The sequence below is a fragment of the Ictalurus punctatus genome, chromosome 3 (genome assembly GCF_001660625.3).
Source record: "Ictalurus punctatus breed USDA103 chromosome 3, Coco_2.0, whole genome shotgun sequence".
In the NCBI taxonomy this organism is placed as follows: Eukaryota; Metazoa; Chordata; class Actinopteri; order Siluriformes; family Ictaluridae; genus Ictalurus; species Ictalurus punctatus.
The window spans coordinates 10,446,768-10,518,856 of NC_030418.2; the positions used below are offsets into that span (position 1 = coordinate 10,446,768).

Consider the following 72,089-nt stretch of genomic DNA (forward strand, 5'->3'; position numbering starts at 1 on the left):
AGGATGTGAACTGGAACTGAGTAATGTTAGTCAATTGTGAATCTGTTTTTAGAGGATTTAAACCTAACATGGTGAACAAATTATATTATAGAATTCAGGCAATTTTACTGGGGTTATCTCACACAGTGTGGCAAGTAATAATCTGGAAAGACCTTTGTAATATCACAGTCTAAAACTGGATTTAAAGAGAAGCGAATCAGTAAATGAATCACATGAAAATGAATCACATGAAAATGAATCACATGAATATGAATCACATGAATATGAATCACATGTAAATGGATTAGGACGCGACGTTGGACGTATGAAAATGAATAAATAAAATGTGGTAAGTATAATAAGCTTACATGATACTGCTTGTCACAGAGTGTTTTCAATTGCTATTGTAATTACTGTCTTAAGTCAAACATTTCCACATCATCTTTATTTTATTTATTATTATTCTTACTGTTGAGCCTTAAAGTCACATAACAAGCTTTAAAGACTTAACATTTTTATATACTGAAGTAGGACCTTACTGGAAAAAAGAAGGGAAATGGGCCGTATTCACTTTTGTCATACCACTAAAAGTGGCACTAAAATAAAAGAGTTCTTCTTAAAACTTATTTACCCTGAGAGTAACTTTTACTGAGGAATATCTAAGGTAGGAGTAAGGGGTGTGGTTGACACCATTGCTAAAGCAAATGCATATTTCATGAATGAGTACTGTGTAACAAATATATGTTTGAATTTATATTTATTTGTTATGCAGGAAGTATTTATTTATAATGTTTATTTATTTGCAGTTTGTTATATTTTATTTTGTAGAAAGATTGTGTATAGCCCTTGTTACCTTACTCATCTGCTCTTGGTGCATGGACTACCCAACCTGCAAATGTGGTTACTGAGCGACTGATGTCCACTGGGGTTACTTGGAGTAATTTATGAGAGGGAAGGTGTGAGTCGTCTGGATCATAAGTTGACTTCAAGACATTCCAGCAGATAAGACTACCTTGTCTTCAATTTTTCCAGATGAATTTACTTGCAGCAGTTGTGTTGTCATGGCATGGACTCAAAGGACTGCTTGAACTCTCAGAGCAATTGCTCCTATCTTTTGAGGCTTGTTTGTTGACCAAACACTTGATTAATTTAATTTGTGTTTATTTTCTGTTTGCATCTTTTTTTTTCCTTTACATAAAAAAATAATCAATTAATACTATTGGTTTAATATTATTATCTTTTGTACAAATTAAAAACACAAAGTAAAGAAATACAGGTGAGCCCTCCTTCACTTCTACTTATAGCTGCCTTTAACATTAAAGAGACTCAGAAATGGTTATAGATTGGTGCCTGAACAGGGACCATTTGTAGTTATTGTTTAATTGTTTCCTTGTATGTTATAAGTAATGGTAGAGGATGAGGATGTACCCAATCCTGATTTTACATATGAAAATTACTTATGCAAATATGCCCTTCCGCCTAGCCAATAAATAGGTAACCCTTTGTCTTTGTTGTGTGTGGAGCATGGTACATATTCTCTGGCTTTCTTTGAATAAATGAGAGATCTTGACATTTGAATTTTTGTCTACTTTTTGTGTCATTTGGCATCTCTCCCAAATGCTTGGTGCAGGAAGTGTGTGGCAGGGCGAGGGCACTGTCTTTTTGTGTTCTTTCGCTTTCTCTCTTCTTAAGAATCAGAACCCAAAGATCACAAATACTAACACCTATCTAATTGAGAGGGGACAGGTATCCTTTTCCCCCACCGCCACCTTCTGAGGAGAATGCAGAACTTGGTAGGCCTATGAAATTGAGAGAGAATGAGAGTGAGTTCAGAACCTTCTGGAGTTGGTTATCCAAAATTTACGGAAGTCGGTAGTTGATTGCTTAAAATGAAGAGATGTCCAGATTGACCATAAGTTAAGATCCTGGGCTCCTTTGAGGTCAACCACAATTACCCCCCCCACTTTCCTTGCCCCAACTGTAACTTAAGGGTTTAGTAAAACCCATAATGTTCAGCTAAGTCAGCTTCCTGTATCCAGTGCTGAAAATATACCAAGAACCCCATATCAAGTACCTGTAAAAGTTGAGTTCCAAATTTTGGCAGTGGTGAAGAAAACAACAGTTTCTTTCACCGAATGCTGTGAGGAATATTTAGCCATTTGACCTCTAGGTGACATAGAAATACTAGCTTTATTATCTCGTATTATTATTATTATTATTATTATTATTATTATTATTATTGAGTAAATTTATTTATAAGCAAGTCACGCCTCTGATGCGATGCTTAAACAGGATCTCTAATGCTCCAGGTGTTGTGCATGATGTAAACGTTTTTGACATTGTTGAGGAAATTCAATTCCTGTACCCATGAGAGTGTTGCGTACAATGCATCACAGCGCTTCACTTTTTCCACATTTTGTTATATTACAGCCTTCTTCCAAAATTTATTAAAATTCATTATTTTCCTCAAAATTCTACAAACAATATAATAATGACAACATGAAAGAAGTTTGTTTGAAATCTTTGCAAATTTATTAAAAATAAAACAAAAAAGTACATGTACATAAGTATACAAAGTGGGCAGTTTCTCCCATTCTTCTTTGCAGGACCTCTCAAGCTCCATCAGGTTGGATGGGGAGCCTCGGTGTAAATGGTACATGGCGCACTTATATAGCGCTTTTATCCAAAGCGCTTTACACTGTGTCTGATTCACCCATTCACACACACACTCACACACCAATGGTAGCAGGAGCTGCCATGCAAGGCGCTAGCTTGCCATCGGGAGCAACTTGGGGTACAGTGTCTTGCCCAAGGACACTTCGACATGTGGAGTCACCCGGGCCGGGAATCGAACCGCCAACCCTACAATTAGTGGACAACCCGCTCTACCACCTGAGCCACAGCCGCCCTTTTCAGCCATTTTCAGTTGATTTTTTAGCCTACATGATTTGTTGGATTTGTTTAATACATTGTTTTTTTGGTTTTTGTTTTGTTTTCCCAGAAGATTTTTCAAACCTTGTAAACAAGTTCAGCGCATCTGGAAGTGAATCTCACATGGAGAGGACTAACAACCATGCAACAAAGCTAAAAAGACTCAAATGTAAAGCGGTTACGATCGGCCTTGTGCACACTCCGGGTGATGGATGTGTGAGAGACCTTGATTTCATACCACCAACATTAGAACGGAAACGGTCAAGCCAGTCACTCGGAGCATCAGCTGGTATGTAGCCTATATATTAGTGTATAACAATATATTATCATTTTCCTAATTCATATATCCTCCCTAACTCCTTTTTCCCCCCACAGAGTTGGTTGTGGGTAAGCCGATTGATTTGACACCTCACCTATCGATCTCCGACAAACGGTGCGAGACTAGTTACGCGCCAAAAAAAAGTGGAAGAATAATAATAATTATTATAATAATAAGTATGCCGAATAACAATAGTAGTGCTTTTCAAGCATCACTAATAATAAGTATGCGCAAGAACAATAGTAGTGCTTTTCAAGCACCACTAACTGGTGTGAGAAGAGTTTGGCTAACACACATTAAGTTGCTATGAGTTATGTGAACAGTAGCCTGTTGACTTTAAAGACAATCACCACTAAGTTGGTCAAAACATCAGTCAACTACAGTTCTTCAGAAAGCGCAAGAGCGAGAGAGACAGACTTCATCACATAAGGAAGTGAGCTACTACTTAGCATGAGCTGGCCTTCCTCATAATATACTTCTTGGATTTTGGCTGGTGTCACATTCACAACTGTACTTTTTCCAGCAATGACCTACATTCTTTTCATTTGTTTAAATTATGGCAATTTAACATTTTATGTACATGTTTTTCTAAAGCTGTCTTTTTATGATGATTTACATGAAGATTTGATTGTGGCATCCTTCTTGCAGAAAACTAGATAATTCCAAGGGATTCACAAACTTGCCCTCACAAATGTACCTCAAGTCTAAATCTATTAACACACCATTACAGACCCATCCCTGCCACCATATTATCTGGTACGGATGGGGGGGTGGGGGCATAGCCATTGTAGCAATGTGTTGGCAGGTTTAGATGTGAGGAACGTAACTCGAGAATTATTTGGGGAAAGTTCAATGCATTGAGAGTTCTGGAATAAAAATGAGTCTATGAGTTTTTATCAACATATCACCACAACTGAAGAGATTCAAACCAAAATGCATATCCAGCAGATAGTACAACACTGCTTGTATCAATTTCTGCTTCATTTTGTTTTCTTGGGTTTTCCTCCACCAACTGGTACTGGAAAACACTTTAATCTTTTTTAACAGTTGCACATTATTCCTGTGTACATGAGCTAATGTGCTAAGAAACATAATTGAGCAAGTTTTATCCATTCAAACATTACTCAACACCCAAACCTTGAGCTTGAGATTAGTGTGTGCATTTGCCTGTTCATGCCCTGGGGGCCTATGAATGGAGCTTTCAAGTAAGCCTTGTTGAAACAAATCTAAACTGCTAATGACGCACTGAAAATATTCAGTTCATTTAACTTGTTGACAACAGCCCCCTCCTGACTGTTTTCTATATTAGGCATACTTTTGGGCAATAACCTGCAGCGGGTAATGCTGTGGAAGCATGGTTTAATGCATAGGACTACTTTCAGTTTGTGAGATGTTATTTAAACTAGACGTGTTCAATATGGAAGAAGAGCTCATTTTGAGAAGTTGACATTTGAAATTAACTTCAACAACATTTCTTTTTAAATGTTTAACTTTTTGGGATATTTAAGGAGATGCACTTTTATATCAATTAAACCCATCATTATAATTTATTCTTATAGGAAAGGTGCACCAACATTTCTTGAGTAAAATGAAAGATGAATCGTCAGCTTGGCTTGATTTTTAAGTAAGGTTCACTTATTTTTGTTAAGAACACATTCAGATGAACCAAAAACAGCACCAGGTTTCTAAGTAAAATAGTATTCCAAATTATGTTCTCTTGCTTCTGAAACATAAATTAGCTCTGGCAGCAATATATAGTAATCTGCCATAATTACTACAGCTTGATACTAGAGTATGCTTCTTCCCCACATCACTCCAGCAACACAAAGCTGACTTTGCAATGGTCCTGTGCCATACAATGTAATAAAAAAAGTCTTCATCTACATACCAAATTACTGTGCCTTTTGATTTACAATCACTGAGCAGGAAGCATGATTGCCTGAAAATAGGCAATGGCACATATCTGAGCGATACACAGGCATTCTCCTGGGCAAACAATAAATATCATTGTAACATGTACATGGCACCAGATGTGCTGGAGAAAAACAGAGGCTTTTCATTTTATGTGCAAAGAAAACCTTCATTTCTACAAATGACATTTAAGACCATTATACACAAAATGGTAATGAATCATCGTATGAAACACTGCATTATGTGGAGAATGTTTCTAAGAACTTACATCGAGAAGTTTGGTTTCATCTGAAAGTGTTACGAAGCGTAGACGGAGACAAGCGCGGGCGAGCGGAGAGATGATGTGAGGAAGAATCCAGAACGAGAATCGAGTGGGGCCGAACAGGTAAGCTGTGTATCAGGGACGTAGGCAAAAGCGTAGTGAGAGACGAGTGTGAAGTCGAGCACCAGGGAAAACACTTCTAATGAAATAGGCTTGGTAAACAAACAGAGATGAGGCTGCTGAGCGGTTACTTCGTAAGGGGCTAATGCTAGGGAGGCCCTTATATAACCTCAGGTGTTTTCAGGTGTTCGTAATTAGAACTCTGGCGAACTCAAGCGTGGGTATGACTGGGAAGTGTAGTCCTCCTCCGCCACATCCCTGGGCGGCACTACACTTTGTGAGTTGCCGCGCCGATTTCGCCGTGTCGTAACAGAGCCCCCCCAAACGGCTCACTCCGGGAGCCGAAGTTCCCCAAGGCCTCCCCCCCGTCCGGGGGGCCGGTTTGTCTGGATGAGCCGCGTGGAAGTCCTTACGCAGGCCTGCGTCCAGAATGTCTCGGGCTGGGACCCAGCACTGTTCCTCTGGTCCATAACCCTCCCAGTCTACCAGATACTGAAGTCCCCCTCTCCTCCGTCTGGAGTCTAAAATGTCGTGGACGCGGTAGGCTGGGCGGTCTTCTATCTCCAACGGTTCCGGTGGGGAATCCTCCGGCACCGCTGTGGCCAAGGGGCCTGAGATCACAGGTTTGAGAAGTGAGACGTGGAAAGACGGGGTGATGCGACTGTGTCGCGGAATGTCCAGACGATATGTGACTTCATTAAATTGCCTCAGAATTCGGAAGGGCCCGATATACTTCGGTTGATGTTTTGTGCCCGTGAGGGGTCTCAAATCTCTTGTGGAGAGCCACACCCTGTCCCCGGGTCGATAAATAGGGTGAGCCCTCCGGCGCCGGCCGGCCTTTCGTTTAGCGATGTGGGATGCCTGCACCAGCTGTTGATGGGCATGCTCCCAGACCTGTTCACTTCGGCGGAACCACTGATCCACTGCTGGTGAGTCCGTGTGAGACGTGTTCCAGGGGAATAATGGCGGTTGGTAACCCAAGACACACTGGAACGGGGTGAGCTGGGTGGCGGAATGCCGTAGCGAGTTCTGGGCGTATTCCGCCCATGGTAGGTACTGACTCCAGTCCCCTGGGTTGGCAGAGCAGTAAGTCCGAAGGAACCGTATGACTTCCTGGTTGGCCCATTCTGCCTGTCCGTTAGCCTGGGGGTGGTAACCGGACGTGAGATTGATGGCGACCCCCATCTTCTTCATAAAGCTGGCCCAAACCCGCGATGTGAACTGTGGCCCCCTATCAGTCACAATCTCCTCGGGGATGCCAAAGTAGCGAAAGACATGTTGAAACAGGAGTTCCGCCGTGGTGAAGGCAGATGGGATGCCTGGTAATGGAATTAAGCGCAGGGACTTCGTAACCGATCTACGACCACCAGTATCGCAGAGTTCCCCTGCGACTTCGTCAAGTCGGTTATGAAATCGAGGGCCAGATGGGACCATGGACGTTCAGGTAGGGGTAAGGGCACCAACTTCCCAGCCTCGAGTGCACGTGGGCCCTTGGACTGAGCGCAAGAGGAACACGAGGATACGATGCGCTGAACCTCTCTGGGCATGTTGGGCCACCAGTACTTCTCAGCCAGCAGTTGGTAAGTGCAGCGGGCCCCCAGGTGGCCCATGGCCAAAGTCGTGTGGGCCCAGGTGATGAATTCGAGACGATACCTCTTAGGCACGAACTGTTTGTCAGGAGGACAGGCTGCTGGGATTCTTGTGCTGGGAATACGGGCTAAGTTCTGTGCTAGGGGCCACTCCAAGGCGCCCACTATGCAGGAGGGAGGCATAATGTAACTCTCTTGCTCCGTCGGCCGTTCTGGGGCATAAATGCGAGACAGGGCGTCGGCCTTTGTACTCTTTGAACCAGGTCGGTAAGACAGGGTGAATTGGAACCTGGAGAAGAATAAGGATCAGCGGGCTTGGCGAGGAGTGAGCCGTTTGGCGGTTTGTAGATATTCCAAATTCTTATGGTCCGTGAAGATAACAAATGGGTGTACTGCCCCCTCCAACCAGTGTCTCCACTCTTCTGAGGGCCAGCTTGATGGCCAGAAGTTCATGGTTCCCCACATCATAGTTGCGCTCTGCTGGTGACAACTTCCAGGAAAAAAAGGCCACAGGGTGTAACTTGGGACTCTCGCCAAACCTTTGCGATAGAATTGCTCCCACTCCCACCTCTGACGCGTCAACCTCCACGACAAACGGCCTGGAGGGATTCGGGTGCCTGAGAAGGTGGTGGTGAAAGCCCGCTTAAGTCTCTCCAGAGCCTCCTGGGCAAATGGGGTCCACAGCAGTCGCCTGGGCTTACCTCTCAGGAGCGACGTCAGGGGTTGCGCTACTTTACTGAAGTCTCTAATGAATCTTTGGTAAAAATTTGCAAAGCCAAGGAAACGCTGCAACTCCCTGACAGTTCATGGAGTGGGCCACTCCACGACCGCCTGAATCTTACGCTGGTCCATGGCGACTCCCCTTGGGCTAATGACATACCCCAGGAAAGAGATTGTGTGCTGGTGGAATTCACACTTCTCTGCCTTTACGTACAGCTGGTACTGCAGGAGGCGTTGCAGTACGTGCCGGACATGCTGGACATTTTCCTCCAGGGAGGTCGAATAAATCAGGATGTCGTCAATGTAGGCGATGACGTACCTTCGTAGCATGTCCCTCAGAGCATCATTGATCAAGTTCTGGAACACGGAGGGGGCGTTAGCAAGCCCATACGGCATGACCAGGTACTCATAATGTCCAGAGGCGGTGCTGAAGGCCGTTTTCCACTCGTCCCCCTCCCTAATACGAATTAGTGAAGAGGGTGGCGGACCGTAACTGTTCCAAGGCTGAGGGGACGAGAGGCAGCGGGTATCGGTATTTAACGGTTACTTGGTTGAGGGCCTGATAATCAATGCATGGTCGGAGGCCCCCTCCTTTCTTCTCCACAAAGAAGAACCCGGCAGACGCAGGGGACGTGGACGGTCAGATGTACTCCTGCCGCAGGGCCTCCTGAATGTACTCCTCCATGGCCTGCTGCTCCGCTTGGGAGAGCGGGTAACGGCCCCGAGGTAGGCTGGCCCCGGGGAGGAGGTCAATGGCACAGTCGTAGGGCCTATGAGGTGGGAGACAACTGGCCCTCTCCTTGCTGAACACCTCATGGAGGTCGCGGTACTCGGGGGGGGGGGGGGGGGATTTTAACTGGAGCAGGCGACAGGGGACTCTCCACAGTGATGGTGGCCAAAGGGACCGTGGGGCCCCTCAAACAATTCTGCAAGCAATACGGGGACCATTGGGTGAGTTGCTAGTCAGTCCAGGAAATTTGGGGGTTGTGCAGTTCCAGCCAGGGGAGTTTGAGTATAACGGGGTATCTGGTGGAGACCGTGAGGTAAAGGACCACAGTTTCGTGGTGAAGGGCGCTAACTTGAAGGCAGACAGGGTGTGTGCTGTGGGATATTACGCCTCCCCCTATAGGCGACCCATCAATGGATTGGAGCTCACAAGGACGGAGGAGGGGACCTCCTCAGGCATCTCTGGGTGACACTTGAAGAACAGGGCACACTGTAACATGAAGCCCTTGCATCGCTCCGGCTCCCCAGCGTATCACTCTGGTGTGGGCAGAGGCGGGTTGTGCGCCGGCGGCGCAGGAGTGTGAACAGCCGACGCTGGAACATGCGCTGGGGCGGTCGGTGGTGGTGACGTGAGAGCCGGGGGCGTGGCGTTTTTAGATGCGGAAACGCTCAGTCGCGAGACTTCAGCACGCAACACGGATATCTCATCCCGGTACACCGCTAGCGCGCGGTTTTGTTCCAGGATGACACGTTCCCAATCTGAGGTGCCCGCTGCCTCCATAGTACGGCGAAGTAATCTGTTACAAAGCGTAGACGGAGACAAGCGCGGGCGAGCGAATTCAGAACGAGAATCGAGTCGGGGCCGAACAGATAAGCTGTGTATCAGGGACGTAGGCAAAAGCATAGTGAGAGACGAGCGTGAAGTTGAGCACCAGGGAAAACACTTCTAATGAAATAGGCTTGGTAAACAAACAGAGACGAGGCTGCTGAGCGGTTACTTCGCAAGGGGCTAATGCTAGGGAGGCCCTTATATAACCTAAGGAGTTTGCAGGTGTTCGTAATTAGAACTCTGGTGAACTCGAGCGTGGGTATGACTGGGAAGTGTAGTCCTCCTCCGCCACGTCCCTGGGCAGCACTACACTTTGTGAGCTGCCGCGCCGATTTCGCCATGTCGTAACAGAAAGGCATAGTTCAGAAAGACAAAGAAACATACAGACAAATAAAAACAAGACAAATTGGATTAAATACATTTTATGAGGAGCACTGGTACACACAGATTTGCTTCATTTCACATTTTCTTTATGGAAACAAGTGGAATGGCACTTTTGACTCTCACAGCCTGAACTCAGCGTGCTGTTAGCTTGTAAATATTATCTTATTTGAGCTCAAAATACTGTACACCTTTCACAAGAATGCAATTAAATAGTTTTTATCATGGCAATGATCTAAATCAAATCAAATTTACAGTTTTGCACAGGCAACCCACAGAGTAAGCAGCCTTGATGGAACACAAACAAGACAACAGAAAACCAGTCAAGAAAAGTTCAATACTCAGTTCACAATTACAGACGTTTCTACTGCCACTAAAGATAGAACCAGAGTGATGAACAATTCCAGGAGAGAAACTATACACATTCCTCTCCAAGTTACAGTCCCCTCTGAAACTATTGGAATGGCAAGACCAATTCATTTCTTTGTGCTATACACCAAAGATATTTGGGTTTGAGATCAAAAGATGGCTATGAGGTGAGAGTTTAGGACTGCAGCTTTTATTTCCTGGTATTTATATCTAGATGTATTACACAACATACAAAATCTATGTTTATCAGACCACCCAATTTTTAAGCAAGCAAAAGTATAGGAACAGATAGAGCGTGTATATTAAAGTAAAGAACATTTAATATTTGGTTGCATATATTGCTTGCTTGCTATTACTGCATCAAGCCTGCTACTCACTGACCTCACCGAACTGTTGGTTTCTTCTATTGTGATGTTTTTCCAGGCTTTTACCATAGCTTCTTTCATTTGTTGTTTGTTTCGCGGGGTTTCTCCCTTCAGTCTGCTCTTCAGGAGCTGAAATGCATGCCGAGTTGGGTTAAGGGGTGATGATTAACTTGTCCAGTATAAAACGTTCCACTGTTTTCCCCTGTTAATGTCCTTTGTTGAGTTGGCAGTGTGTTTTGAATCATTGTCTTGCTGCAAGATAAAGTTCCTCCTGATTAATTTGGATGCATTTCCCTACAAATTGGCAAAATCTTCCTGTAAACTTCTGAATTAATTTTGCTGCTACCATCATGAGTTACATCATCAATAAAGATTAGAGAGCCTGTTCCAGAAGCAGCCATGCAAGCCCAAGCCATGACACTAGCTCCACCATGGACAGACAAGTTTGTTTGTTTTGGATCATGAACAGATACTTTCTTTCTCCACACTTTGGCCTTTCCATCACTTTGATAGAGGTTAATCTTGGTTCCAGAACCTTTGTGACTCATCTCTATTTCTTTGCATATTCCAATCTGGCTTTCTGATTCTTACTGCTGATGAGTGGTTTGCATCTTGCGATATGATCTCTAAATTTCTGCTTTAAAAGTCTTCTTCGAACGGTGGATTGTGATACGTTTACCAGTGCCCTGTGGAGGTTGTTGGTGAGGTCACTAAATGATGCTTTTGGGTTTTTCTTCACAGCTCTTACAATGTTTGTCATCAGCTGCTGTTGTTCTCATTGGCTGATCCATTCGATGTCTGTTGCACAGTACACCAGTGGTTTCTTTATTTTTAAGGACATTACAAATTGTTGTACTGGCAAACCCAATGTTTGTGCAATGCCTCTGATTGATTTCCCTCTTTTCTCAGCTTCAAAATGGCTTTCTTTTCACCCATATACAGCTCTCTGATCATGTTGGTTTATCCTTTTTAAGAACACATGCAGTCTTCACAGGTGAAACTGAAGGCTAAAACCAAGAGTAGATATTCAGAGCTAATTATTGTTTAAACAACCAATCTAACAGGACACACATGGGTAACAAGAAACACCTGTCAGTCACATGTCGCAATATTTTTGCTCGCCTACAAATTGGGTGGTCTGATACAAAATGTGCTATATTCTTTTCTGTTTAACACATCTATGTATAAATACCAGGAAATAAAAGCTGAAATTCTAAGCTCTCTTCTCATATTAATATTTTCATATCAAACCCAAATGTCTACAGCAAAAAAATAAATAAAATAAAAATGAATTGGCCTTGCCATTTCCAATAGTTTCAGAGGGAACTGCATTTCTTAATGATTCATAACTGCTCTTTTGTCTCATTATGTTGATGAAATTATATGGACAAGAAATTAGAGAACATTTTCTAGAACACTATTTAAAAAAAAAAAAAAAAAAAAAAAAAGGTTGATTAGTATTTTCACACAAACTAGCAGCATATAATGACGAAATATGCTGGTGGTTTAATGTGGAGCAATTGAAATAATTGGGGGCAAAAAGGTCAAATGGCAAAAGACGGTTACACAGAATCAGAGAGCTAAAGTTATTCCATTAGATGTCAGAGGGCAGATATTCATTTTAAGACGTCAGGCTCCTCTGTGGAGGGTTATGTGGGAGCACCAGACTTCTGAGTGGCTTGCAGTCGCAATTTCCTCCTTGCTATAGCCTCCTGCTTCTTCCTCTCAATTTCAGCAGCAGAGCACTTCACTGCTGGTTGTGCTGCAATAAACACTACAGAAGCAAACAGAGAACAAAACATCAACAGAATGCAGATTTTCCTTGCTGCTCAGCATGCTAGTCTAGAATCTGTCTTTTTTTTGTGAATAGACCAAAAAAAATAAAATAAAATAACAGCAAATTCCCAGTTAACTATAGGTATACAGTGGGGGAAATAAATACTGGACACGTCAACTTATTTTTCAGTAAATATATTTCTGATGAGGCTATTCACATGAAATTTTCATCGGACATCAGTATTAACTCAAGAAATCCGGAAATATAATGAATTCACAACATTAAAGTCCATAAATAAAGTTGTGTAATGAAGTACAAAAAATCATGCAGATACAGGTCAAGAACCTCAGGTAATGTTCACATCAAACATCAGAATGAAGAAAAAGTGTGATCTCTGGGACTTTAACCGTAGCATGTATGTTGGTAACAAATGGGCTGGTTTCAGTGTTTCAGAAACTGCTGATCCCCTGGAATTTTCACTCACAACAGTATCTAGAGTTTACACAAAATGGGGCAAAATACAAAAAAAACATTCAGCGAGTTTTTTGGGTGGAAACAACTTGTTGAGAGCTCAGAGGAAAATGGCCAGATTGGTTTGAGCTGCCAGGAAGGCTATAGTAACTCAATAGTCATTCTTTACAACCATGGCGTAACCATGGCAGAAAAGCATCTCAGCATGCACAAAACATTGGAGGTAGATGGGCTACAACAGCAGAAGAGCACATTGGGATCAATTCTGTCAGCCAAAAACAGGAATCTGAGGCCATCATGAGCACAGGCTCACCCAAATTGAAGAAAGAAGAAAAATCTGGTCTTTTTCCAGTTTTCAGCTCTCTACCACCAGTCTGTGCCCATGACAGCCTCAGATTCTTGTTCTTGGATGACAAGAGTGGTACCTGATGAGGTCTTCCATTGCTGTAGCCCATCCACCTCAAGGTTTGATCTCATGCTCATTCTCATCAACAAGGTGTTTTAGCCTGTCAACACGCCACGTTCATAGGATGGAAGTTTTTGATTTTTCACACCATTCTGTATAAACTGTAGAGACTGTTGTGGGTGAAATTCCCAGGATAACAGCAGTTTTTCCAATTACTCAAACCAACCCATTTGTTATCAACAACCATACCATGGTTAAAGTAACAGAGATCACACTTTTCCCCATTCTGATGTTTGATGTGAACATTACCTGAAGCTCTTGACCAGTATCTGCATTTTTTTTTTTTATGCATTGTGTTGCTGTCATGACTGAATGATTAGGTAACTGCATGAATGTGCAGGTGTTCCTAATAATGTGGATGGTGAGTATTTCAGTAACCCACAGTAAAAGTTATTTGTGGTAGAATGCTTACCTTTGTTTCTCAATGCCCCTGGGTCAGACTGATGCCTCTTGAATATGGAATAATGGGAGTTTTCTCCAGACAGTCCTGTAACAGGCTGAGGACTCAGCTGAGTGAAATGGTACTGCTGCCTGCTGTTTTTAGGATCGTCGTTTACTTGAGAAGCACTAGCTGATTCATACAAGTTTTGCTTGTTTCCATGAACACCCGAAGCACCCGGTATTGAATGTGAGCATGAAAAAACACACACAGGCTGTTTGTAGCTCATTGGATCCTGAGATTGAACTGTTCTGCTGTTTCTACTCATGCTTGAAGAACTAGTAGTGATGGTTGGAAGTACTTCAGGTGAGGAACATAAGGGCTTGGTTATATTCTTGTCTTTTTGCTGCTCTTGACTGGATGAGATTTGCTCCAGGTCATGACAGGCCTGATAAAGCAGATCATCATCATCATCATCATCATCATCATCATCTTCACCCCACACAGAGACCAAGTCCTTCCCTGATGCTACAGCTGAACTGGCTAAATCTTTGGCTCCGGGGTCAACATTGGTCATAACTATCTTCTGCTTTCTATCTGTGTTGATTGAATCAGGGCTAGTTTTTGGAAGTTGCTTAATTGCAACAGACTGGACAGGATCATCTGACCTGAAAGTACTAAGACTGGTGCTAATTTTTGAAGAAAACCTAGTGTAATAACTGGTAATCTGGTGACACTGAGGTAAACCAGCTCTGGTGCTTGATTCAGAGGAACTGGCTACCATTATAGGTTCACATTTTATAGAAGCAGCAGACCCAATCTGACTACTGGTCTTTGCTGTACAGGAGCTCATATTCCAAGGGTTCTGAGTCACCTCTAGCACAAACAAGTCACTGAGAAGATCATCATTCTCCCAGTCATCATCAAAGGCTGGTTTTGACACCTGAGCATCATAAAGGAGATTCTTGCTGTCTGAAGTGGTTGGTCTCATTCCATGAGTAGCTGTTTTTTCAGTCCTGCTCTCCTGTGAACAGTTAGGTGATGGAGGGCTTAGTCTCCCACTCAAGTACTGGGTTGGTCCATCAAACAGAGCATGCAGCTCCTCCTCATGGCTTAGTCCTTTGGCTTCACCAGCAGAAGCCCCATTACTCTGCGATTCTGGGTGGGTGGCAGTGAGTTTGTTGAGCTTGTGCAAGTCCTTACAATTTGTTCCCCCACTATTCTGCAGACTCTCAAGAATCCTTTCTTTGTGTTGGCGGGTCATGTTAAGGTCAAACTGCTTAGCCAGTTTCATCAGGTCCTCAACATTGTTACTTTGCCGACTGGACAAAGGAATAAGAATGTCAGTTGGTAAATAAGTCACTACAAGCACACAAATTTCCATAAATATATTACATTAATACCAGGGGTATGAAAAAAACTAATTGAATCAGAAAATCAGACCAACAGTGTCCGATTTGGCCTGATCTGTTTTGAAAAGAAAAATGGTTAAAATCCAATACTGCCATCGAAAAATCGACAGATACCCCACAAGTCATGCATGTGAATGAGTGAGAAAGACAGGGCAGAGAAAGAGAGAGAGAGCGCATGTTAAGTATTAAATCAATACTTGGAAATACTTCTGACTCAATATCTCAGCAGGAAGTCTCAACAGAATAATTGCTATATGCAATGGAAGCACCACAAACCTTGCTACACACCTAGAAAAGTGGCATGAGGTAATGTTAACTGGAGAGGAGCCTGGCTGCAGCTAAAGATGCAACAGGTACTACTACTATTAACAGTTTCTTTCAGAGCTTGCTACACCACAATTCTAGCAAGCCGAAGGCTATAACCAAAGCATTCACTTATTTGCAAAAACATGTACCCCTATAGAATTACAGAAAATGTTGGATTCAGACTTTATGGAAAGCTACACAACACAGAGTTTTATTGAAACAGAGGCAGATTCACACCCCTAGTTTATACTGACCGTGCTGAGCACCTCCGAACTCTGGGTTGCTGAATCTCTGGAGTGCAAGGAACAGCAGTATCTCCAATCCACTGAAGCACTGAATCTTTATCCACAGACTTCTCATCCTTTGACATCAAACATGGTCTTATATCAATATGGTAGGCACTGTGCAATTTTCATTTCAAAGAGTTGCTACTTACATTAGGTGCAATTCTGTTGACAATCTCAGATATCTCCACAACTCTGACACTTTCTGCTGCTCCTTTTCCTGTTATTAATATTCATAGCAAAAGAAATTATGTATGGCAAACCTTGAACTTCATCAAAAACAACGCATGCAAACAAGTTGCCACACAGTAGTTCCTGACTGACATGGCAATTTGCCTAAGCTACCTCTGTGCTTGTTACAGTTACAGGTTGCTGCAAATAAAGACACTTCCATAGTCGAGTGGCGTAAAATGAAAAGCTAGAATAAGATTACATGATCCAATAATGCAATATCTTCTGAGAAAAGGGTGGCTCAAGAGGTTTCTCTTTTGTAATTAATGGCATCATGTAGGCATATACAGTATCCTTTGAAAGTATTGAAATGCCAAGGTCAAATCTTTTGTTTGTGCTATACACTGAAGAAAGTTAGGTTTGAGATCAAACGATGAATGATGATAGATCAGGAGTTCAGATATTTACAATTAGATTTGTTCAAAAACTTAGAACATGGCACCCTTTGTTTGAACCACCCAATGTTTCAAGTGATCAAAACTATTGGAATATGTGACTGACAGGGTGTTTACTGTTGCCCAGGTGTGCCCTATTAGATTGACTGTTTAACCAAATAATAGCTTAGAATGTCTACTCTTGGTCTGAACCCTGGGTTTCGCTTGTGAAGAATGCATTTATTGTTAAAAAGGATAAACCAACATGAAAATCATAGAGCTGTCTATGTGAGAAAAGCAAGCCATTTTGAAGCTGAAAAAAGAGGGAAAAAGTGATCAGAGCCATTGAGCATACATTGGGCCTGTACAACAATTTGAAATGTCCTGAAAATGAAAGAAACCGACAACCAGATATTGGACAGGTCGGCCAAGGAAAACAATAGCAGTTCATTACAGAAACATTATGAGCGCTGTGAAGAAAAACCCAAAAACAGTAGTCAGTGGAATCACGAACAACCTCCACAGGGTGAAACTCTCTCAATCTACAGTTGACAAAAGAAGACTGAGAGCAAAAATACAGAAGCCATATTACAAGATGCAAACCACTCATTAGCAGTAGAAATCAGAAAGTAAGTTTGGAATACGTAAAGAAATACAAAAATGAGCCACAAATGTTCTGGAACAGGGTTGTATGGACTGCTGAGACCAAGATTATCCTCTACCAAAGTGATAGAAAGGCCAAAGGGTGGAGAAAGAAACGATCGACTCATGATCCAAAACATACAAGTTACATACAGCTCAAAACATTTTAATATCATGGAAAAGTTTATTTTTCTGTAATTTAATTCAAAAAGTGGAACTTTCATATATTTTAGATTTATTACACAAAGTGAAATATTTCAAGCTTTTTTTGTTTTGATCTTGATTAAGGCTTACAGTTCATGGAAAAAAAATCCAGTATCTCCAAATATTAAAATAAAGAATTTATAATACAGAAATGTCACAGTGTCGCAGCATTCCTAGTGTCAAGACACTCCTGAACTAGAGACGTTAGAACATCTTACCTGGGCTAAGGAGAAAAAGAACTGGATCGTTGCTCAGTGGTCCAAAGTCCTCTTTTCAGATGAAAGCAAATTTTGCATTTCATTTGGAAATCAAGGTCCCAGAGTCTGGAGGAAGAATGGAGAATATGACAACTGCACCATGGCGGTGGTAGATGCAGTGCCACCTGCAGTGATGCCACATCACACGCCCATGTTAATGTTTCTGCTTGAGTGGGCACTATGACAAATACAAAGTACAACACTTTGTATACATGTATAATAATAATAATAATAATAATAATAATAATAATAATAATAACAATAATAATAATAATAATAATAATAATAGTTGCTATATTAATATGTATTTATAGCCTACCATATGGCGGGAGATTTTATATTAACACACAGATTATGCAATCTTAATCAAACCCCTTATATGGTGTGGTCAAACCCGTAGTTTGACACAGGTTTGTTTGAGCATGGCAAAATCCAGTCAGGCGAATTCTGCGATTTCACTTCGGGTGCTGCCGCTGTGATGGAACTTGTTGGGAAACCAAAGGTTACATCGATGATCTGGGAACATTTTGGATTCATGCGTAACGAGAGAGAAACGTGTGACTGTACTTCTCCACGTCCTCCTCCCACTTCTTCTCCTTCTCCCCAGGACAATACTGTATCCCACAGCACCCTCAGGCTGTTTCTCATTGCAACAGCATGACACAACAAGGCAAGTGCTAAAAATAAAGCCTCATTTATTTTTTTTATATTTAGATTTTTATTTAATTTAAGCCTATAAAATATTTTTATTATTATTATATAGTAATATAAATTTAATATACATTTCAGTAACCCATCGCCTTGACGCCCCGCCCCACCTCACCCACACAGTAAAAATCTGCCACCATCACAGTGAGGCACAGAATCCAAGTTGCGTGAAGTCGTGTGAAGTTTCCACAGTCAGTGATGATTTGGGGTGCTATGTCATCTGCTGGTGTTGGCCCACTGTGTTTTCTCAAGTCGAGAGTAAATGCCGCTGGCTGCCAGGAGATTTTAGAGCACTTCATGCTTCCATCTGCTGACCAGCTTTATGTAGATGCTGATTTCCTTTTCCAGCAAGACTTGACTTTTTTGTATTACTGTGCCTGATTGGCCAGCCAACTTGCCTGACCTAAACCCCATAGAGAATCAATCAGTGCGTTTACATGGACAATAATAATTCACTCTTAACCTGATTAAGACCATACTTTGATTAAGAAACTACCATGTAAAACAGCAATTTTTAATGACCTTAATCTAATTAAGGTCATACTCAAAGTAAGCAATAATCAAATTAAGACAGGTGGAGTACTCCTGTTTTAGTCGCATTATGGACGTGTATTACAGACATGTAAAACACCTTAATCACATTATGAACGTCGTGTGAGTTTTCACTGCATTTTGTGACAGGACACGATCATACACGGCAGTTTTACGTTTTACGGCCTGTAGTGGGGAAAAATACATGTATCTCAGCTAGTATATAAACGGTAAGTATGTGGTTTGGGACACAGCCCATGGCTTCAAGCAGTTGTCTATTAGCACGTATAGCATGAGAAATAATTAACTGCACTTAAAGCGTTTGTAAAAAAAAATTCAATAGAAACACCCAAAACTGTATACGGTACCATAACGAAGACGAACTGTATGTTGATACGTGAAGTTCTGGAGGGATGTCGGACGGCGTGGCATGGTGACGTAATGACGCGGGCTGTTAATCTAATTATGTTCTAAAACATGTAAAACGGGAACATGACAAGAGTATTCTAAAAGCGACTCATGTAAACACCTTAATCACATTATCATCTTACTCACAGTAAGGTCAATAATTTAATTACTGCTCATCATATAAAAGTAGTCTATGAGAGACACCAGACCCAACAACACAGACAAGCTGAAGGCTGCTATCAAAGCAACTTGGGCTTCCATAAGACCTCAGCAGTGCCATAGGCTGATTGCCTCAATGTCACACCGCATTGCAGCAGTAATTTGTGCAAAAGGAGCCCCGACCAAGTATTGAGTACATAAATTAACATACTTTTCAGAAAGTTGACATTTGTATTATATATTCTTTATTCTAATATTTTGAGATACTGGATTTTTGATTTCCATGAGCTGTAAGCCGTAAACATCAAAATTAAAACAAAAAAAGGCTTGAAATATTTCACTTTGTGTAATAAATCTAGAATATATGAAAGTTCCACTTTTTAAATTAAATTACGGGAAAAAAAAAACTTTACTTTCCTACGATATTCTAATTTTTTTTTAAATGTACCTGTATATCGGTCAAGCATGTGAGAAGTAGTGTCATGGCTTGTGCTAGCATGGCTGCTTCTGTAACAGGCTCACTAATCCTTATTGATGATTTAACTCATGATGGTAGCAGTAGAATGAATTCAGAAGTTTACAGGAACATTTTGTCTGACAATTTACAAAGCAATGTATATTAATCGGGAGGAACTTTATTTGGGATTATTGTTTTGCTGCACATTACACTGCCAAATTAACAAAGGACTTGATCAGAAACCAACAATTTGGTGAGTTGCAGGCTTGATGCAGTTATTGCAGGCATATGCAACCAAATATTAAGTGTTATTTACTTTAATCTACTACAAGATTTCTGTTCCTGTACTGTTTTATGTTGTTTAACAGATCTAGATCCAAATCCTCTCTCTTGCCTCACATCCATCTTTTGATCTCAAATCCAAATCTCTTCGGTGTACATCATAAACAAATGAATTGGCCTTTCCATTCCTATAATTTCAAAGAAGACTGCAGATGTCAAGAAATTAAAGCTGAAATTCACTGTTTGAAGTGAAACAAACTCTTCAGTGAACAACAAGATAAAATTAATTGGCTTTGCCATTCCAATACTTTCACAGGGGACTGTATGCTTGTTTGTTTCAGATATATTCAACGTCAAAAGTGAGTAAATGATGAAATTATTTTCCATACTCATAATTATGTGATGTGAAATCTACAGTTAGGTATTTTTCATTTTACTACTTCATTTATAAATATAGATTAGCCAAGTTTCCATCCTGAAAAAAGAAAAAAAAAATTTAGTTCATACAGTGCTGTGAAAAAGTATTTTCCCCATCCTGATTTCTCTTGTTTTTGTGCACATCTCATTAAATTGTTTCAGAAATTAAAACAACATCTAAGATAAAACCAAGTCAACCTGAGTAAGCACAAAATACAGTTTTTAAATGATAACATATATTGTAGCAAAGAAGTTATCCAATACCAACTGGGCCTGTAAGACTATGTATTTGCCCCCACAGATTCTCCAAATCTATGAAACTGATTCGTAATGGGGTTCAGCTGGACTAGATGCAACGAGGCCTGATTACTGCAAACCCTGTTCAATCAACTCAACACTTAAATAGAAATTTTGAAATTGGTTAAAACGGTCTTACCTAGTCATGAAGTTGGTTAAAAGGTCTTACGCAGTAACACACTATACTAAAATTGAAAGAAATTCCAGAAATGATGAGGAAGAAGGTCAATGAAATGCATCAGTTTGGAAAGGGTTACAAAGCTACTTCAAAGGCTCTGGGACTCCAAAGGACCACAGTGAGAGTCATTATGTCCAAACACAGAATTCCACAAAAAGAACATCATACCTATGGTCAAGCATGGTGGTGGAAGTGTGATGGTGTGGGGATGCTTTGCTGCTTCAGGGCCTGGGCAACTTGCAGTAACTTGCTTTTGCTCTCTACCAGAAAATCCTAAAGGATATATGTACTTCAGTCCGTAAGTTGAAACTCAAGTGCAACTGTATTATGCAGCAAGACAATAATGCAAAGCATAGGAGTAAATCCTAGTCCTAGAAGTAAGTGAAAGACTGATCGCCTGTTATTGTAAGTGTTTTGTTGCAGTAATTGCTGCTAAAGGTGGCACAACTAGATTTTAATTTTGAGGGGGCAATTAGATTTTCACATTGGTTATGTGTGTTGGATAACTTTGATAACTGCTTCAATTAAAAAATAAAAACCTGTATAGTGTTTTTAATCAGGTTGCCTTTGTTGTATTTTGTATTTCATTTGAAGATTGTGTCTATTTATTACAAGACACAAAAAGACAAGAAATCAGGATGGGGCAAAAATTTCACAGCACTGTATAAATAAAACAAATGAAATAATTCAGCCAATTGAGTTCTACTGTTGCTATGATATTATCCATTAAACACAAAAAGCTCATAGTAATATCCTAGAGTCTTTGAATAGCCTGTGGGTCAAAGAATCAGCATCCAGGTCAAAGCTACATGGTGCCTCTCCTATGCACAGTACTCAGTCGAGCTGAATAAAATCCATGTCCATGTTGACAGTAAACCTCCATTTCTATACAATACAATTCCTACCTATACAATCACCAACCAATTTATTAGGAACACCATGCTAAACACTGGGCAGTTCCTCCCTTTGCTTTCAGAACAGACTCAGTTCTTCATGGCATGTAATCCACAAAAGTGAAACATTTCTTTGAGATTCTGGTCCATGTTGACATGAGTGCATCACATAATTGCTGTACACTTATCAGCTGCACATTCATTCTTCCAATCTCCCAATCTACTACATTCTAAAGGTGCTCTATTGAATACATATATGGTGACTGGGGTGCCAGACCAGTTTGAGACTAAGCTTGTGCTTAGGGACAGCACATTTTCATGCTGGAAGTAGCCATTATAGGATGGGTAAATTGTAGCCATAAAGGGATGCACATGGTTATCAAAAATAATCAAAAAGCAGAGCTCAATACGAACTTTTAAAAGCGGTTGCCAAGGGTGGCAACCAGGAATCGGCTATGGGTTGCCATATTTTTATAGCCTATATTTTTTAGCACAGACTCACTAATGGGAAAAATATGAATGCTATGCTATTAATTTTGTAGACTAAATAATTAAGAAACCTTCTGCAAGCCTGACCAGACCTATAGCTGGTCACATCAGATCTGTTCTTGATTTGGAGATACAGAAAACAAAGGATCTTGTTTTATGAAAACAATCATAAGGAGGTCTACACTTCTGAGAATAGTTAATTTAAAAAAAAAGAAAAAGAAAAAAAGAAAGAAAGAAAGAAAGAAAGAAAGAAAGAAAAAAGAAAAGAAAAAAAAGACATGAATTAATGGTTAAGGCTTTGGGTTACTGATCAGAAGGTTGGAGGTTCAAGCCCCAGCACTGCTAAGCTTCCACTGTTGGGCCTTTGAGCAAGGCACTTAACCCTCACTACTCCAGGGACACCGACCGTATCATGGCTGACCCTGCACTCTGACCCTAGTTTCTTAACATGCGAGGATATGTGAAAAAAGAATTTCATTGTGCTGTAATCTACATGTGACAAATAAAGGCTGCTTCACTTCTTCTCTAAATAGTGTTGAAAAGTTATTGGGATTGCCCAATTTTCAATTTTCATCTTCCAAAAAGTGTGATCTATAAGCCATGTATGGTTGTACCTGTTTAAAATACTATAAAATTTATCATTTTTTTTAATGAAACCTTCTCAACAGTGATGATATGAATGTGTAAAAATGATGACCAATTTGATGTTTTTACAACATTTGGGTACTAAGATACTGTTCAGCATCAAATTTGACCCTGTAATTCAGAATGGCAAAGAAAAATATGGCACAGAGGGGAATCAGAGTGCAGATGAGGTTTATTATGGCTAATAAAATTTCTCTCTCACACTCACTCTCAAGATTTCCAAAGCACTGGTAACATTAAATTACAGACATACACATTTACACAATAATAATAATAATAATAATAATAATAATAATAATAATAATAGGTTTGATAAAATAATAGCAGTAAGGAGAAAAAAAATGAGTGTGTGTGTATATATATATATATATATATATATATATATATATATATATATATATATATATATATATATATATATATATATATAAATAAATTATACACACAATTGTGTTTTATTACCCAAATGTTTGAGCATTTTATGCATGTTTACAGTGTTGATGTTATTGTGGTTACTGGTTACTCTTTTGTCGTGACAGGATTCCACAAACCTGGCAGCCAAGTTTGAGCTTGCTGAGGTTTTTTCTAGCAAGTGTGGGAGTTTGTTCATGCTTGGCATCAGACTGAAGTCTTTTTCATGGGCTGTGAAGTGGGCAAAATATGTTTCCCTAATTTGTGTACAATAAGGGCATGTTGTTAAAAAGTGCAGTCCTGTTTCCACTTCATTTTGTGTGCAGTGGGGCACTTTTGGTAGCCAGGTCTGTCTTGTGTCTCCATCTCTATGGCAAGGTTATGTTCACCAAGTCTGTACAGATGTCAGATAACATTCTAATTTACGTTGTTGAGCTGTTGCTTCTGTCCAGTGTTTTAGATATTTTTCTTTTTGTGTTTTAATAATTTGATTGGGTCTATTTGGGGTTTTCTTCTGGGGTTTGGCTGGATTGTTTTGGATTGTAAAGTCAAAGACCAGCTTGCTGCGAGGGCTTCTCTTTTGGATTAGCTCTTAGTATCTTAGGGCTTTGTGAATGAGACTCTCTGTGTCACTATTTTTTAGGTGGGCATGGAATTAAATTTTTTAAATTTTAATTATTATTTAATGGGTAGAGTCCTAATTCTGTTCTAAATGTATTATTGGGGCTTTTTTATTGTACTTGTAGTGTATTTTTAAAGTAGTCTTCCTGCAGAGTGGCTATTCTGCATTTGTCCCATTTAGTGAACTCTTCGTTTGTGAGCAGACCCCAGACCTCACATCCATAGCGCATGATAGGTTCTAGAACCAATTTAACTAAATTAGTGCCAAATTCTGATTGGGATGTCAAATTTGATATTTTTTTTAATAGTGTAAAAAGCTCTTCCTCTCAGGTCGTTCACAGCCTTCTTGAAGTTCTTGTGTTACTGATATTTATATTGAGGAATGAGTAGTTCTCAGCATGTTCAAAGGGCATGTTGTCTAATTTGAAGTTGGAATATCATTACTTTAGTCTTTTTGGGGTTAAATGACAGAGCCCATGTCTGACAGAAGATGTACAAGAGGTCTAGATACTGCTGTAGACCTTCTTCTACAGCAGGACCAAATCATCTGCAAACTAGAGCTGCAACAACTAATCGATAAAATTGCTAATAATCAATTATGAAAATCGTTGTCAACGAATCTCATTATTGATTAGTTGGTCTGTGTGCGGCACGGGACACATTTACTAATTACGTTACTTCTCTTCTGAAAACACGCCTTGGACAGTAAATACTAAGGTTGTGTCCCAAATGATGTACTATACACTTACACATATGAATTGTAGAAAGGTAATATAATTTCATAAGGAACACTAGCGTTTTTTTTTTTACTAACCGGAAGTATAAGCCACTTCCTAGTCGACGGCGCATGACATACATAGTAATGCGAGGCCGCTAGGGATATATAAGGGATGTCACGAGAACCGATACTTCGGTACCAACATTCTTAAAACGTGACGGTACTTGTTTTTCTGCAGTACCGTTTGTAACGAAAGTACAGAGGTTGAGATTCTTCTGGACCTGATGGGGCAGCAAATACGTGCAAGTGTTTTAGTCGGTCCACAAGTGGTGAAGAAGAGGAACACCTACAAGCACACGGGAAAAACTACTGAAGTTTAGCTTAGCTTAACAAGTTTAGCGCCGCCAGGACTCGTTGAGAGGAAAGCTAGTATTGGTTTCCGGTGTGCAACCGATGCTATCGTTCATTTCAAACAAAGCGAGGAAACACCTGGAATTTGGCAAAGCACCTGAAAGACGGTCCTATATTATATTTGTTTGAGGCAGCTGGCATTGTTGCCGTGAAACCAGCTAACGTTATGCGCCATGTAATGTTTGCGATAGCCAGTTATTTGTTAACGACGCTAACGCATTGCGATGTTATAAACTACCTCAGAATGGGCCACCATGCATCGCCATTTAGCCCGTGTCCTGTCAGCAAAATGTAGCTACCGTCACTAATAATGTACATGCTTTTAATAAAAATCGTTTTGGCTTGCCACCATATCAGTGAATTTAAACTAATGCTTGCATTCAGAGTATAAGGTGTGTGTGTGTGTGCGTGCGTGCACGGGTTTAGGAGTGCACCTCCGGAGACTCATTGTCAGACAGTGTTTGATAACTAAAATACCCTCCCCCTCTCTTTGCCAGTATCAGGCAGAGGAGGATGTCCTCCAGGAGAGTTTTTTTTATTTTATTTTTTTTAATTTTATACCACACTGTGGTATCGACTTTGGTATCGAGTATCGTGTACTTTTGGTAGTATCGGTACCGACTACTAGATTTTTGGTATCGTGACATCCCTAGTCTGAAGTTTATATTTGTAACACTCAGCTTGTGATTTTTATTTTAAATAAGTGAAAAAAAGGGTACTGAATGTTTGCCCACTGAATGTTTGCCCACTCGCCATTAGATTAATCTAAAATAAAATAATCAGCCAACTAATCGATTATGAAAATAATTGTTAGTTGCAGCCCTACTGCAAGCAGGAGTCATTTGACTTCAGTGTCTAGCAGAGTAAGGCTGGGTGCTGCAAACTGTTCCAGAGCCCTTGCGAGTTCATTTATGTATATATTGAATAGCATGGGACTCAAGCGACAGCCCTGCCTCACTCCATAACTCTGAGGGAAGAAATCTGCTTTTTTGTCACCAATTTTAACCACAAATATGTTGTTATTTTACACTGATTTAATGATATGTTTTTCCTCCAATGCCACACTGAATCAACAGAAGTAAAAGTCCCTCATGCCAAATTGAGACAAAACTTTTTTTGAAGTCAGCAAAATGATTATTTTTTTTGGTTGATTTGCTTGTCAATTATGGTTTGCAGAGTGTATATTTGGTCTGATGAGCGATATTTTGGTTGGAAGCCTATTTGGCATTTACTCAGGACATTTCTGTCTGTGAGAAAATGGAGGAGTCTGCTGGTTAGGATGCTGCAGAAATGTTTACTCTCTCTCCATCACATACACACATGCTTGCACAACCCTCTCTGCATATTTCAATCTGCCAAAGGCTAAAAGGAGGTTGTCTAGTCTATGAAATCCATGATATCACTGAGCAAGATGATGGCCATGATTTATAACATGATGTGCTGATAGTGGAATAGAGGAAGAAGCATCTGAAACAGAGGACAATGCTGAAAACAGTTCAGAGCATGAGGAATTATTCTCATTATACAGTCCCTTCTGAAAGTATTGTAACAATAAGGCCAATTCATTTGATTTTGCTATACATTGAAAATATCTGGGTTTGAGATCAAAAGATGAAGGAGACAATAAAACTGAATTTCAGCTTTCCTTTCCTAATATTTATATTTAGATGTGTTAAAAAACTTAGAACATAGAACCTCTGGTGGTAGATCACCAAATTTTTAGCTGAGCAAAAGTATAGGAACAGATAGCCTTAAAGTAAAAAACACAAAGTAAATAACAAATTTTCTTGCTGCATGATGATGTTCCTCCCAAATAGACTGGATGCATTTCTCTGTAAATTGGCAGACAGAATGGCTGCGTCTGAATACTCCTACTACGCAGTAGGCGAAACGCAGTAGGCCAAAGGAGTAGTCTGTCCGAATTCTCAGTATTCATAAAACAGTAGGCGAGAAATACCTGGATGACCTACTCCTTCCACCTCAATTCTGCAGTATGGAACCATCGGTGCAGAAGGGCTGCCAGAATCCGAGCAAAAACCAGAGCGCGTTAGTGAATTTACAGCGCTGGGCTTATATATTATACATACACACACACACACACACACACGTTATATCCTGTGTGTGTGTGTGTATATATATATATATATATATATATATATATATATATATATATATATATATATATATATATATACACACACAGGGCCGATTATATCCCGTCAATAAAAAGGGTGCAGGAAAACACATTGATTTTGTAAAGATGTCTCTTTTGTGGCTGATGAAAAAACTGCAGTTTGTAAGCTTTGCACTGCTAAAAAATTTACACCGGAAGTAGCAGCAGTGAAGCGGCATCGAGTCTAATTCCCCCCGATAAGATGTAATCCAAATACCAGACCAATGAAATGGTCACGTGTAAACATTTCTAAGATACTTGCCATTCCTCACTGGAGGTGGTGAAGCAGGATCCCAGATGATGTCCTGTAGAGCTTCTGCCTCACTTTGGGAATCACCACTGCTGCAACCATTAAATCTGATCCTTGATCTATGTTTTTGGGTCCCCACATCTGTTTGTAAAGAGAGGACTAAAACAGTCAAGTTGACTCAACAAGTTTGCTGCATGTGTAGATTTATTTTTGTTTTGCTATGGAAGTACATTGATCATAATAAATGCAATCAAAACCTGTATTAGGTATCACAAAGGAAATTCGAACCTTTGTAAGCCATGTTTTACAAAATGAAACCAATTACTGCAGAGTTTACTATCATAATAACAAATTACAAGGCCTTTAGTGGCTGAACATCAAGTGTTAAGAGGTAAAACACACATTTCTATAAAGTTGTGCAATTCAGGTCTGGGACTGACACTCACATGCATATCATTTAAAAGACAGAAAATGCAGTTAATTTTGAGCCATTATGGTGTTGTAATGAGACATTTCTAAACTGGGGACATTCTAAAATGCTTAACATACATTAATGTACTAAATCAACGAGCAGGGAAAACTATTTCTCTCTTACATTTATCTTGTCATAAATACTTATCTGCTGCTAAGACAACGGCACCGTAATGCAAGTGGAGACAGTAAGCGTTACCACGTTAAGCTTTTTCTTCTCTATAGAACACCGTTATAAAGAAAACGCTTAACACACTTAAGACAGTGATATTGGAGGACCAAATTAAGTATACACCTTATTGATGATGCAAACTATATACAGGCAAGAAGATGAACCCAGAATCCTAAAGCAACGCGCAAAGCTTTTTCTTTATAACGGTTTTCTATGGGAGGAAAAGCTTAACGCAAAACTTGCGCGTTGCTTTCAGATAAGTGTTTTATGACAAAATAAATGTGAAAGAAAAATGGTTTTCCCTTGTCATTGTTATAATACATTAAGCTACGTTAGCTAGCTAAAGGTAGCCTACCTTTTCCATAATACAGCGAGACACTCGATGATGGAGAGCGTGTTGGTTTCCGTCCAGATTTATTATTTGTTTGAAATTTGTTCTGGGAAAGCTTAAAAACTCGGCTCCGAATTTCTTTGGTCTCATCTGCTGTAGGTCGGGTATCGATGGTATGCTTGTCTGTCATGTTTAGTAATTACAGACATACACTGCACAATGTTAATATTAAACACTCGATTCAGTGAGTTTAAGTTTTTGTTACTTATTATTTAATGAGCTATCTAGCTTTGTTGTGGTATCACTATCCACTCACCGCGCGGCCATGTTTCCAGCGCGTCGTATGATTTCACGTCTCTGGTTGGTCCGCACCAAGCTTGTAGCTACTCGCGAGATAATACGTGATCATAAACTATCCTTGAACAAGGCTCGTGGGTGCTTCCCCGTTTCATCGCTCCTCCGTCCTCCAGCTCGTGACCCGGAAATTGATCAACCATCTTGAAGGACATCTTGAAGGACATTCTCTAATTGCACCACGAGGAGTGAGGAAGTTTCCAGAGGATCTAGAAGCGAGGATAGACAGGTGTATCCTATGCGGAAGTCTTTCTTGTCGAAAAACCTGACGGACATATAAATTCTGCCACAGTGTCAAACAAAAAGTCCTTTGATGATGTGATGGAATTTTGTGTGAAATATAATTAAATAATAATATGCTACAATGAGTACTGTAGTTAATTGATCCTTTCATGTTTGGATATGCAAAGCTGCACAAAAGATGTGTTAATTGTGTATTGTTCATTAATTCATTGTTGAATAACCCAGACATTTCACATACTAATCAGTGCGATAGATCAGAGTGAGGATATTCCATTTGACTTGCTTCGATTCATCTCTCCTTGCATCTAAGAAGCAAGGAAAGGAAGCAAGGAAGGAATTGAGGATCTTGTGAGTTACAATTAAAAATTACAGCTGCAAGCAGCGATGAATGGGCCCTCGCACCCGCGTGCACGTTGGGGCTGCTCTGCCAGGGGAATGCCATTATATTTTTTTAGCACGTTTTAACACTTATCCCAGATAGCAAAACTTGTCTGGCCCACTTGTGTGCCACATACTTGTTTTAGTTCTGGCCCAGTATAAGCCTGGGTCCTCGGCCCAGGTCTGGCTCACACACTGTAAACAGATTGTGATGTACTATTGTGAATAGAAATGATAAGTGCTGGATTTGGCCCAGACATTATTAATTTACCACATGAATGTTTATATATTTAATTCATTTATTCAAAATGGTCATATTCAAATAAAATGAAAACAGTAAACCAGTTTAAATTAATGATATTTAATATTTATTTTTAAGTTCAACTCATAAAATAATAAAACTGTACAAAAATATTGTAATATCCATCAAATTTCAAGAATTACATTGAACATCGACTTAACGCATAGACAACGACATAAATGAACAAAACAAAACGTGAATTTAACATGTACAACAGATTATCAGTTAGAATGTAATGTAAATGAGCAGAACTCATATAAATTTATATCAAGGATAAGCTACTGTTTGTTGCGCCTCTACCGTCCTTCACGGTCTGAAGCCAGCTGCAGCCACCTTTTCATCACTGTATCAATCTGAGCACTTGTTGCCCTTGATGGTAACAGGTTCTTTCGGACAGCATCTAATGAACATAAGTAGAAACCCCAAAGGCATTAAATTCTGACAGAAATTACAGGATACATTGACTACTGCACAATTTTATAACTCAAGTCTCTCAGAGGCAAAACAGTTGACAACTTCTACAATTTGAGACACGCTAAAGGCCATTTATACTCCTACGTCAGACCTTTGTATAGCCTACGGCATTGCCTGATGTGCACCTCTCCAAAACTGTAACAACACGTCATGTGTATGCGGACACAACAGTTGTGATTGGTCCTTTGTGCAACCAGAGACCCTCCCCAGGATGATAAATATATCTGCAGTAATTTCATATTCATTGAGAATAAATGTAATAAAGCAGATTGCTTGTAGCTTCTAATAAAAGCGCTGAGGCTTATTACACACAGACGGGTTGAACAGAGCTCAAAATATAAATGAATCTGGCGATCTAAAACTGTTCATAATACATTTATTGATTCCTATAACAACAATGTCTGTCACAATGTGGCAAATATATTTAACAGAGATTCCAACAATTGTTTATTAACTCCATTTAAAAAATCTGCTGTGCTTTGCTCCTATGTAGTCAACACCGCCAACTATGCAGACACCAACGCAGAACTGAAAATGCAAACAGCCGAATAGGCTACGGTGTAGTTCGATGCAGAAGTAGAAATCAGCCTTAAGCAGTCTTAACTAGTCTTACTCTGATTCTTGATTATGATATTTCCTGATTCAGTCCCTGGAGTGCACCCAACATTACCCATTATGTTGCAGGTGCTAAAGGAGCAGGATTGGGTAACACTGTTTTAAGGAGTTGATTATTTTTCAATAACTGCATGGTTGAAGTAGTTCCCAGTTTCTTAGCCCACTTATCAAGTTCATAATACGTATTGATCATAATATTTACACCTCACCTCACTACTGCGTAAAACGTACTTTCACATCAGCCAGTGCACCGAGCTTCATAAATAACCTCGCAGAAACATCAATTAGATTTGGATCACTGTCTGATCCGATAGAACTCGATCAGGTGACTGAAAGCTTATAGTCAACGCTCCGCTACACGCTAGATAGAGTAGCTCCACTCAAAAGAAAATTAAATAGAGAGAAAAAACTAGCACCCTGGTATAACGATAAAACACAGTAGCAAAATTAACTAGGAATAAAACCACTACAGAGAGAAACACTCAATCATTACATAGCAGTGAAGATTTCATGACATTTTTCATTGGTAAGATTGAAAATATTAGATGTGAAATTCATGCTATTAAATTAAAAGCAGACAGTATTGTAACAAACCCATTAGATGATAATGTAGCAATATCAGATCAATGTTTAAAGTGTTTTGCTCCCCTTAGAGAGACTGAACTAGCTTCATTAATCTCTTCAGCAAATTCATCAACTTGCATACTAGATCCTGTACCTACATGTTTCTTTAAACAGATTTGTCCTGGAGTAATTGAACCACTTTTAAATATAATCAATTCTTCCCTTAGCACTGGCTATGTACCTATATCACTTAAATTAGCAGTTATTAAACCCTTGATTAAAAAACCTGACCTTGACCCCTCTCAACTGTCCAGCTATAGACCAATATCAAATCTCCCCTTCATCTCTAAGATCTTAGAAAAGGTTGTAGCAAAGCAGTTATGCTCATACTTACATAGGAATAACATTCATGAAATGTATCAGTAAGGATTTAGACCTCATCATAGCACAGAGACAGCGCTGGTTAAAGTAGTAAATGACCTACTACTAGCCTCTGATCAGGGTTGTGTCTCGCTGCTTGTGTTACTCGACCTTAGTGCAGCTTTTGATACTATAGATCATACTATTCTCCTTGATAGATTAGAAAAATGTTGTTGACATTAAGGGAACAGTCCTCTCCTGGCTCAGGTCTTATCAGACCGATCGTTATCAGTTCATAGATGTAAATGGAGACTTCTCCACGCATACTGAGGTTAACTTTGGAGTACCACAAGGTTCTGTTTTAGGCCCACTGCTTTTTACTTTATATATGATACCTCTAGGTCAAATTATTCATAAACATGGAATTAGCTTCCACTGTTATGCTGATGATACACAGTTGTATGTTTCAGCGAAGCCAGAGGACAGACAGCAGCTTAATAAAGTTGAGGATTATGTAAAGGACATTAGACGTTGGATGTTAACTAACTTCCTTTTACTTAATTCTGATAAGACAGAAATACTTTTATTAGGATCACGTGTAGCTAGAAGTAAGCTTTCTGATCACTATCATATCCCAGTCCAGCCACGACTCAGTTTCCAAAGAAGCAACACACACCTCCCACACACGCATGCGCTCACCTTCCCCAGAGTTCTAATCACACACACCTGTCACCAATCTCACACACACTCACACCACAGCATATAGAGACTCTTTCACCACAATGACTTTGCGAAGTATACGTTCAGTAGATTTGTTCTCTGTCGTTTCCAAGCCGTTGTTCTCTAGTGTCTGTTCGCTTAGTTTCATTGACTTTAGCTTCCGTTTCCAACTACAACTTCTGCCTTGCCCTCTATTGTTTTGTTCGCCGATTGCCTGACCTCTGTCTGCCTTACAACCAGGAATATTGATCACCCCTTTGCTTACGCATTGATCCTGCCGCCCGTTTCTGCTTCCGTGCTCCCTACGGTACGTGACAGAATACTTCACCTTCCTATGGAAGCAGCGGGTGACCGGCGTTGGCAGCGAGCCATCGATGGCCACGGCCGGCTTATCAGCGACCATGACCAAAGACTAGCCAACCTGACCGAGCAGGTAGCTAGGCTATATCAAGCCATGCCGTTCACCACATCAGCGACTACACGTTTACCCCCCACCCCGGTGCCGGAGAAATACGACGGGGATCCGGCACGCTGCCGGGATTTCCTCCTACAATGATCCTTGTTCTTTTCTACCTACCCAGACATGACGGAGAGTCGGAAGATCATCCACTTTATGGGACTTTTGACCGGGAGAGCTCTGCTCTGGGCCACAGCGGAGTGGGAGCAGGGAGATAGCACCATAACCACATATGATCAGCTGACGGAGCGATTCCTGACCGTCTTTGATCACTCTCCAGACAACAGGGAGACTGGGGAGGAGTTGTTAACCCTGAAACAAGGATCACGCTGCGTGACGGATTATGCTCTCGAGTTTCGCACTGTAGCAGCAAGGAGCAGATGGAATCAACCCGCCCTCAAAACTATGTTTTGCCAGGGATGAAATCCGGACATCGTGACCGAACTGGCGTGTCGAGATGACCAACTAACACTCGACTTGCTAATTAGCCTGGCGATTCGCCTGGACTGTCTGCTACAAAGCTGCCGCCCCGTACGCTGCGAGGTGGAGGTGGCCGTGCAAGGTCCTCCCGTTGAACCCATGCAGCTGGGTCGGACACGGGTTAGCGTGGTGGAGAGAGAATGGCGACGCCACGAACATCACTGTTTCTACTGCAGCGGAGAAAGGCACTTCGTTCAACAATGCCCTCTTAAGCAACGCCATGTCCCAGGAGAGAGTGCAACCACTAAGCAGCATCCGCCAGGGGTGAGTTTGGGTTTAGCAGCCCAGAACTCTTTTCAATCTGCATTTGTTATGCCGGTCATATTAGAGTACTCAGGGTTGTCTTGTGTTTTAGAAGCGCTGATTGACTCAGGAGCGGCGGGGAATTTCACTGACCAAACCACCATCCAGCAGCACAACATCCCCGTCCGTCCACTAATCACACCACGTCGGATTCAAGCTATCGATGGAGCCCCCATTGGGAGGGGGTTCATTACACACTGCACTGGTGCGGTTGTGCGGTTGACTCCATCAGGAGAGTATGATTTTCCATGTCACTGTGTCTGCTCGACATGCAGTGGTCCTAGGCCTTCCTTGGCTAGAACACCATAACCCGAGAATTTCTTGGACTCAAAAGGAGATAATACACTGGTCCCCGCATTGCATCAAACATTGCCTCCAGACACCTGTGATCATGTTAGCAACCACGTCCATAGAGAGCCCTAACAATACGACCACCGTCCATATTCCCATTGAATACCAGGACCTCAGTGAAGCATTTAGTAATGAAAGGATAGTGGATTACCACCTCATCGGCCCTACGACTGCGCTATCGATCTGCTTCCAGGCACGACACCACCCTGAGGAAGAGTTTACCCACTAACGCAGACTGAGCAGAAAGCTATGGAAGAATACATTCAAGAAGCATTACGCCAGGGTTACATACGACCCTCTACATCCCCAGCATGTGCCGGATTTTTCTTTGTGGAGAAAAAAGGAGAAGGGTTACGACCATGCATAGACTATCGGGGCTTAAACCAATGCTGCGTCAAGTATCGCTTTCCACTACCGTTAGTACCCGTCGCTCTAGAACAGCTGTGCACTGCTACCATTTTCACCAAGTTGGATCTACGAAGCGCTTACAACTTAATCCGGATCAGAGAGGGGGCGAGTGGAAAACGGGGTTTAGCACCACGTCCGGGCACTACGAGTATTTGGTCATGCCATATGGGCTTTATAACGCTCCCTCAGTCTTCCAATGTCTCATCAACGACGTCTTAAGGAACATGCTGGGATGTCATGTAATCACGTACATTGATGACATCTTGATCTACTCCAATTCCAAGGAAGAACACATTCACCACGTCCGTCAGGTTCTGCAACGATTACTCAAACCCCAGTTGTATGTCAAAGCTGAAAAGTGTGAATTTCATAAGAACATTATTTCATTTCTAGGATACATCATTAGCCCTGAAGGGGTTACCATAGATCACGAAAAAGTCAAAGCAGTGGCGAACTGGCCTACACCTACAACGGTGAAGGAGTTACAGAGGTTTCTGGGTTTTGCAAATTTTTACAGATGATTCATCTGGAATTTTAGTGCCATAGCCAATGCTTTGATGTCCTTGCTAAAAGGGAAACCGAGATGCCTGCCATGGAACCCAGCTGCCCAAGCCGCACTTGATCAGCTCAAGAAGGCCTTTACAACTGCCCCCATTATCAAACACCCAGACGTGTCTAGACCATTCGTAGTGGAGGTCGGCACATTGGAGACAAGTGTAGGAGCGGTTCTCTCGCAACGGTTCGGAAAAAGCCCAAAACTCCACCCTGTGGCTTTCTTTTCATGTAAGCTCTCACCCGCTGAAAGAAACTATGACGTGGGCAATCGAGAACTCTTGGCCATTAAGTTAGCCCTGGAGGAATGGCCTCTTTCAGGCACTGGTTGGAAGGAGTTACACACCCCTTCGTCATATTCACACATCACAAGAACTTGGAATATTTACGCACTGCAAAGAGGCTGTTACCTCGTCAAGCCTGATGGTCACTGTTTTTTACCAGGTTCCAATTCACCCTGTCATACCAACCAGGATCCAAGAACACAAAAGCCGACGCCCTGTCACGTCTGGACCACACGGAGGTTGTGAACAACCATGAAGAGTACATCATTCCCCCCTCATGTATCATCAGTGCCCTAGAGTGGGAACTTGATCAAGAATTAGAGAACATTCCCCAGTCACAAGTTCCTGAAACATGTCCATCAGGAAGACTATTCATGCCCTAACATTACCGACAGGAACTCGTTATCTGGGCCCACACGGTAGTCGGTACAGGTCACCCAGGGGCACAACGCACATACCATCTGCTACGGGGAAAGTACTGGTGGCCTAATATGGAAAGGGAAGTACACAGAGTGGTGGCATCCTGTTCCTCGTGTGCACAAAGTAAGGTACCACGGACACTTCCTGCTGGCAAACTCAAGCCCGTACCCTTACCAGAACGCCCATGATCACATATATCTGTGGATTTTGTAACCGATCTACCCAAGTCCCAGGGAAACACAACCATTCTTGTCACGGTGGACCGATTCTCAAAGTCAGTATGCTTCATTCCACTACACACTGTGCCCACCGCCTTTATGACAGCCGAGCTACTATTTCAATATGTTTTCAGGTATTTCGGCATTCTGGAGGAGGTAGTCTGTGACAGGGGCCCTCAGTTCACCTCCAGCTTCATGGAAAAGATGGGAATCACCGTAAATCTCACCTCAGTTTATCATCCACAAGCTAATTTTGTTCATCGATCACCTGACCTCTGCCTGCCTCATGACCACGAATATTGATCACCCCTTTGCTTACGCATTGATCCTGCCGCCCGCTTCTGCTTCTGTGCTCCCTACAGTACGTGACAATCACATAGTTACTCTGGATGGCCTTTCTGTTTCATCATGTGCAGCAGTAAAAGACCTTGGAGTGATTATTGACTCTAGCCTATCATTTGATGCTCATGTAGATTATATTACTAGGATAGTAATATAGCAGGGGGAAGAGCTTTCACTTAGAGAGCCCCACAGTTATGGAACAGTCTTCCAATTAGTGTTCGGGACTCAGACACAGTCTCAATGTTTAAGTCTAGGCTTAAAACGTATTTGTTTACTCAAGCCTAACCCTGACAAACTTTCTATTATGCTAAGCACAGTCCTAATAATCTCCCTCTCCTTCTGCTGAGCCACACACAATTGTGTGGAGATACTAGAGATCCTGATACTTTCTGCTCTCCGGACCTGCCTCATCTGTTTCGGGTGTACTACCTCTGGGTGGAGCTCTCATCTACTCCAATTCCAGATTACTGGGACTACGGCTGCTTCTAAGGCCAACCAGACTTCATATAAATCAATAATGAACTTTTCCACACTATCTGTTGTTACCCAGATGAGGATGGGTTCCCTTCTGAGTCTGGTTCCTCTCAAGGTTTCTTCCTCTTAACATCTTAGGGAGTTTTTCCTTGCCACTGTTGCCACTCAGTGGTTTGCTCAGTTGGGATAAATTTGCACCTTTAATATCTGTATACCGTGTTAATATTTCTGTAAAGCTGCTTTGAGACAATGTCTATTGTAAAAAGCGCTATACAAATAAAATTTAATTGAATTGAACTGAATTAGAGAGTTCCATATTACTGCCAGGGTGGGTAAGTTACTCTAAAAAAATAATCTTCTTATTTATGTTTTAACTAACCATGTTGTAAGTGGGATAACATACAGTGGCAAGAAAAAGTATGTGAACCTTTTGGAATTTCATGGTTTTCTGAATAAATTTGTCATAAAATGTGATCTGATCATCTAAGTCAAGGGTATTAACAAATATAATGTGCCTAAAATAATAACACAAAATAAATTCTAATCCCTCATGTCTTTATTGAACACACTCATTAAACATTCAAAATGGCAGTGGAAAAAGTAAGTGAACCCTTACAATTAATAACTGGTTGACCCCCCTTGGCAGCAATAGTCTCAACCAGGTGCTTCCTGTAGCTGTGGATCAGACCTGTACATCATTCAGGAGGAATTTTAGACCATTCTTCCTGGCAGAACTGCTTTAGCTCTGTCATATTCTTTGGACGTATCATGTGTATGGCTCTCTTCAAGTCATTCCATAGCATGTCTATTTGGATGAGGTCTGGGCTCTGACTTGGCCACTCCAAAAGGTGGATTTTGTTTTTCTGAAGCCATTTTGTTGTGGACTTGCTCTGGTGTTTTGGGTCTTGTCCTGTCGCATCACTCAACTTCTACACGGTTTCAGCTGACGAACAGACATTCTCATATTATCCTGAAGAACTGCATGATATACTTGGGAATTCATCTTCCCCTCGATGATTGCAAGCTGGGCAGGCCCTGATGCAGCAAAGCAGGCCCAAATCATGATGTTTCCTCCGGCATACTTTATGGTTGGGATGATGTTTTCATGATGATATGCCATGCCCTTTCAACGCCAGATGTAGTACTGTGTGGTTTTTCCAAATAGTTCAATCTTAGTTTCATCAGTCCATAAAACATTTTGCCAATACCACTGTGGAGTGTCAATGTGCTCTTTTGCAAACTTCAGGTGTGCAGCAATATTCTTTTTAGTAAGCAGTGGCTTCCTTCATGGTGTCCTGCTGTAGATACCCTGCTTGTTCAATGGTTTACGTATTGTAGACTCATGAACAGAGATGTTAGCCAGTTCCAATGATGTCTTGAAATCTTTGGCTGTTATTGATCGTAGATCCTCTGAAAGCTCTTTTTGGCGAGGCATGGCTAACATAAGCATGTGCTTCTTGTGCAGAGCAAACTCCAAAAGATTGAGGGGTTTTTATCAGTCAAAGTAGCTGTAGTCCACAACTCATTTTCTTAATGAGACTCCAATTAGCTTTTTTGAAGTGATTAACTCAAGGGTTCCCATACTTTTTCCCCAAGCACTATGAGGGTTTTTTTTTGGTTGTTCTCAATAAAGACATGAGGGATCAGAATTTTTTTTGTGTTATTATTTTAGACACATTATATTTGTCAATACCCTTGACTTAGATGAAGCTCAGATCACATTTTATGACAAATTTATTCAGAAAACCATGAAATTCCAAAAGTTTCACATACTTTTTAACCGCATTTAACCGCTCACACACAATGATCTTCACACACAGAGCACTGTTCACAGAGAGTGTACACACATATGCAGCATTTGAATGCTGTGCCTATCGATCAAAATGTGCACAGGTACCAAATAGTATTACCGGTACTGAAAAAAAACTGGTATCGTAACATTTTTAAAATTTTAGTATCAACTTGGTACCGATACTTTTGACATCACACCTTACCAATTACAGCATCCTTGACATGCAGGGATGCCAAGGATATTTTCCCATTTATTCCTTTCCAATTTATGCTTCTTGCAAGTTCATTTGAATGTGTTCGCCTCATTGTTCTCCATACAGTGTCCTTAAGGTCACACCCTCCAACGAGGCTTGGTGATTAATCTAAGGGAAACACATGCTTTTTATCAGTTATCTTCATGCAACATGTTAATAACACATCAACACACATTAAAGTCATAGTCCACCCCAAAATTAAAATTCTCTCATCATTTACCCACCCTTGTGTACTTTTTCATAGCACCGTATCTTCATTTGTGTTCTGAAGATGAACAAAAGTCATACCAGTTGTGAACGAACTGAGGGTGAGCAATGACAAAATTTACATTTTGGGTGGCTCTTCAAGTGATCAAGTGATGTGTTCTCATTGTGGCAAATATACAGTAGAAACTACATACACAATACAACAGTCTGATTTTGCATTTTTCACAAGATAATTTTTTTTTTTGGTAAACTTTTTCTCTCATTAGTTTTAATAGTCATAATCCCAGCAAACTCACCAATTTTTCCTTGAAACCACTTTCTTGGAATGAATAATTTATTTATTCATTTTCATATGGTTCATTTACATGTGATTCAGTTACATGTGATTCATTTACATGTGATTCATTTACATGTGATTCATTTACGTATGATTCATTTACATGTGATACATTTACATGTGATTAATTTTTCATGAGATTCATATTCAAGTAATACATTTTCATGTGATTCATTTATGTATGATTCATTTACATGTGATTCATTTTCATGAGATTCATTTTCATGTGATTCATATTCAAGTGATACATTTTCATGTGACTCATTTACGTATGATTCATTTACATGTGATTCATTTACTAATTTGCTTCTCTTTAAATCCAGTTTTAGACTGTGATATTACAAAGGTCTTTCCAGATTATTACTTGCTACACTGTATGAGATAACCTCAGTAAAATTGCCTGAATTCTATATAATTTGTTCACCATGTTAGGTTTAAATTCTCTAAAAACAGATTCATAATTAATTAACATTACATCCTTCAAAGCATTGGCATGTTCTGCTTACTCTCACAATCCTCCAAACTCCCACACCCAAAGTCTCCATAAACAAATGAGACAGCAGTGTATCCTACAAAAACCGAACGTTGTTCACAATGTGAAAACAACTCGGAGAGTAAGCTGGACTAACCAGACCGATAAGACTGATAAACAATCCGCACACAATAATAAATATAATGTCCTTACCTTTTAAAGACTTGTAACAAATAATGTAACAGTGTAGCATGTAAAGCCGAGGAGATAACACTAATAAAATTAAATAAACAGAAACTCTAACCCGGTCAGAGCATCAAAACAGAGAAGCACCTTAATACAGAAGTAGATTTTAAGAGGAGTAAAGTCCACAAAATCTAGGTGGAGTAATGCAACGACGATATCTTCAATAAGAATCCGAATTCTGTAGCGCTGGAAGGCCAAGTCCAAAAAATAAAAATAAAAGAAGAGCGAAAAAGTCTCCGCTGTGTACGTGATGCAGTTCACCCCGATATCAAGAGTTTATCATAGTCTTCTGCTTCCTCAGCTGAAATAAAGTCCTTCTGAACACCATTATATGTAATGCGAAGCCGAGCTGGGTGAAGTATTCCATAGCGAGCGCCCTCAATACCACAAAGTTGACACTGAACCTCGTTAAATGCAGCTCGGGCCCGGGCTGTCTTGGCTGTGTAGTCAGGGATTTCTTGGAATTTCTGCTCCAGTCTCTGGAAGCCCTGTGGGTCTTTCAGTGGCAAATGTCCATCTTCAACTTCAGAATTGGTGTCCTGGAGTTGCTTCAGGATGCACAGAATGGACTGTTGCTGGTCAAGAATCATTTCCTGCTTTGTTAGCATCTCACGGCTTAGTGCTAGAAGATATAATAAGGGTAATTTTAGGAGAATATAACATGGACAATGGAAAAACAACATTTGAAGGGCTACAGCAAGGGGTAAACGTGTTGCCCTGTGAATGACTAAGCTTTTGGGCTGGTTCATACTACCCCAACAAATGCCAACAAATTCAGACATACAATTGGATGTATCTTCAATGCAGTGGATGATTGAAAGGTGAATGGGCAGCCTTCCATACCATTAAGGAGGCATTCAGGACAGATATCACTTCCACAAAAAATGTGATGTGTCACATGAGTTTTTGACTACCTCTGTATGTGGTTTCAGTGATCCGCTCCCAAAAGTTTTGGATCCTGTTTACAACTGTACTTTGCTAATCACAAAAACACACATCTTAATGAAAATGGGATGTATGTAGTGGTCGACCAACAAATTGGCTGATATTTGTAATTTAAATCTTTTTTAAGATATGTTTTCCCTTAAGTCTGATTGTTTCCCATACCAAAATCGTTGTTGGTATACATGTGCTCACATCCTTACTGTGGTTTAAAAACACCCACTGAGATGTGAGATATTAAGTGTTGTTTCTCTTACCAAACTTACAAATGTTTTTTCAGATAACACAAGAAGCTATAAATTAATATTGCAAGATTAATAAAACAAGAAGGAATAAATTAAAAGTATTCATTATTATATATTTTTTTCATTTTGCAAAGTTGATATTCCTTATGTTCTTGTATGAATATTTTATTTTTGAGAATATATAACTAGATAGGTCAATTTCATCAAGATAAACTTTGATGTTGACTTGAGAAACCAAGCCTGCTAGGTTGTTGCTATGTGGTTGCTAGGGTATTCTGGGTGGTGCTAGATTGCATTCCAATACTTATAGGCTTCAGGGCCGTGTGCACTCAGGTGTGTGTGAGTTTTGACAGTTGGAGCCAGGCTCTGAACGTTCCCTCAATGTAAGTGAATGGGAATTTTGGGGAAATTTCATCATCTGCAACAGGAATATCGTGGGTCTGATCAGTTTGGAAAAATAGAGCCTGACCAGTCTGATCGACCTGAACGACTGTGCTGAGTTTCTTGGAAGTAGCTTGAAAGCTGAAGAAGTTATAACAGTCAGACATTTTTAATGCAAGTCAATAGGAATTTTCACCATTTCTAGCTTCCGTACCTGAAATTCTGATCACTTCGAAAAGATATAGCAATTCAAGTCAGAACAGGCTGAAGGTGTGAGCTGAGTTTGGTGGTTGTAGCTTCAAAGCCCTAGGAGAAGATATTGTTTAAATTTCTGATAATAATAATAATAATAATAATAATAATAATAATAAACAACAACAACAACAACAACAATAATAATAATAACTAGACCGGTACATTTCCTGAAGAAAATGTGCGTGGTGCTTGACGTGGTGAAACCGGAACGGGGTGCCAATACTTTCAAGAGCAGCCTGCATAGGGCGCCAATACTTTCACATTACTTTTAGCATTTGTTAGCATCATGATAGCACATGTTAGCATCACGCTAGCATGTTTTAACATCATACTAGCATGTTTTAGCATCATGCTAGCATGTTTTAGCGTGTCTTAGCATCATGCTAGCATGTTTTAGCATCATGCTAGCATGTTTTAGTACGTGTTAGCATCATGCTAGCATGTTTTAGCATAATGCTAACATCTTTTAGCATCATGCTAGCATGTTTTAACATGTGTTAGCATCATGCTACCATGTCTTAGCATGATGCTAGCATGTCTTACCATCATGCTAGCTTGTTTTAGCATCATACTAACATGTTTTAGCATGTTTTACCATCATGCTAACACGTTTTAGCATGATGCTAGCATGTTTAAGCATGTTTTAGCCTGATGCTAGCATGTTTTAGCATCAGGCTAGCATGTTTTAGCATCATGCTAGCATGTTTTAGCATTATGCTAGCATCTTCATGTTAACATGTTTTAACATCATGCTAGCATGTTTTTGCATCATGCTAGCTTGTTTTAGCATCATGCTAGCATGTGTTAGCACTATACTGGCCGTGTAGGGTGCCAATACTTTTAAAGCTGGACAAATAGGACGCCAATACTCTTGAGAGCCGGACGCGTAGGGCGCCAATACTTTTGAGAGCTGACAGTGTAGGGCACCAATACTTTCGAGAGCCGGACGCGGAGGGCGTCAATGCTTTTGAGAGCCAGCCATGTAGTGCAGCTATACTTTTTAGAGCCGCCTGTGTAGGGTGAAAATACTTTGGACAGCCAACCATGCAGGGTGCCAATACTTTCAAGACCGACCAGATAGGGCACCAATACTTTTGAGAGCCGGACAGATCGGGCACCAATACTTTTTAGAGTCGGACTTGTACGGAGGCAATTCATTTACAACTGGCAGTGTAGGGGGCCAATTCTTTCGCAACCCAATGCAAGTCTATGGGAAATTTTCCGACTTTGAGCTTCCGTAGTGGGAATTCTGGCATTCCGATTGCTTATAAAAGTCATAGCACAACTCTCCTCAATAAGCCGATTGATTTGACACCTCACCCGTCGATCTGCGACAAACGGTGCCGGACTAGTTACGCGCCGGAAAAAAAGTGGAATAACAATAATAATAATAATAATAATAATAATAATCATAATAATAATAATAATCATAATAATAACTAGACCGGTACATTTCCTGAAGAAAATGTGAGTGGTGCTTGCGGTGGCGAAACAGGGATGGGTGCCAATACTTTCGAGAGCTGACAGATAGGGCGCCAGCATTGTTAGAGCCGGCCGGCCATTCCGATCGCTTATAAAAGTCATAGCACACCTCTCCTCGATAAACCGATCGATTTGACACCTCACGTGCCGGAAAAAAAGTGGAAGAAGAAGAAGAATTATAATAATAATAATAATAATAATAATAATAATAATAAGTATGCAAGAGAACAATAATAGTGCTTTTCAAGCACCACTAATAACTAGAACGGTACATTTCCTGAAGAAAATGTGAGTGGTGCTTGTGTGGCAAAATTCGGATCGGGCGCCAATACTATTGAGAGCCAACAGGGTAGGGCGCCAGTACTTTCGAGAGCCAGAGTAACCGGTTGCTAGAGGGTTTCAGCATGATGCTTGCATGTTTTAGCATGATGCTAGCATGTTTTAGCACTTGTTAGCATCATGCTAGCATGTTTTAGCATGTTTTAGCATGATGCTAACGTTTTAGCATCATGCTAACGTTTTAGCATCATGTTAGCATGTTTTGGCTTCATGCTAGCACGTTTTAGCATCATGCTAGCATGTTGCTAGCATGTGTTAGCACTATACTGGCCTGTCGGGTGCCAATACTTTTAAACATGAGGTGCATGCGCCCTCCAGTGGACACCGGAGGTGTGCCACCTTCGGTGCTCGGGCCCTAATTAAAGGTGCAAGCAGCAATGAAAGGACCCTTGCACCGGATGCGTCTGCTCTGCCAGGGGCACTCCGTTACATTTTTTTTTTTTTAGAACTTTTTTGCATTTATATATTGTTAGGAGTGTATTATGATGTAAAACATGTAATTTCCTGTTGCCAGCAGGTGGTGCTATGACTATAACTGAATATTGGCATTTAGATGTCTTCAGGCCGGGACCTTTATCAAACCCGTGAAGTTTGGAGCAGATTGGACATTCTGTGTTTGAGTTGTAACAACTTCCTTTTTTGTGGCGAAACATCGAAATTTGTGAGTGCACCACGCCCACGCCGTGCAGTGAATCCTCAAAAGCTTCACAATTTAGCATCGTGAATGCCTTTAGATGAGACTGACCAAATATTATGCCGATCTGATGAAAGCTCTAGGAGGAGTACGTTAAAGTATGAGGCATGGAAATGGCAAAAAAGGAGCAAAAATTTAAGAGAAAAATCAAAATGGCTGACTTCCTGTTGAGTTTAGGGTATGGGTTCAAGAGACCTTTCATACGTATTGGCATCTTACACATGTTTACCAAATTCCATAAAAGCAGCCAAGATGTGAATCTTATGCCAGGCCATAACCAAATGATCTGAGTTATTTCTGGATGGAGGTATTAGAAACAAGGCATGCAATTCTGAATGAACACTCTGGGTGTAGACATATTGTTAAGCTGTGGCATGCAAGTCATGATGTATGGTCCTACAGGGCCATCAAGAATATCCAAATGAATCTTCCAAACATCAGAGCATTCTGTAGTGTGTTTGAAAACAGCAAATTATTGCTGTAATGGAGACACTTGGCTCTATGTTAAACATGAACATTGATGTGTGAAAAGAGTAGCCCTTTGAACAGCGTGGCCAGTCAAACATGCAGAGGGATTCGGCTGGAAATGGGACATAGAACTTCTTCAGTAAGCTAGGTTTAGTCATCCTGGATGCTTCCAGTAATTTGCTGTTTGGATTCTGATGACTTTTTGTTTGAGCACTGGTTTAGTGGTGCTTTGGTGTTGACTGGGAGAGTGACTGCTAATATGAGGAAAGGTGTGATTGAAGGAGCTGAGATTTTTCCTCCACCCAACCCACTACTCACACTCTCTCTCTCTCTCTCTCTCTCTCTCTCTCTCTCTCTCTCTCTCTCTCTCTCTCTCTCTCTCTCTCTCTCTCATTAATCAGCCCACAGAAACATCTGGCTGTGTGGCAGTTTGACTGCTGACTGCTAGTTTATTCTGTTTATAATAATAATGCTGGTGAGAAATGTCCCACAAAGTGCACATGTGCTAAAATATTCATAATTTGAAACTCTTAATTTGCAAAATGCAAATTCAATACATTTCAGATAGGAGTGACAAAGTTATCTTATATTTATACGAGTAGGCAGACCATGGGTGGGACACTGTGATTAATTTATTTGGTGGTTGCTATCAAGCAACTGTAATTTGTTACTGTTTAAAGGAACTCAGAAGATTAAACCGACTTGTTATTTAATCTTATATATTTTTTTACTCCCTGTGTAAGCACCAAGTGGTTTGTCTATGTTATTTGGTTTGGCTTATGCGCTCTGTCTCTTTGCTGTGTTGTTGCATTTTTGTGGGCTGGGGCCGGCAGATGCATTTCTCAGCTCAAGCCTACTCAAGTTTGGTCCTCCTGGGGGATGGCTTACTTGGACCAGATGTCACATTACAGGAGCAGAGATAGGGGAGCTGCCTCTAGCTTGACTGACTGTACCATGCACAAGGTGAAAGCACATGTCCCATGCCAGCCCTGATCTATTACACATGACCACTGTGTAACTCCCTCCTGCCCATGCCAATGAGGTAGAAAATGTCAAATTAAAGTCAGTTTGAGGGGTAAAGAAGCAAATTCCTCCCTTTCATCTGACCTTCATAAAGTGAATGAAACCTGAATGAAATTTAAGGGAAATTATTTGTGGTTGCCTTCATTTCAGATTTCTATATATTTTTTTTTTTTTATTGTTTGGTGATATTTGTCACTGTTTTTCCCAATTTTCCCTTTCTTTCATTTAAAACAATTTTCATTGCAAGTCAAAACAAAACAGTTTAACAGTATGTGGATATCCCCTTGTGTTTTGTACTTTCACTCACTGTCTCTGTCATCTGTAACTTTCTTTTCTGCCCAAACGACACACAGTGTGTGTGTGCAGTAATGTGAAAAAAATAAATACACCCCATGGAAATTGTTGGCTGTTTTTTGTCATATTTGGACAAGCATACATCTGATCCTTGAAACAGTACCTATTAATAAAGTTGATACACTATCAAATGAGACATAAAATTATCATTTTATAGTAGTTTTCCACAATATAATTTACCAAAAAAAACAAAAAAAACATATCAGTCACATGGTAAAAGTAAGTGTACCCCTACATTTATCACACCTTCAAAACCATACATTTAGAATCAGATGTTCAAGAATGAGTGCCAGTGATTAGAACCTGCTTTGAGTCTGGCAAGCAATTTAAAAAGACCTCTAAATTATTTGAAATCCCTCATTCCACTGTTAGGAAAATAATCTAGAAACGGTGCAGATTTCAAACAACTGGCAATTTTTATACTTCCCATTGCCTCAGCAGAGGAAAAACTATCATTAAGGACAGTTCTCACCCTGGCTTTGATCTGTTCAATCTGTTGCCCTCAGGGAGACGTTACAGGTGCATCAAAACAAGGACTAGCAGATTTAAGAATAGTTTCTTCCCAAAAGCTATTACCATGATAAACAAACACATGTACTGAGTCCACAGCATATGTATATATTGTCTCAAACTGTGCATTTCATAGTACCTCCGCCATCCACCCTAATATCTATCTATCGTGCATATATCTTGCATATATTGTATATCTTGTTTATTTATTTTGTTTATTTATCTTATTTATTTATCTGTGTATTATCTGTTTATTCTTCTTGTGTATTGAATGTATATGTTTGCACGGAACAAAAAGGAGTGGCTCTTAATTTCATTGTACATGTGTATAGTGACAATAAAAGGCATTCATTCATTCATTCATTTGTTCAGGATTCGCTGTCCCAGCTAATTCAGCCCAAGAGCAGACCATCTGATGCAAAAAGGAGTCTCCAAGAACCCTATACTTTTGGTATTTGTACTACCCCTGCCAAAAATTATGGAATCACCACACTTAAAGGATGCTCACCCATTTTTTTTACTTTGTAGCAATCAAATCACAGCTATGACACAAAATCATTTTTGTTTAACAGCTGAACATTCTGTGAAACTTTGTGAAACACACCTCAAGCAAGTTAAATTTAATTATTTTAATTAATGGCATATTTTTTTCTAGATCAAGTAGAGGAAAAAATTATGGAATCATCAACAACAACAAAAAAATCACAATTAGTGCTTTGTTTCTCCTCCTCTGCATTTTTGTTTCTTTGAGGCGTGGACTACACTAATGAAAAACAACATTCTCTATTAAGCTGGGTCCAACTTTCTCGAATAGTGGTTGACAGATCAGCTGGAGCATTGTCATAGACCAATTTTAAATTTTTCTTTTTACATTTCCACCATAAATTTTCAAACAGATTGAGATCTGGACTGTTTTCTGGTCATGAGTTGATACACCTTTCCTTAAGAAAAGCATGAACACTCTTTGCTCTGTGGCAAGATTGTAACATTATCATCCTGAAAAATGACCATCATCACCAAACCTATTTTCTATCAATGGAATGAGAAAAGTGTCCAAAATTTCAGTGGATACCTGTGCATTGTTGAGGTCTCCCCTGGTCCTTTAGCTGACATGCTAAATATCATACCCATATCATATCATAACCATATCATAAATGTTATGTCAGGAGAGGTACTGTGCTAGTGTGCTCTCTCTCTAGTATTGTTTCGCTCTCATAGCTCGCTCCACCTTAATTGCACGTGCTGACATTGTGCACGGGTATGGGAGAGGAGAAGATTGTGCATTTTTTAAAAGAAATAAGGACATTATGTCGGGAGAGCTATGTGGATGTGTGTTGTGTCTGTGATCGTGTGGGGACGATTGAGTAGCGAATGTTTTCTTGGTGCTTGAGTGAACTCGCTTATTGTTTATACTGTCTACGAGTGAAAGGAGTGAGTGATTGAAGTGTTCCTATCATTGTGTTAGGTAGGCTATCGTCTTGTCCCATTCCCGTATCTTGCCTTAAATGTTGTGGCTGAGTGTATGCCTTATTTGTATATATTGCAACCCATGGTAAATATTTCTTTTCTTGGTTTCACAAAAGCTGTAGGGGTTGGGTGCCATTTATTTTGAGTTGGTCTTTTGTTCTCTGTTTTGTATCAGCAAGGGAGTTATGTTAGACTCTGTATTTTATTTTTGAAGTACCTTTTCTGTTGTTAGGTTATTCAAATTGAAATGGGGCAAGACAGTGCCTATTTTGTTTATTATTTTGGCCTTGCCCAGCCCTGAAGAGATTTGCTTTCTGATTTTTCTATTTGTTTTGGGGGTTATTTCCTAAATAATCATCAGCAATCATTAAATTGGCAAGGTAATCAAAGAGTTGAATGAAACCTCTGTCGACATCATTATTATGATTGAGTTATGTTAATACTTTTTATGTTACTCCTCAATCCTATACCGTGGTCATAACATAAATTGGGGGCTCATCGACCCTGTAAAAATCATCTGTGAAACCCTTCTTGTGGCTATAGGTAGGATAAGTCATTTCACTATACTCTTTGCTTGGATGTTTTCTTTGTGGTGTGAGGGGAAAAGAGTAGTGAATAGAGGATTAGTATGGAGTTTGATTTACTCTCCTTCACACTATCTTGAAGCATGGAACAGTTTGACCATTGTCGTAAAAATGTCTTATTTAAAATTGCAGATTTTTAAAAAATTAAGGTTCTGCGTAATGTAAGAAAGAGGTTAAAAATCTGCTATAGCAGGAACTGATTCGACAACAGATTTTGCCTGAGCAGTCTGTCGTGATTAATATTGTAGAGGGAGCAGTTGCGCCTCCCCCCTCCTCAAATGTCACCTGGAATTCCTAGGTTTCCTCTATTTGCACCACCCGGTAGCTTGTTGATGGAACCACTGTCTGACCCACTATTGGAATTAAGAATGAAAGAGTTGGAAGTGGAGGTTAAACTGGAGGAGAGTGAGACAAAAAGACTTCAGTTAAGGGAATTGGAGTTGGAATTGGAGAAGGAACGGCTCCGAAAAGCTTGCTGTCGGCCTCACCTCACTGAGGGCTTATCAGATAGTTCCACAGCGTCTCCTTCATTCGCTCAATTACCTGTGGGTCCCATGCCTGTCTCTTCCAGTCTTGTTGTTCCACAGGTAGTAAACTTTCCAGAATTTGATGTCCAGTCTCTACGAGACTGTTGGGGCTTATGGCAGCAGCATCCAAAATCATACCACTGGACCAATTGCACATGAGAACTCTCAGAGGAATCAGTGTCATGCGGCGATGCCTACGTGCTCTGAGATTTTGGATGTTTCCCCGGTTTCTAAACTAGGGTCACACTCTAGGGGCATCTCCTTATCACAAGATGGTAATGACAGACACCTCCCTCACAAGCTGGTGCGTGGTCTTAAATGGCTGTACAGCTTACGGTCTCTCGAATGGCCCTCATCTGGAGTGGCATTTAAATTGCCTAGAGATGTGAGCTATATTCCTAGCACTGAAATTCTTTCTTCCTCAATTGAGAGGTTACCATGTGTTAGTTGTGACAGACAACACAGCGGTGGTCTCATATATCAACCACAAGGGAGGGTTACTTTCATGCCCCCTATTCAGGAAGGTGCGTGCAGGTGAATGCATCTTTGGGCAGAGGGAAAGTTTTTTTCATTGAGTGCAATGTATATTCTGGGTAACCGGAATATGGGGGCAGACATGCTGTTGAGGTAGGAGCTGAGGCCCGGGGATTGGAATCTCCATCCACAAGTGGTGGAGTCCATATGGTGGAGGTACGGCCAAGCAGAAGTGAATGTGTTTGCCTCCGAGGAGAGGTTCCTTGCCTTACCTTGCCTTGGAGAACTGCTTTTTCTTAACTTGTTCAGTACTTTTTTCCTGTGTCATTCATTTTATTACACATAACTTTATTTATGGACTTTAATGTTGTGAATTTTTTTTATATATTTCGGGATTTCTTGAGTTAATACTGATGTCTGATGAAAATTTCATATGAATAGCCTTACCGGAAATACGTTTACTGAAACAAATGTTGACACGTTCAATACTTATTTCCCCCACTGCATATAGGTTGAGTGTGTGATTGAGAACAGGTGTGCCTGGTATTTCCATTTTTTGTGGCTTGAGTTCAGAATTCTTTTCACCAAGTAACCGGGTTGTCCTTCAATGTCAAAAGGTGCGTGTGGTGGGTGGAACCGCTGATGATAATGGTAAATGGTCTGCATTTATGTAGCACTTTTATCCAAAGCGCTTTACACTGTGTTTCTTTCACCCATTCACACACACACTCACACACCAATGGTAGCACAGCTCCATGCAAGGCGCTAACTTGCCATCGGGAGAAACTTGGGGTTCAGTGTCTTGCCCAATGACACTTCGGTATGTGGAGTCATGTAAGCCAGGAATCAAACCGCCAACCCTACAATTAGTGGACAACCTGTTCTACCACCTCAGCCATAGCCGCCCATAGTGGTCCAGGGGTGACAGGCTTGAGGCATGAAAGATGAAAGATAGAATGAAGGTGACAATTAACTGTGGCGTGGCAGGTCTAGCTTACACGTGACATTGTTGATGCAGCTGAGGGTCTTGTATGGGCCGATGTATCATGCATTGGGTTTCTTCCATCCTTATTCCATCCTACAATCCTACATACAGTATTTATCAGGTCTTGGGTGGACAGCCATACACAGTTGCTGGGCTGATACTGTGGGGTTTCTCCACAGTGTTGGTCAGCAGATTCCTTGTTACATAAAGCCACTTGTTCTAGGTACAGATGTGCCCTCTCCCACACTTGTTCACTCTGCCTAAACCACTTGTCTACTGGTGAGTCTGTGGGATTCATGTTCCCATGGAACAGAGGTAGCCACCTCTGTAACCAAGATCATGGACACATGAAATTTTTCTGCTTTCACATAGAGCTGGTTGGCTATGAGACAGGACAGGACTTGCTTGATGAACTAACCCAACATGTCTTCTAGCACAGGGGTTCCCAAACTTTTCCAGGGCAAGGCCCCCCAGATGGCATTAACATTTGATCGAGGCCCCCCTTTTGCAAGATGTCTTTAAAACACATTAAAATGCAAACTTCTGAATATTTTTTTTTATTAATAATTACATCTTACATCTTTACATTACATTTGGAATTGATTGTGTTTCTGTGTGTGTATGTGTGTGTGTGTGTGTGTGTGTGTGTGTGTGTGTGTGTGTGTGTGTGGTTATCAGAGTGAGAAAGAAAAAAATCATGTATTTATTTAATTTTCACACCAAATTGTTGAGGCCCCCCGGGTGCCCCCTGGCAGCCCCCACTTTGAAAACCACTGCTCTAGCATGTCATTGATAAGGCACAGGAAGGCTGAGGGGTGCAAGAGAGCATGAGGCATACAGCATGATGCAATACTCAAAGTGGCTAGAGGTGGTGCTAAATGCTGTTTTCCATTCATCTCCCTGTGTGATCCAAACAAGGTTATACGCACTGCATAGGTCAGGTTTAGTGAATATCTTGGCTGACTGGTTCCAGTGCTGAGGGAACCATTCCATCAAAGAGAAGGGATGAATATGATTACATGGTGGCATTGTATCTGGCAGCAGTTCAATTACAGATGCAATGGTCCAAACCAATGGTGAGGTTGATCAGGGAGTCCAGTGATATTGTCATCCCGGCATGCCAGTTCGGTAAGCACCTCCTGGTTGAGACCTTGTTGGACAGCCGACTCATTCCATCCACTTCCTAGAGCGAGAGTATGGAATTCCATGCATATTTTGTGGCATTCATGCTCCCTTGAGTAACTGTCAGGAGCTGCTCAGTGATTTCCTTGCTTTCATGGGTGTGATTGAAGACTTCCTGAAACATTTCTGGAATGTGGTCATATATAGATAGCAATTTCCTAACTAGGTTCCAGAGCACAGTAGCCCACTTGAGAGCTTTACCTGTGAGTAAACTGAAGACCTGGGCAATCTTCTGTTGATCTGAGACCCCCTCTTAACCTGAGAAGTACAATGAGCACTGTGTCAGGAAGCCATTGCACTGCATATTTGTTCGCATGAGCAATGATCGGGCTGGAGTTTGCAGCCAGGGATCTGTGTGAGACAAAAACAGAAGTGATGGTGCCGGTGAGCATGTTGAGTTTGGCTCCAGCTTGGCCAGGTGTTGTTGGTGTTCTACAACCACCTTTCCCTGGGCTGCCATGGCGTTGTGCCAGTTTGATTCTCCTGCTGAACCCATGGTGATGGCAATTGCAGTTTAGAATTTTTATTAAAACTGGCAAACAGATCCAAACTCAAACAGGACCAGGCATGAAGTCATGCAATCAGCAAACAATTCGAGGGCAAAATCCAAAATACAAAAACCAGGAAGCAAAGTGAGATGTAGAATAGATATATATAGGAGCTGTTGGGTATTGTAGTCTACGGTAGCCACATTTGTAGGCTGTAGTGTGATCTGGAAAGCAAAGTGAAATGTAGAATAGATATTCTAGATATAAAAAAAAAACTAGAATAGCAACTATGTAAACAAAAGGCTTGGTAAGTTAGATAATCATACACTGAGTGTTTGGCTACAAAGTGTCATTGTGAGAGTTTGTGTATATATAGGAGCTGTTGGGCACTGTAGTCTATGGTAGCCATTTATAGGCTGTGGTGTGATCTGGGAAGTGTTCCTGGACTCCTGGTGGATTCCACCACTGGTGTGACACTTAGAGACTGTTGCTTTGAAGTTATGTATTGCTTTTGAAATCTGCAGTGTAATATGACACACATTGGTGATGAAATAGGCAAAATAAAAAATGTGAGGTCATCTCTGTAGTGCTTCATTGTTTGGACACTAAATTTGAAAGCTATGTTGAGGACCATGTCCTGAGGCCAGACAAGAGGCTTCTACATACCACAACAACACAGACCTGGAGGAATACACAGCATGACTGACTGGCTACATTAGCAAATGCATAGATGATGTAACTTCCTTCAAGACCATCACCACACGTGCAAACCAGAAACCGTGGATGATTGCTGAAGTGTGCTCGCTGTTGAAAACCCAAGACTCTGCCTTCAGGTCTGATGACAAGGCAGCCCTCCACACAGCAAGGGCCAATCTGTCCCGGGCTATCAGAGAGGCAAAGCACAACTACACAGAAAGAATCCACAGTCACTTCACAAACACCAAGGACACAAGGTGTATGTGGCAAGGCATTCAGGCCATCACAGACTACAAAGCTACACCACCTGCCTGTGACGATGACGCCTCTCTCCCAGATGTCCTGAACAATTTCTATTCATGGTTTGAAGCACAGATCAACATCCCAGCGAGGGAAGTGCTTTTTCTGAAAAGTTGTCATAACACAATGAAGGAGATGGACTGTATTACAGATCTTGAAACACCTTCCGATTTAAAGATCATTGTGTCAAAGTTACCATTCAAGCTTCGTGACAAATGGAGAGCAGTTGTCTGCAACATCTATGACAAACACAAATAGAGAGCCACATTTAGAGATTTACTTGCATTTATTGACAAACAGTCTTGAATGATGCTGGATACAATCTTTGGAGAGATTCAAAGCCCACTGAAACAAACTTCAGAATCAAAATGCCAGTACAAAGCTTACTCCAAAGCTAATGCTCCTTACAAATAGTAGAGGGAGCAGTTTTGCTATGACTGTTTCACCAGTGTCAAAGTCTGAGCCATCACAAAGTAACAAACAAAGTGTAAATACAATAAATGGTTCTGGTGCATTTACAAAGCCCTGCATGTTCTGCAATAGAAATCATTCAGTGGAATTATGTGGCATATTTCAAAACAAACCAAATAACGAAAAGGTGGAGTTCTTGAAAGCTAAAGAACTGTGTTTCGGGTGTTTACAATGAGGACACATGAGCAAGAGTTGTCAGAAGCGGATGTCTTATAATGTGTGTAAAAAGGGTCATCCAACAGTCTTACACATACAAACAAAGGAAAACCAACAGCTTCAGGATCGCATTAAAGAATTCTCTGATTCCAAGGCAGTTGTTTCTCTGGCAACTGGTAGCCATACTGGAGCCAGCACAAAAGACTGTGCTCTAGCAATCGTGCCTGTCAAAGTAAAATTAGAGAAAGGAACGTAATGCATTCAAACCTATGTTTTCCTAGATCCGGGGAGCTCGGCAACATTTTGTACCAAGGAATTGTCCATGCAGCTTCACACCCTCGGTAAGAAAACAGAAATACTTCTGAAAACAATGGGTCAACAAAAACCAATAACCAGTTATAAAATATCTGGCATAGAAGTAGCTGCATTAGACAGTGACTCATTTCTCAAACTGCTGATGTTTTTACAAAAAATCAATTCCAGTGACACATGACAACATTCCAAAAGTGTAAGAAAATGGTCTTACCTTAAGGAGGTTGACTTGACGCCAATTAATGCTACAATTGGCCTACTAATAGGTGTCAATACACCAAAGGCTTTAGAACCTTGGAAAATAATCAACAGTTAAGGTAGTGGACCTTATGCTGTTAGAACCCTTCTTGGTTGGGTTATCAATGGCCCACTTGGTTTTGGTGGGATTGGAAATGGCAATGATTTTTTTGTTCAAGTCAATCCATCGCTAACTTGGAAAAACTTTTAATACAACAATACAATTAGGATTTCATGGAACAACATTATGGAGAAAAGAATGAAATGCCACAGGAAGATCAGCATTTTTTGAGGATTGTATCTAATTTAGCTGAACTTAAGGATGGCCATTACCACTTGAAACTTCCCTTTCGTAACAACAATGTGATCATGCCCAGCAATAGGCAAATTGCGCATCAAGGAAATCGTTGTATTTAACGGTGTGTTTGCTCTGAGGTCTTAGGTCATGTGTAATAGAGAAAAGATATATGTGACGTTGGTTAACCTTGGGGGGAGTCAATGGAAATGGAGAGCTGGGAAACACACCTTTTTGATCACGCTCTTGCATGCCAATTCAGAACTAGCAGTTTTTCGTTAAGTTTAATGTCAAGATTTAATTATCAGCAACTTTTCACTCATATTTTGATTCGGTAAATACAAATAAATAATTGCATATCAACGGTATGCGAGGAGTGTGCGTTAATCTAGCCAGGCTTCCACGTTTCTCCGGCATGGAACAAATGGTCAGCACATCCCCAACTCCCACCGACCATAATACTTCAACCACAGTACTTCTAACCCATTTTCCCTGTCTTGGAGAGGCAGACATGATGAAAGAAGGTACCCGAGTATGATGCTGTTCTCAGCAACCTTATCCAGGAGTTCGACAGTCCCTTTGAGGACTTCAGACACAATGCAACTGACTTTCAGTTGTTTGCTCAACCCTTCATCACCAGTGTGAACACAGTCAGGGATGATCTTCAGATGAAACTAATTGAGCTTCAGTGTGATTCAGAACTCAAACACAATTTCAGGTCCCTTCCCTTCCCAGACTTCTACAAATGTGTCCCAGCAAACAGGTACCCAAAGATGTACAAACAGGCACAAGTGATGCTGTCTCTGTTTGGCAGTACCTACCTCTGTGAGCAGACTTTCAGTCTGATGAACTTGAACAAGTGTAAACTGACAAGCAAACTAACTGACTCTCACCTACATAATATGTTGACTTTGTCAGTAAATCAGCTGCATCCCAATTTGGAAAAACTTTTGAAAAATAAGGACCAGCTTCATATCTCTCATTAGAGGTCACTGATATTGCAGGCATATTGCTGTATTGCTTATACAGTGCATCCGGAAAGTATTCACAGCATTTTACTTTTCCACATTTTGTTATGTTACAGCCTTAATCCAAATGGATTATTAAATTCATTATTTTCCTCAAAATTCTACGAACAATACCCCATAAGGACAACATGAATGAAGTTTGTTTGAAATCTTTGCAAATTTATTAAAAATAAAAGACAAAAAAAGCACATGTACATAAGTATTCACAGCCTTTGCCATGACACTCAAAATTGAGCTCAGGTGCATCCTGTTTCCACTGATCATCCTTGAGATGTTTCTACAACTTGATTGGAGTCCACCTGAGGTAAATTCAGTTCATTGGACATGATTTGGAAAGGCACACACCTGTCTATATAAGGTCCCACAGTTAACAATGCATGTCAGAGCACAAACCAAGGCATGAAGTCAAAGGAATTGTCTGTAGACCTCCGAGACAGGATTGTATCGAGGCACAGATCTGGGGAAGGGTACAGAAACATTTCTGTCCCAATGAGCACAGTGGCCTCCATCATCTGTAAATGGAAGAAGTTTGGAACCAGCAGGACTCTTCCTAGAGCTGGCCGCCTGGCCAAACTGAGCGATCGGGGAAGAAGGGCCTTAGTCAGGGAGGTGACCAAAAACCCTATGGTCACTCTGAGAGAGCTCCAGCATGTCTCTATGGAGAGAGGAGAACCTTCCAGAAGAACAACCATCTCTGCAGCACTCCACCAATCAGGCCTGTATGGTAGAATGGCCAAACGGAAGCCACTCCTCAGTAAAAGGCACATGACAGCCTGCCTGGAGTTTGCCAAAAGGCACCTGAAGGACTCTCAGACCATTATGAAACAAAGATTGAACTCTTTGGCCGGAATGGCAACCATCATGTCTGGAGGAAACCAGGCACCAGTCATCACTTGGCAAATACCATCCCTACAGTGAAACATGGTGGTGGCAGCATCATGCTGTGGGGATGTTTTTCAGCGGCAGGAACTGGGAGACTAGTCACGAGGGAAAGATGAATGCAGCAATGTACAGAGACATCCTTTACGAAAACCTGCTCAGACTCAGACTGGGGCGAAAGTTCATTTTCCAACAGGACAATGACCCTAAGCACACAGCCAAGATAACAAAGGAGTGGCTACAGGACAACTCTGTGAATGTCCTTGAGTTGCACAGCCAGAGCCCAGACTTGAACCCGATTGAACATCTCTGGAGAGATCTGAAAATGGCTGTGCATCGACGCTCCCCATCCAACCTGATGGAGTTTGAGAGGCCCTGCAAAGAAGAATGGGAGAAACTGCCCAAAAATAGGTGTGCCAAGCTTATAGCATCATAATCAAAAAGACTTGAGGCTGTAATTGGTGCCAAAGGTGCTTCAACAAAGTGTTGAGCAAAGGCTGTGAATACTTATGTACATGTGCTTTTTTGTTTTTTATTTTTAATAAATTTGCACAGATTTCAAACAAACGTCTTTCACGTTGTCATTATGGGGTATTGTTCTTAGAATTTTGAGGAAAATAATGAATTTAATCCATTTTGGAATAAGGCTGTAACTTAACAAAATGTGGAAAAAGACAACACAAAATCACAAAGTATTCCTTTCACTACAAATAAGTGTTTCCTCTATATAAATTCACATATTTCATTCACAGTAACTGTGTTTCATAATACTATTACTATCAAACTGTTCATTTGCATCTCTTCTTGTTCAGTTTAATAAATTTGTTTATAATTGAATCCAACTGAACTTAATGGTTATTCAGTTAATCATTTGGCATGTCTATGGATTTTCAACTGGTCTGATCATTGTGTGTTGGTACGGTATAAACTACAACTTGCTTTAAGAGTTTTCAATCAGTATAGACCAATCATAATACATCCCAATTATTACTAATTTCATTACTAAAGTACATTTATTTTGTTTGACAATGCAACCACAGTATTGTTGAAAAAATACTGTAAAATGAAATATTTTTCCTGCATAAGTGACTTTTGATGTGTTCTTTGACCATATTTTACTTGTTGTATAAATAAAATAATATAAATTTTATTATGGCTTTTGTCAGTTTGGTTGTATAATGTAAGTGTAATATCTATTGTCATGACCGCGTACACTGTATTACGGTACAGTAACATTCATTCAGGACCAAGGGTGATTTGAAATGTGTATCTTGCATTGTTTTCTGTTGAATTAACTGATTGTTAAAAGTACTAAATTGAAAGAAGATCATACTCTTGTGTTTAGTTGATTACAATAAATTCTCATTACATGTTACAATGCTCTTGTCTTTTGAAACAATGATTTTGTGAAAAGAAAATATGTATAACTGTGAAAAATGACCACTTACTTGTGAAAATAGTACCAAAGCAAACAAAACAAACAAACAAAAATATGTAAAACACAGCTTAACCAATACTTGCACACAATCTAAAACACTGGTGACCTGCCCACTTCTCTTAAAGGCAGCGGTCTTGCTTGTGGGTCACAGCAGACAATGACAGTGTTGCAGGCCTACCAAGCAGACCTGCTTAGTGAGCTCGACATACGGCGGCATTCAGCCAGTTCCTGTTCCTGTTGTGTCGAGTTCACTCGGGTGCCCACGAGTAGAGTCTGGGCCAGCGCTAGTGCGAGGGAGGCACAGAAGGTGAGTATGGCAGCCCGCCAACCACCGCAGACAGCCAGGGCCACAGTCGCGGCCTGCTACTAGTCCTGATCTGAGAATGGTCATAAAGGGAAGCAGACAAAGAGGAGCAGTCCTGAGGGGCTGTGGAGGAACGTATCAGGGGACATGAGGTTGTGTCTCCATGGGTTCTGTCTACCATAGAAAATGGTTACCGGGTCCAGTTTAGAGCTCGACCCCCCCGGTTCAGAGGTGTGCTCACCATAGTAGTCAGCACAGACCAGAGCCTGACGTTAGCGCAGGAAGTAAGATCCCTCTTGGACAAAGGGGCCATAGAACATGTACCCTGTTCCCTGAGGGAGGGAGGTTTTTACAGCCGTTATTTCCTGGTCCGCAAAAAATAGAGTAGTATGCGACCAATTTTAGATCTGCGTCATCTGAACTGTACTCTTCGGACATCCACTCATTCAGTTTGAGGACTGGTTTGTGACGATAGATCTAAAAGGTGCATTTTCCACATAGAAATATCGCTAGCTTTATCCCCTCGCACCTTCACAGAGTGTATGGATGTCATTCTGGCTCCATTGTGACTCCAGGGCATCCATGTACTAAACTACCTGGACAACTGGTTATTTCTAGCACAATCCAGGAAACTGGCGGTTCAACATCAAGATGTTGTTCTCGCCCACATGAAGAGCTTGGGGCTCAGGTTGAACCTCAGAGAAGTATGCTTTCTCCGTTGCAGTGGACAACTTTTCTAGGGATTATAAGGATTCTACTATGATGAGGGCGTTTCTATCCACAACATGCGTGGGGTCAAGCCTATCAACAGTGAGCAAGATAAAGCTGGATCTTGGCATCCCCTCCAGACTCTATGGGAGACTATTGGAGCTTATGGGCAGCCAACGTCATACCATTGGGCCTATTGCAGGAGACCATGTCAGCGGTGGCTGAGAAGAAGGCCTTCATGTATCCTAGGCCGGATTATATTCCTAAAGTGCCTACATCGGCTGCCCACCATGTGGTGTTGCAGGCGTTCTACCCTCCTCCGTTCCTCACACTAGAACAAGAGAGGATGCATCTGATGTGCCCAGTAAGGGCTCTCTGTACTTACGTCCACCGCTCCTACCAGTGGCGTAAGACAGAGCAGCTGCTGGTCTGCTTTGGTGGCGACAGTAGAGGTGATGCTGTGTCAAAGCAGCGCATCTCTAATTGGATATTAGAAGCTGTCTCTATTGCTTATGAGGTGTGCTGTCTTGCTACGCCTCTGGGCATAAGGGCTCATTCCACTAGGGCGGTCACCTCCTCGAAGGCTTTGTCCAAAGGTATCCTTACATGATGTGTGTGCTGCTGCAGGGTGGTCTACACCACACACATTCATTCATTATTACAGCCTGGATATTCATTCCACCCTGGGCTCGAGTGTCTTGCAATGACCCTCGGACTTGGGTCTTTTTGAACAGGCCATACCCTTGGTATGGAGTGGGTGTTTTCGTTCCCATACTGTTATGCTAAGCTCAACATCGAGTACACATTGAAAGGGAACGTCTGGGTTTCTCATGTAACCCTGTTCCCTGAGAAGGGAACGAGACGTTGCATAGCTTTGTCATAACAGGGCAGGCCTGTGAATTGTGTCTTCGTTTCAGATAATAGAGACTGATGGCGCTGTTCATAGGTGCCGTATTTATATCATGCGACGTGCTTAATTGCCATGTCACTTGATCATGGCAGGCCTACAAGTAGAGGCATGATTTTACACAGATAACAGGCACATGCTCAAGGGTGCTCCCATACTGTTACGCTAAACGCAACGTCTCGTTCCCTTCTCAGGGAACAGGGTTACATGTGTAACAAAGACGTATTTTTCTTTAAAAAAAACCCAACAAAAAACAGCAGCATCCACATGTTTTTGAGTAATGACCTGTTGATTTAGTCCTGCCACGCTAAGGGCAGCGGTATCCAAAGGCTTTTTAACACTAACTTAGCCATAAGAGACCTGCTTTTTCTAAAAAAAAACAACAAAAAGTGGTATCCACAGATTTCTTATCACTAACCTGCCCATAACAGATCTGCTTTTTCAAACAAAAAAAACCTAGTGGTATCCACAAGTTAGTCTTACTCTAAACCTGCCTGTAACAGAGCAACTGTTGGCAGAGCTATGTCCCCTCAATTGGGGTCTGGGGTACCCGTTGAACCCTCCTAGCTGCCTCGCCAAAACAATGTAGGATATTATACTTCTCCAACCTACATTGACCCTGCTAGCTCACAGATTCAAACTATAAACTAATTAGAAGATCTGTCTTACACTCAAGAAGAATAAAACAGCCAAACTCACGAAGACTGGATTTAGAAAAAGTAGGTTTATTATCAATCAGCAAACAAACCCTCTGGTACCAGGGATGCATGTCACATGAAGATGTAATTTGCAGCAAATCTTCACTGGCTTACAATCTCTTTATATACATTTCATGCATATTCTTCTTAATCAACTTTAACCATCCACACATGTTTCTTCATAATGTATCTCTAAGGAGTATTGGGTTTTCTATTTTAATGCCTAAACTTTTCCTTATCTCTTTTTCTTGCAACATTATTTACATCATTATTTTTGACAGTTATACTGTAAGGTCTATTATCTTTTCTAGCAGTTACTTCCTTATCTACTTTTGATCCATTTCTACCTTGGATGAGCAACAGACTTTTCTCTTGTCAGGGATGAGTGAGCATTCTAATGCTTATCTGCACAGTACAGTTGTTCCTTTTTTAATTGGCCATCTCATCCATCTTTGCTCCTTGTCTGACCCTTGGTAGGGTCAGACTTGTGCTTGTAACTTATTCTATATTTTACGCATTCTTCAAACTTAGGCTTATAGTCAAACATCAAACCTGGGCCTTCCAAGGTGAACCCTGGACCTTCCAAGATAGTTGATACACCCAAACCCATGTGGATCAATTTTCCGTCCACTGCACAGTTACAGTTATAAATTTACTGAAGATTTAGACGTATGTACATCAACTAGCCGACTTTTGGAAGAGTAAAGTACCACACAGAACCAGAGAGTGAGAAAAAGCAAAGGTCCAAGTTTATTGTTCCACCACACGAGATCCACACCGGTTGAGATGTCCCAAAAGTGATCTGAAAACCCTAGAGCGGGGCTCCCCATTTTATACAGTGTTGTGTTATGAGTCTCCGCCCTCCATGTCTATTTTTAATACCAATAGGTATGACCATATTTACATCCCAATGCCCATTATGTCCTCATTTCCATCAGTTTCAACAACCATTAAGTTTACACTGGACATTATTTTGACAACCATTATGTTCTTCCTTTAAACATTCCTCAATACCCTTAGAATTGCCCTAGCGTCGGTTTAGGTTTTTAAAAACCAACTTCTTCTTTTCTTCATCATTCTTGTCTGACTTTGACTGGGAGAGAACCTAGGCGACATATCTCTGATATAAATCTACCATGGATGAGTTCTTACTTCAAACTACAATTCAGAGGTCTTTACAAGCATTAGTTAGTTTTTTTCTTGTTGAACACTGGTTATGCTTTAAGTGACCTTTTCTGTCCTTGCGACTTTTTGCTCTTCTATGTGTTTGTAACTGAAATAGCGGCTCGCCTTACAGTGGGTTATGTAATTATCACTGGCCATATGTTGTCTATATTTTTAGTCGTGCATACATATCTGTTGGGCCTGATTAACCAGTTCCATCTCCCTCCTTTTTTATCTTCTCTATGTTTTTGTGCATGTGTAGCTAGTAACAGTGGGTTCGGCTTTCTGCTCGCATCCTTAGAAGGTTTGGAGGGTCTAGACCTGAACACCCGCTAGCAGCTGTCTCACTTATTCGTGGACCTGGCTCTCTTGATTGATGTTCTACGTACCCCATCTGAGACCTCAACTTTTCCACCCCCTCTAAGATACAGGCTCAGTCCAGCTACGATTGGCGTTGATGTTTCAACTCAGACAGATTTCCCCTCTTACGTGCCCTCTGACCATTCCTCTGAATACCCTGAGGACAATGATGACATGGCTCGCTCCGATCCTGAATCCAACTTCTCCCCGCCCTATACTCCTGCCAGTCCTGATTATTCTGATACTGCGCTGAGTCCTACTCCGTCTCCGGGGTGCACCCCATACCATCAGCCTTTCTCCCCTTTCTGCTCTGCTTCGCCAACGGACTACACGCCTACTAGTCCTACTTATTCTTAATAAAACATATTTTCTGTATCCCTCGTTTTCCCTTGTGTTTTGTTTCCTTCATTTTTTATCCACAACACCCCCTCTCACACTTTTCCCAGACACCCTCTGTCTCGGTTGCACTGAAGTTCAATTAAATTTTATTAAATTTATTTAAAAAAAAAAAAATGTAAAAAAAAAATTAGTTTAATTTTTATTTACAATGATCATTGTCTCAAAGCAGCTTTACAGAAATATATAAATATAGGATACAAATTGTAAGCGTGTGGACTAATCCCAATTGAGCAAGCCAGTGGTGACGGTGGCAAGGAAAAACTTGAGGAAGAAACCTTGAGAGGAACCATACTCTGAAGGGAACCAATCCTCATCTGGGTAACAACGGATAGTGTAAAAGCAAACGAAAGTTCATTTTGGGTTTTATATTAAGTCTGTTTTTTGAACTAGTCCCCTGTTCAAAGACGACCTGAGTGCAAAACTGCCTGTGGTAATTGCAATCCCGGAGCCTTAGAGGCAACCGTAGTGCCAGCAACCACAGTGAGAATGTCCATGTGGAATTGGAGTTGATGAGAGCTCCATCCAGAGGCAGGGCATCTGAACGGATCACGCAGGTCCGGAGGGAAGAAAGGGCCAGGATCACTAGCATCTCTATAACATCATGTGCAGCTTGACAGAAGGAGAGAGGGAGTAAAGAGAAGGAGAGATTGTTAGGTAAGACTGTGCTTTGTGTAAAAGAAAGTCTATTCATGGTAAGCTTGAGTAAACAAATACGTTTTCAGCCTAGACTTAAACACTGAGACTGTGTCTGAGTCCCAAACACTAATTGGAAGGCTGTTCCATAACCGAGAAAGCTCTTCACCCTGCTGTAGCTTTCGCGAATTGAGGTACCTACAAATAGCCTACACCTTTTTATCCAAGTCGGCATGGCAGATAATAGAAAATCAAAAGTTCGCTTAGATACTGTATCACGAGACCATTTAGTGCTTTATAGGTCAATAGTAGTATTTGATAATCAATGCAAGATTTCACTGGGAGCCAATGCAGTGTGGATAAGTTGGGGTGATATGGTCATATCTTCTAGTTCTAGTAAGTATTCTAGCAGCTGCATTCTGGACTAACTGGAGCTTGTTTGTGCTCCTACTGGAACATCCAGATAGTAAGGCATTACAATAATCTAGTCTAGAAGTGACAAAAGCATGAACAAATATTTCTCCATCATGTAGTGACATTATATTTCTTATCGTAGCAATATTTTTGAGATGAAAGAAGCCTATCTAGTAATATTATCTACATGAGCGTCAAATGAAAGAGTGGAGTCAATAATCACACCAAGGTCTTTTACTGCTGCACATGCACATAAAAAATATATATTTTTAAAGTATAGAAATTTAGAAATTTAGAAAAGATAGCGTCAGCTCGAGGGACACTGCTTCCTGCGACTAATTGTATTACAAACTTCAAAATGGCTTTGTGTTAATAATAATAATAATAATAATAATAATAATAATAATAATGTTCCCTATACACAATCTGTGAAACTTTATTCTATAAAAGCAAAGAATAATGTTTCTCTTTTTGTTAATGTTAAATGTTATTGGATATATTCCGTTAATAACTTAAATGTCCTCTGTGTGTGTGAACTTTTCACCTGCACCTGGGTGCTTCTCTCTTAAACAGTGCATCAGGCAGGAGGCTCTTCTGTGCGTTCTTATGTTAACAGTGCATCTGTCAGAACTTCCTCATTTTTGTGCTGGTGCTTTTTATGCAAGCACCATATTGTCTAATGTAAAAACGACTGGAACATTTCACTAAACTCTTCAATATTAATTATCTATATTTTATTCATGTCATGATTTGGAGATGGACACGAGTGCAGATTTACTTTAATTAATAGCACAACCAAACACAAAACAAGAACTATGAATCAGCAGCAAAACTCTAAAGCAAATACTAATCATAAACCAAAGACCATAAACACAGCAACACTGACAATGGCAAAGAAAGACGGAGTGCAGAGCAAACTGTGTACATGAGTGTTCTTTAACAAGAACTATTCAGCTGCAGGTGGTCATGTGACTGATGTAGTGAGGTGCAGTGGCTGCTGGGAACTGTAGTTCAGAGTTCCTTCTCTGATACATGACAATTCATTAGCTTATATACGTAATACCTTATTTTATCCCAAATTTCCTACATAAACTGTCCTATTTTTTATTTATTTATTTATTCATTTTCATATGATACATTTACATGTGATTCATTTTCATGCAATTCATTTCATGTGATTCATATTCATGTGATTCATTTACATGTGATTCATTTACTGATTTGCTTCTCTTTAAATCCAGTTTTAGACTGTGATATTACAAAGGTCTTTCCAGATTATTACTTGCCACACTGTATGAGATAACCCCAGTAAAATTGCCTGAATTCTATAATATAATTTGTTCACCATGTTAGTTTTAAATCCTCTAAAAACAGATTCGCAATTGACTAACATTACTCCGTTCCAGTTTACATCCTTCAAAGCACTGGCATATTTTGTTTACTCTCACAATCCCCCAAACACACACACACACACACACACACACACACACACACACACACACAAAGTCTCCATAAAAAAATGAGACAGCAGTGTTTCCCACAATAACCAAAAGTTGTCCACAATGTGAAAACAACTCGGAAAGTAAGCTGAACTAACCAAAAAAAATTACCAAGACAAAAAGTTCCAGTAAGAGAAAAAGCCCCCACTGACTTCAAATCTGTTAAACAGTCTGCGCACAATAACAAATATAATGTCCTTAACGTTTAAAGACTTGTAACAAATAATATAACAGTGTAGCACTTAAAACCGAGGAAAAAAACACTAATACAATTAAATAAACAGAAACTCTAACCCATCCTGACCATTTTGACACCAAATGTGTGATAGTCCAACAATCCTAGGGCTAGTTTACAAAAGTAGGTTTAGCATTTTATGCAAATAAATTGTAGTAAATTGTAGTGGGTGAGGCTAAATGATTGAAATGGCAAATGTGTATGGGTAAAGCCAAGTACTCAGCACTAACAAGACATTTCTCTTTGGCTCTTTTTTTCCAAGGCATATGCTTGTTTTTGTAAGCAAAACCATGAATAGCCCCTCCCAGTGGCCAGTTTAAGTGAGATTACATCATATAGTAATGTTTCCATACAGGATCATTCAAGTTTCCTGAAGATAGCTCAGTGTTAACCCTGTCAAATGTCCAATAAAATCTGATTAGCCAATGGTGGCTATGTTTTTGAAGTAATTAGGTCATCATCAAAATTCCAGTTACAAATTAGTATAATGCACCATACCAGACCAGACCAAACAGACTTAAAGTTCCTGAGAAATAGTTATTTTACTGCAACTCTGCCCTCTATGTGTGACCATGCCCCATACTTTGCTGATGACCTCAGAATCAGGCCCTGTATAGGCCTTTCATGTTTTGTCTGAATGTGCACAAGCATTCCTGAGTTACAATTGTTTGAGTAAAAAATGCTCCACCTTGTTACAATTGCTTGACATGGTGGCCATATCATTTAAAAATGTCAACATGTTTTTGATAATTATTGAGTTTCCCACTCTTCTGAATATTTTGACACCAAGTATGTGAAGATCGGTCACAAATCCTAGGACTAGTTTGCAAAAGTAGGTTATATACACACTATACAAATTAGACCAAAAAAAACAATCTTGATGAAATTTTAGGAAAAAGAATGTACAATTTGCAGGTTGGACATAACATAAATGCTTGTACTACAGTGCTACCTTCAGGCCAATGCTGGTCCCTTTAGTGGTCCCTTTAGTGGTTGGACCATATGACAAATTTTGGTGTTTCTATGACTTATGGTTTGGGATGCTCATCGCAGAAAGACTCATAAGTAGAAGTAGTAGAAGAAGAAGGAAAATTCTATAAGGGAAAAAACCCAAAAAAACTATAGGGGTACAGGCACTTTGTATTTGGACCCCTAAATATAGCCTCAAGCAGTGATCTGTGGGGTCCACACAGACTTAGCAAACATTGCCTCAAACATTAGGTGGACTGCTGCTTGAAAGTTTTGAACCCTTTATAGTTTTCTATATTTCTACATTAATATGTAAGTAGACAAGTAGATAGAGAACAAATGAGACAAAAATATTATACCGGGTCATTTATATTTTGAGGAAAATTATCCAATATAGCATATCTGTGAGTGACAAATGTTTATGAACCTTTGTTTTCTTTATCTGGTGTGACCCCTTTGTGCAGTAATAAGTGCAACTAAATGTTTCTGGTAACTGTTCATCAAATAAGCACATGAGCTTGGATGAATTTTAACCCATTCCTCAGTACAGAACAGTTTCAACTCTTGGGTGTAGCTTTCCTCAAATAAACTGTTTTCTTCAGGTCCTTCCACAACATTTCTATTAGATTAAGGTCAGGATGCTGACTTGGCCATTCCAAAACATTAACTTTCTTCTTCTTTAACCATTTTTGATAGAATGACTTGTATTCTTAGGGTCATTGTCTTACAGCATGACCCACTTTATCTTGAGATTTAGTTCACAGACAGTTGTTCTCACATTTTCCTTTAGAATTTGCTGGTATAATTCAGAATTCATTGTTCCATCAATGCTCATGTTCTATCATAGCCCAGATGCAGCAAAATAGGCCCAAACACTACCACTACCACTGTCATGTTTCACAGATGGGATAAGGTTGGAATGCTGGAATGCAGTGTTTTCCTTTCTCATTCAAATCAAAAAGTTCTATTCCCTTTCGAAGGGAACTTCATGTTGCGTTAGCTGAACGCTGCGGGAGCGCCCTCGTACGTAACTGGTATCTGAAGCTTGTGTAAAATCATGCCTAATTTATAGGCCTGCCATGATCAGGTGACGTGGCAATTAATTGTGTTGCATGATATATAAATGACACCTCTGAACTGTGCCATCAGCCTCTATTATCTGAAGCGAAGATGCAATTCACAGGCATGCCCCACTATGACAAAGCTACGCAACGTCTCATTCCCTTCTCAGGGAACAGAGTTGCATGATTAACCCAGATGTTCCCTTTCAAAGGGAACTTCACGTTGTGTTAGTTGAATGCTGAAGGAATAAGAATACTCTGTCATACTGAGGGTACACCATCAGCTTTATTATCTTCAGCGAGACTGCATATTTGTGTCTCTATCTTTTCTGAAAATCTCTTGACTTTTCAGTCCCTTTGAAAAAAGAGTGAGCGAGAGAGAAAAGTATGAGTGAGAGAATTCAGGAATGCCTTGCTTCCGTTTCATCAAGGGGAGGAGTGCACACTTTCTGTGTGAAGTGTCTAGGGATGAGCATGCCACGGCAGCCCTCGACAGGTCTGGCTGTGCGCATTGTAACGCCTTACATTAGGCAGCTCCGCTCGCGAGTCACTCTCTTCTCGGAAGCCGAAACGAGTTGGGTTTCAGAGCCTCGCGAAACTAGCCACCTCAGGTCCCGGGGATCTTGTATGGATCTGGAAGAAGGAGCTGGAGACAAGTGCTTCTCTATCTCTTGCTCTGTCTTCCGAGTCTGGCTCTCCGCTGGATTTTGGACCACGCATCGTGACACCTTCTTCCGCTATGGAAAGCCAAAAAAAACCCCACACACAAAAATAATAATACCTCTGTGACTCCAAGGAGCCAGAAGGGTGTGCTAAAAACTGAGAGCAGCATATAAAGAGTTGCTTGAAGACTGGATGAGATTTTTTCTCCCCAGTGAAAGTAAATCCCTCACACTGCAGAAAAGTTCCTTTTTTTCCAGAAGTGCATGACAAAATATCAGGCTTCTGAGGAAAACCATGCATAAGCTGTATTTATAACCCCGCTATGTCAGATTATTTGGCTATCGTGGGGAATGAACGGCATGGCTATTTAGTAATGCTGAAGCTGGAGGAGGTGCTTGCGAGCTACTTCTCTCCATCGACGGCAGGTAGTTTAGGGGGGCCGGCTTTGCCATCAAAGCAATGTAAGGCACCGTAGCATTGGTGGGCAAGGCCTATGCAGTAGTGGAGCTTGCTTGTGGATCACTGCAGACAATGACAGTGTTGCAGGCCTACCAAGCAGACCTGTTGAGTGAGCTTGACATACGGCGGCATTCAGCCAGTTCCTTCCCTGTTGTGTCGAGTTCACCCGGGTGCCCACGAGTGGAGCCTGGGCCAGCGCTAGTGCGAGGGAGGCCAGAAGGTGAGTACGGCAGCCCGCCAACCACCGCAGACAGCCAGGGGAACCAGGCGGCCACAGTTGCGGCCTGCTACTAGGCCTGATCTGAGAATGGTCAAAAAGGGAAGCAGACAAAGAGAAGCGGTCCTGAGGGGCTGTGTAGGGACATATCAGGGGACATGAGGTTGTTAGGGCAGTTAGCCCCCAGTGTTACTGTAGGGCCTCCCCTAGCCAAGGCTGTCCCAACTTTTCAGTGTTCACTGGTCAGCGAGCTGTCACAAGGCATCAAAAATCTGATGCTATCCCTCCAATAGAATGTGGAAAAGTTAACATCACTAAAAGACCATCTGGCAGCATGGAAACTACTGCCAAATGTGTCTCCATGGGTTCTGTCTACCATAGAAAAGGGTTACTGGGTAGTTCAGAGCTCGACCCCCCCGGTACAGAGGTGTGCTCACCACACCTCTGTACAAACCAGAGCCCGACGTTAGCGCAGGAAGTAAGATCTCTCTTGTACAAAGGGGCCATAGAACATATACCCCTTATCGTTCCACAGATTCAGTTTGAGGACTGGTTTGTGACGAAAGATGTAAAAGGTGCATATTTCCCCATAGTAATATTGCCCAGTCACAGGAAGTTCCTGGGGTTTGCTTGGAGGCAACGCAAGCCAAGATCGGGTTCTTCCCTTCGGGCTAGCTTTATCCCCTTACACTTTCACAAAGTGCATGGATAGAATAGCATCCACGACGAAGTTGTATGCGTTCAAGTGGGAACTGTTTGTCTCATGGTGTGAGGAACGTCAGATAGACCCAGTGAACTGTGCAATAGCTACAGTCCTGGAGTTCTTACAAGGACATTTCTCAGTAGGGTTGGCTCCTCCTACAATCAGGGTCTATGTGGCCACCATTTCAGACAGCCACGCCCCTATTGATGGAGCCTCTGTGGGGCAACATTCTCTAACTTCGAGGGTTATGTGTGGTGTCAGGTGTCTGAGGCACATCTGCAGACCATGCATACCTTCCTGGGACCTTTCTGTGGTCTGGGAAGTTCTTTCAGGTGCCGCATTTTAGCCCTTGATGTCAGCCTCTGAGAAGCTTCTGACTCTAAACGAAGCTCTTTTTCTGGCCCTGACATCTCTCAAGTGAGTAGGAGCTCTACAAGCTATCTGTTGCCCCTTCCTGCCTTGACTTTACCCCTGGATTAGCCAAGGCCTCCCTGTATCCTAGGCCAGATTATGTTCCTAAAGTGCCTACATCTGCTGCCCAGCCTGTAGTGTTGCATGCCAGCTCCCTCCTCTGTTACTCATATCGGAACAAGAGAAATTGCACTGACTGTGTTTAGTAAGGGCTCTCTGTACTTACGTCCACCGCTCTGGCCAGTGGCGTAAGTCAGAGCAGCTGCTGGTCTGCTTTGGCGGCAACAGCAGAGGTGATGTTGCGTTGATACAGTGCATCTCTAATTGGATAGTGGAAGCTATCTCTATAGCTTATGAGACGCACGGTCTCACTATACCTCTGGGCATAAGGGCTCGTTCCACTAGCATGGTTGCCTCCTCGAAGGCTTTGTCCAAAGGGGTATCCTTACAGGATGCGTATGCCTTAACAGGGTGGTCTACGCTGCACACATTCATTTGATTTTACAATTTACAATTTGGATATACATTCCTGCCCAGGCTTGAGTGTCTTGCAGTGGCCCTCAGGCTTGGGTCTTTTTGAACAGGCCGTACCCTCAGTATGACGGAGTGGGTATTCTCATTCCCGCAGTGTTAAGCTAACGTACTGTGAAGTTCCCTTTGTAAGGGAACGTCTGGGTTAAGCATGTAACCATGTTCCCTAAGAAGGGAACGAGACATTGCGTAGCTTACTAGGGCATGCCTGTGAATTGTGTCTTTGCTTCAGATAATAGAGGCTGACAGCACGGTTCAGAGGTGTCGTTTATATATTAAGCAACATGTTTAATTGCCACGTCACCGGATCACGGCAGGCCTATAAATTAGTCATGATTTTACACAAGCTTCAGGTACCAGTCACGCGCGAGGGTGCTCCCGCTGCATTCGGCTAATGCAACATCTCGTTCCCTTCTCGGCGAACAGGGTTACATGTGTGACCTAGACATTTTGGGCTCATCTGTCCACAAAACATTTTTCCAATAGCTTTCCTGCTTGTCCACATGATCTTTAGCAAACTGCAGATGGGCACGATGAGTTCTTTTTGGAGTGCAGTGGCTTTCTTCTTGCAACCCTGCCCACCATTGTTGTTCAGTGTTCTCCTGATGGTGGACTCATGAACATTAGCCAAAGTGTGAGAGGCCTTTAGTTGCTTAGAAGTTACCTGGGTTCCTTTATGACCTTGCAGTCTATTACACATCTTGAAGTGAAATTTGTTGGTTGAGCACTCCCGGGGAGGGGAAATAATAGTTTTGAATTTCCTCCATTTGTAAACAATCTATCTGACTGTGGATTGGTGGAGTCCATACTCCTCTAGGGCTGGTTTTGAAACCTTTTACAACCTCATGAGCATCACCAAGTCTTTTTCTGAGGTCCTCATGAGTGTTCTTTGTTTATTACATGATACACTTCCACAAACATGTTGGGAAAATCAGAATTTGATAGATCCCTGTTATTTAAATAAAACAGGGTGCTCACTTACACTTGATTGTCATCCCATTGACTGAAAACACCAGACTCTAATTTCACCTTCAAATAAACTGCTAAACTGCTTTGCAATATTGGATCATTTTCCTCAATAAATAAATGATCAAGGATAGTATTTTTCCTCATTTGTTTAATGGTGTTCTCTTTGTCTATGTTTAGGACTTGTGTGAAAATCTGATGTTGTTTTGTCATATTTATGCAGATATATAGAAAATTCTAAAACTTTCAAGCACCAGTTTATGTAGACCAATGAAGAGAACAAACATTTGAGTATTTTAAGTGTAGCACCTCTAGGTCTCAAGATATAGGACAGAAAATAAATCTCTGTGCTACAACACCACCTTCAGTGGTCATTAAAAGTTTCAGTGTTTAATGAGAATCCAAATTAAAAAAGGCAAAAAAAAAAAAAAAAAGCTAATTTTATCCACAAAGTTCCAGCAGTGTATTCAAAGAAATCATCCAATATGCAAGTCCAAAATGCAAAAAACTCTCCTCCAAAAATAAAACCAACAGAAATATGTCCTCAAAAAGGGGGAAAAAATCAAAAAAGATTTGCAACAGGCAAGAAGAACAGCATTACTTACATGAGCCATGAGAGACTGGTGTTAGCACAACTAAACACCA

General features: G+C 41.0%; 1 protein-coding gene across 4 annotated transcripts; it reads right to left on the reverse strand.

Moving 5' to 3' along the window:
* Positions 1-9,792: 9,792 nt before the first annotated feature.
* etaa1b (ETAA1 activator of ATR kinase b) lies at positions 9,793-28,933 on the reverse strand. 4 transcript variants are annotated; one of them, XM_017464647.3, is made up of 7 exons: positions 28,643-28,933; positions 27,365-27,493; positions 26,887-26,945; positions 15,749-15,816; positions 15,567-15,673; positions 13,628-14,916; positions 9,793-12,275 (listed from the first exon to the last, which is right to left on the reverse strand). In XM_017464647.3, the coding sequence occupies exons 3-7, from the start codon at positions 26,930-26,932 to the stop codon at positions 12,151-12,153; spliced, it is 1,635 nt and encodes a 544-aa protein (XP_017320136.1). In that variant the 5' UTR covers positions 26,933-26,945; positions 27,365-27,493; positions 28,643-28,933; the 3' UTR covers positions 9,793-12,150. The 4 variants fall into 4 exon arrangements, with proteins under 4 accessions (XP_017320136.1, XP_017320135.1, XP_017320134.1 ...); XM_017464646.3 differs by lacking the exon at positions 26,887-26,945 and having other exon boundaries at positions 15,567-15,664; positions 28,351-28,933; XM_017464645.3 differs by lacking the exon at positions 26,887-26,945 and having other exon boundaries at positions 28,351-28,933.
* Between the last annotated feature and the right edge of the window lie 43,156 nt (positions 28,934-72,089).

Excerpts from the sequence above, each read along its gene's own strand:
- etaa1b (XM_017464645.3), bottom strand. The coding sequence starts at position 28,516 with ATGACAGACAAGCATACCATCGATACCCGACCTACAGCAGATGAGACC. Across the intron at positions 15,817-27,364 it reads ACCACCTCCAGTGAGGAATG|GAAAAGGAGCAGCAGAAAGT; the intron begins GCAAGTATCTTA and ends TATTAATAACAG. Across the intron at positions 15,674-15,748 it reads TCAACAGAATTGCACCTAAT|GATGAGAAGTCTGTGGATAA; the intron begins GTAAGTAGCAAC and ends TTGATGTCAAAG.